The sequence below is a fragment of the Lampris incognitus genome, chromosome 4, assembly GCF_029633865.1.
Source record: "Lampris incognitus isolate fLamInc1 chromosome 4, fLamInc1.hap2, whole genome shotgun sequence".
Classification (NCBI taxonomy): domain Eukaryota; kingdom Metazoa; phylum Chordata; class Actinopteri; order Lampriformes; family Lampridae; genus Lampris; species Lampris incognitus.
In genome coordinates this window covers 8,100,299-8,172,150 of record NC_079214.1, presented here as the reverse complement: position 1 = coordinate 8,172,150, position 71,852 = coordinate 8,100,299, and the positions used below count along the sequence as shown (strand labels likewise).

The 71,852-nt window shown below is 46.0% G+C and overlaps 3 protein-coding genes and 1 long non-coding RNA gene across 4 annotated transcripts in view; 2 read left to right on the top strand and 2 right to left on the bottom strand.

Annotated features, from left to right (window-relative positions):
- LOC130111707 (beta-1,3-galactosyltransferase 1-like) overlaps window positions 1-17,638 on the bottom strand; it is an 86,478-nt gene extending 68,840 nt beyond the window's left edge. The window contains exons 1-2 of the mRNA XM_056278975.1: window positions 16,532-17,638; window positions 8,640-8,714 (exon numbers count right to left, since the gene is read on the bottom strand). Coding sequence (XP_056134950.1) covers window positions 16,652-17,632 — 981 coding nt within the window. The 5' untranslated portion in view covers window positions 17,633-17,638 and the 3' untranslated portion in view covers window positions 8,640-8,714; window positions 16,532-16,651. The remainder of the gene's footprint in view (window positions 1-8,639; window positions 8,715-16,531) is intronic.
- Window positions 17,639-20,900: 3,262 nt separating this feature from the next.
- Window positions 20,901-22,429, bottom strand: LOC130112139 (uncharacterized). Its single transcript, XR_008810194.1, has 3 exons — window positions 22,339-22,429; window positions 21,924-22,069; window positions 20,901-21,146 (listed from the first exon to the last, which is right to left on the bottom strand). It is a non-coding gene; the product is annotated as an uncharacterized LOC130112139 (long non-coding RNA).
- Window positions 22,430-40,502: 18,073 nt separating this feature from the next.
- On the top strand, window positions 40,503-50,052 carry nqo1 (NAD(P)H dehydrogenase, quinone 1). The gene is made up of 6 exons (XM_056278804.1): window positions 40,503-40,942; window positions 44,496-44,663; window positions 46,425-46,555; window positions 47,190-47,303; window positions 49,519-49,620; window positions 49,720-50,052. The coding sequence occupies exons 1-6, from the start codon at window positions 40,939-40,941 to the stop codon at window positions 50,050-50,052; spliced, it is 852 nt and encodes a 283-aa protein (XP_056134779.1). The 5' UTR covers window positions 40,503-40,938.
- Window positions 50,053-58,812: 8,760 nt separating this feature from the next.
- On the top strand, window positions 58,813-64,955 carry LOC130111331 (gamma-aminobutyric acid receptor-associated protein-like 2). The gene is made up of 4 exons (XM_056278478.1): window positions 58,813-59,064; window positions 60,729-60,784; window positions 61,413-61,585; window positions 64,384-64,955. The coding sequence occupies exons 1-4, from the start codon at window positions 59,031-59,033 to the stop codon at window positions 64,472-64,474; spliced, it is 354 nt and encodes a 117-aa protein (XP_056134453.1). The 5' UTR covers window positions 58,813-59,030; the 3' UTR covers window positions 64,475-64,955.
- Window positions 64,956-71,852: the final 6,897 nt, after the last annotated feature.

The following is a 71,852-nucleotide window of genomic DNA, read 5'->3' as shown; positions in this document are numbered from 1 at the left end:
GTGTGAATACTTATGTACATGCAATATTTCAGTTTTTTATTTTTAACAAAATTGCAAAAATTTCTACAAAACCTTTTTCGCTTTGTCATTATGGAGTATTGTGTGTAGATTCATAAGAAAAAAAAGGAATTTAATCCATTTTGGAATAAGGCTGTAACATAACAAAATGTGGGGAAAGTGAAGGGGTGTGAATACTTTCCGGTTGCACTGTAGTTGTCCTTCAGGTGTCATATTGGTAATAAATTTGGGGTATTTTTTGAAGAAAAAAAAGCCAAAGAACGTTGAATCAGTTCATTTGGACAAAATGTTTTTTGACAGAAAAACATTTCATCACTCATCTAAATGGCTTCTTCAGTCTCAACTGACTGCAGGTATCCCCACCCTTATAAACAATATTACAGTGGCATAACGACCCAAAACGATCGGTTTCATATGTAAATTGATGTGAACATTAACTAGAGTATCAATGGCCATGTGTACTATTCACAGAGGATTGGGGAATGGTTGCAATCACATTATTGTAAGATGGTGACAGATGTACTCTTAGCCCACCCATCCCCACCCCCCTTGGTTAAGGGATTGGCCGTCCCCTCTTCGCATAGATGGCCTCTTTGACTCCCCGTTCAAACCAGCGTTCCTCCCTATCAAGGATGTGCACATCCTTATCCTTGAAAGAGTGGCCACTGGCCTGTAGATGGTGTAGACTGTGGAGTCCTGGCTTGACGTGTTAGCTCTCCTGTGTTGTGCCATCCTCTTGGCCAGTGTCTGTTGGCCTGTGTACTGTGACTTGTTGGTTTTACATTGGTTTCCCCAATGTACAAGTCACGGTAATCTTCCTGAGACTTAACAGCATACACTATATTGCTCTGTCCTGGGGACCCAATCCTTGGGGTGGACCAACTTCTGGCACAGCGTGTTTGTGGTTTGAAAGCAACTGAGACTCAGTGTTTGGAAAACACACGTTTTAACTGTTCGGACACTCCCACCACATACGGAATCACCACTGGTTTACGCTTAGGCAGCTGTTGTCCTTCTCTCTTCGATTGCCTAGTGCACTGTTTGGGCGTCTTCCTGGCTTTGACAAATGCCTAATTAGTATAACCACACTTAACTGGGGCCTGTTTAACGTGGGATTTCTCCCCTTCCCTGGCCGCTGTGTCAGTGGAGACATTGTCAGCTCGGTGGTACAGCGTCCTGATGACTCCTAGTTTGTGTTCCAGTGATGATGAGAGTCAAACCTTAAGTACTGATCAGTATGTGTTGGTTTATGGTAAACATCAACAATCAAAATCACCACCAATTACAATTTCACAGTCTAAGAAGTCTAACTTGTCATTTTTCACATGCTCCCTGGGGGACCTGATGTGGTTGTCCACAGAGTTAATGTGGTCAGTGAAATGTGCTACACCCTGAGATTTCATTTTAACCCAGGTGTCGTCCACAAATCTGAATCAATGGCTAGGTGGTGTTCCTGGACTGGACATCAGAGCCCTCTTTTCCACTTCCTCCATATACAAGTTGGCCACTACAGGTGAGACTGGGGAACCCATAGTGCACCCATGCCTCTGCCTATAGTACTGCCCCCTGTATGTGAAGTGCGTGGACTGAAGACACAGCTTCAGGAGAAAAACAGTGTTTATTTCCCAGCTATGCATATATACAGTGCTGCAGCTTGTTGCAAACACACACCCACTCACAGGTAATGGTTAACTACCTCTAGCTACAGTCATAAAACTTCCACAGATGGACGGCATCCCTGCATTTATTAGGACAATATGAACAGGCCCAGTAACGTGCTCTCCATAGATGATTAACATGATGGATAAAGGCAAGGCCATAGGAGTGAGTTTGACATTAGAGGGATGTACAAACCGAAGTCAGAAAAATGTGGGATGGTATGGAAAATGTAAATTAAAAATAAAATAAAATAAAAAAGTACTGATTTATAAAATTACTTTGACTTGTATTTCTTTGCAGTCAGTATGAACACAATACATTTCATGCTTTGTCCAGCCAACTTCATTTTATCTGTAAATATATATATATATATATATATAGCATTCCTGCCATTCAGGCCTGCAAAACATTAAAAAAAAAGTTGGAATGGGGGCAGTTTAGGGCTAGTCATGAGTTAAAATAATTAAATAATGATGTGATTTGAAACAGGGGATGATAACAGGCAGTAGCGGACCGTGCATTTCAGACCTAGGCTTTCGGTGAGACATCACCTCTTCATAATTACCTAAAGACAGCCGTCATATCGCCATGCTACAATGTTTTAGTCGCAAAAGTGGTTATCATCACCACCATCAAGTTATTTGATACTTTTCACTTTCACAACAGCGACATCGTGTGGCGACATGGTGTAACGTACAGCTTTACTGGAAGTAATCCCACTGGGCATATAAATATGCTATCAAGAAACTCAACAAAACACATCCCAGCCGGGCCACTGGGCATAAAAACAATCAAACATTAAGTAAATCAACTAACTGTACAAAAAACATAGTTGACTCACCAGTGTTGTCTATTTGAAGACAAAATCCATTCTCCTTTCTTTCTAGATGAAACGGTCGATCACACGGTCATAGAGCACTCCTTCGGCTTTTAAATCCATCAGAATGTCGTTTGGCAATGGAGGCCAATGCTGTGAGTCGTGTCTGTCCCGTTGTATTCCTGGAATACGTTTTTATTCTTTTAAGTGCTGAAAATGTCCTTTTGACAGATGCCGTGGAAACCGGGACTGTCACAGCTAAACAAGTGAAATGCCGCACATACAACTTGAAAATGGTGTGACTAATAAATCTGCCACCACATCATTCACGAGTTCTCCTTGAGACATTATTCTCATTCACGGCTAGCTAGCTTAGCAAACTAAATCAAAAACACAAACGCTAGCTAACATCAGCCACCGACTACTGTGATGCACTGCGGAATGCAACCACAACGGTTTCAACCACACACCTAGGCGCTGCTGCTGATTGGCTGAACAATCGGTCACATAGGCAGTATGCAGCAAAGGCCCTATGATGCTGGGCAAGTATAAAAGAATACGCCCATCCGCTACACATCAAAATCTGATTGGTTGAGTAATCTATCACTCCGGTATTAACACCCAACTTATTTAGACAGCGGAGACCTTCACTCGAGATGCCGAAGGCACTGGCAGGAGGCATCTTCTCACACAGTTACAACAGAGGGAAAAAGCTGATTGGATGATTTAAAAAAAAAAATTTGCCGAGAGACTGTAAGCAGAGCCTCCCGAATTCGTATGTGTAGTCAAAATCCAAATGTAAGGCAATATTAACAGATTGATTAGAAGATTGTATTATATTTATGAAAGTGTTTTCCTTTTTCTGTGGAGTCTTAGGCCTTCACCGAAGGCCTTGAAAGCCCTGACAGTCCGCCGCAGAAACAGGTAATTGTTATCATGATTTGGTGGAAAAGGCCTAGTCCTTTAGTAGCAAAGACAGGCAGAGGATCGCCAGTTTGCCAACAAATGTGTGAGAAAATTACTGAAATGTTTAAAACCAATGTTCCTCAAAGGAAGATAGGAAGGCATTTGGATATTTAACCCTCTATGGTGCATAAAATTATAAAATGATTGAAGGAATCTGGAGGAATTTCAGTGCATAAAGGGCAAGGGTGCAAGTCTAAGCTGGATAACCGTGCTCTCCGATCCCTCAGACGGCACTGCGTCAAGACCCATCATTCATCTATAAGCCATAAAACCACATGGGCTCAGGATTACTTTGGCAAACCTTTGTCAAGCACGACAATACGTAGTTACATCCACAAATGCCAGTTAACTTTGCTGTGCAAAAAGGAAGCCTTATGCTGACCGTGTCCAGAAGCACCATCGACTTCTCTGGGCTCGGAGGCGTCTGGGATGGACCATCACACAGTGAAAATGTGTATTGTGGTCAGACGAGTTAGTATTTCAGGTCTTTTTTTTTGGAGAAATGGATGCTGTGTGCTCCAGACCAAAGAAGAAAAGGACCATCCAGACCATTACCAGCAACAAGTGCAATAGCCAGGTGCATCGTAGTATGGGGTTGTGTCAGTGCTCTTGGCAAAGGTAACTTGCAATTCAGTGATGGCACCATTAATGCCGAAAAGTACATAGAGTTTGGAGCAACATATGCCGCCTTCAAGATGACATCTTTCCCTGGGACGCCCGTGCATATTTCTACAACAAGATGCAAAACCACATTCTGCACAGGTTACAAAGGCATGGCTGCAGAAGAAGAGGGTGCTGGACTGGCCTGCCTGTAGTCCCCCAATAGAGGATGTGCGGCACACTTTGAAATGTAAAATACAACAACGAAGACCCCGTACTGTTGGACACCTTAAGACGTGTTTACAGGAAGAATGGGATTAAATTACACCTGAAACGCTTCATTGTTTGATGTCCTCAGTCCCTAAATGTTTTTGGTTTTTTTTTTTGGCTTTTCCCCCTTTTTCTCCCCAATTGTATCCGGCCAATTACCCCACTCTTCCAAGCCATCCCGGTCACTGTTCCAACCCCTCTGCCGATCTGGGGAGGGCTGCAGACTACCACATGCCTCCTCCGATACATGTGGAGTCGCCAGCCACTTCTTTTCACCTGACAGTGAGGAGTTTCACCAGGGGGAAGGTAGCACGAGGGAGGGTCACGCTATTCCCCCCAGCCCCCCCCCTGACCGAACAGGCGCCCCAACTGACCGGAGGAGGACCTAATGCAGTGACCAGGACACATACCCACATCCGGCTTCCCACCCGCAGTAACAGCCAATTGTGTCTGTAAGGATGCCCGACCAAGCCGGAGGTAACACACGGATTTGAACTGACGATCCCCGTGTTGGTAGGCGATGGAATAAACCGCCAAGCTACCCGGACACCCCTAAATGGTTTTTAAATGTTGAGAAAAGGAATGGTAACATTACCAAATGGAAAAGGCTTTACTGTCCCAACGTTTTTTGAAATATGGTGCAAGAATCAAAATTGATTTGTGTTTACTTAAAAAAAAAAAAAATTTCACGAGGCAAAACATCAAATAATGTGCTGTTTTATTTTTTTCAATGTAATACAGGTCAAAGATCATTTACAAATCAATGTTTTTAACTTCAATTTAACATACTGTCCCAAAATTTTTCCTGATTAGGGGTTGTACTTGCGACTCAGCCCACAACAGTTACTAGTGGACATGTTCATTGGTTTCACCAGAACCGGTTGTAGGTGTTTTGTTTTTTTGCTTTTTTTTAAATATATACTTTATTGATCCCTCTGGGGAAATTATGCTCTGCGTTTAACTCATTCTAGCTGTGTAGCTAAGGGCAGCGGGCAGCCGTCGAGCAGCACCCGGGGACCAACTCCAGTTGGTCTTGCCATGCCTCAGTCAGGGGCACAGACAGGAGTATTAACCCTAACATGCATGTCTTTTTGATGGTGGGAGAAACCGGAGCACCCGGAGAAAACCCACCACAGACACGGGGAGAACATGCAAACGCCACAAAGCGAACAACCTGGGATGACCCCAATGGTTGGACAATCTCAGGGTTCGAACCCAGGACCTTCTTGCTGTGAGGCGACAGCGCTAACCACCGCGCCGCCCAATACCGTATTAATAGATATTAATGCAAATATGAAGATCTTTAATACCGCTCAGGTATTAAAGACACAGACACGTGCCAACTTCATCCACTCTCAACACCCAGAGAAGCTTGCGTAGTTGTTCCATTATTGTTCTGTGCATGTGAGATACCTCCTATCGATTAACAGGGTAACAGCAGACAAACACAAGCGGGCACGAGAATAATCCAATTAATAAAACCCTTTTAAACCCTCTGACACTGAGACGCATGAATCAAAAACATCACATGGGTTTTGTCTTTAAGCACATGACTAAATACATACACAATCACGCCATAATGTTGAGACGGTAAATGTTTGTAATGTAGAACAAGCTTTATTCCCCCCGCTTAGCGCACTCAGTGACCTGCAAAACAAAAATACCACTTCCTCAACCACTCCCGAGGCTTACAGGCTTACTTTTCAAGTGGAATATTGGCAAAATTCCACAACATCGCATAAACAGACTGTGAGGCTACGTCGCAAACCTTGACCGGGAGCATTTCTATGGTCCCTCAGCCCCATGTTCCCTCACCCTCACCTTAACATACCAGTTCATGAGGGAACATAGGGCCGACCTCACCTCAGCCATATGTCAGTCTAACGAAGATAACCATTTCAAACGTTTAATTAGGCTGACTCATTTCATGTTAGACCCATTATATTTAGATGGTTTAATTCTGAGCTTAATGAGGATGACTTCTTCAACAATAATGTTAGTCACACCTAACCCACCACTAATGCATCAACGAATGATGAAGCTGAAGGCCCTGATCATCAAGCTAGCCCATTTTAAAGTCCCCCTCCAGTCATGTCCCCCCCCCTTTTTTTCTCCCCAATTGTACTTGGCCAATTACCCCTCTCTTCTGAGCCATCCCGGTCACTGCTCCACCCCCTCTGCCGATCCGGGGAGGGCTGCAGACTACCACATGCCTCCTCCAATACATGTGGAGTCACCAGCTGCTTCTTTTCAACTGATAGTGAGGAGTTTCACCAGGGGGACGTAGCGTGTGGGAGGATCACACTATTTCCCCCTCCCCCCCGAACAGGTGCCCCAACCGAACAGAGGAGGCGCTAGTACAGCGACCAGGATGCATACCCACATCTTCCCACCCGGCTTCCCACCCGCAGACATGGCCAATTATGTCTGTAGGGACACCTGACCAAGCCGGAGGTAACACGGGAATTCGAACCGGTGATCCCCGTGTTGTTACACAATGCAAGAGACCGCTACGCTACCCGGACGCCCCCCTCCTGTCAGGTTTTAAGACATGTAAAATGCTATATTTGATATAATAAATTGTCTGATGTGTTTTTTCTGCAAAATAAGTTCAATTATCTTGTTAAAATCCTGAAAATCACATCTGCTCCTTCGCTCTCATTACAAAATCCAGAATCTATGAATATGCAAATTATCCCCACCCTCAATTAAAATCTCCCACAACCCCCCCACCCCTCGACAGCATTTCCCCACCTCTCCACCGCTCGCCTGCAGTGCATATACTCACTGTTCACTGTTGACTCTGCTCATCAAACACACTAACTTCTGCTTGTTTTCCGTTCTGCTTGCTACTGTATGCTACACAATGGCAAGTAATATAGGAGTAATACAAAGATACACGTTTGAACTGGAAACCCATTCCGAAGAAGGATAAGAGCAAATAGGATAGGGTTGCTATGGTTTGTTAGTGCCAGCAGGGCACCTGTGAGCCTTTATCCTCCCGGCTGAGCCACCCATTTGTTGTCTAGCGGAGGCAAATGTACCAGACAACCGAGATGGACGAGACAGACAAGAGAAACGGCAGGCGTGCTCAGATGGCGAGCGAGATGGAGGGAGATCAAGAGAGATGCCCCGGCATCTGGGTAGTGTAGTGGTCTATTCCATTGCCCATCAACACGGGTATCGCCTGTTCAAATCCCCGTGTTACCTCCGGCTTGGTTGGGGCGTCCCTACACATACAATTGGCTGTGCCTATGGGATGGAAGCAAGATGTGGGTATGTGTCCTGGTCACTGCACTAGCGCCTCCTCTGGTGGGTCGGGGAGCCTGTTCGGGGGAGAATAGAGTTATTCTCCCACACGCTACAGCCCCCTGGCAAAACTCCTCACTGTCAGGTGAAAAGAAGCGGATGGCGACTCCACATGTATCGGAGGAGGCATGTGGTCGTCTGCAGCCCTCCCCAGATCACAGAGGGGGGGAAGCAGCGACCGCGACGGCTCGGAAGAGTGGGTTAATTGGCCAAGTGTAATTGGGGAGAAAAAGACGCCCTTTGTGTCATGGACAGCGCACCTTGCCGGGCGAGGCCGCCGCCGGGTGGCTGTCATCGTGAGGAAGTGGAGCTGGGAAAGGGAGGAAGTGGTGCAAGGTGCGCCAGGGAAAGACGGGGAAAGCTCTCCATGCTGGCCAGATTTGTGGCCGGCTCTGTCTACTCTTCGTGTCCGTATGCATGAGTCATGATAAATATATCTGTGACTGATAATATTTGCCTCCGTGCCTCTGTCCAAACCCCCTCGTGGCAACAGACTTGTCAAAGTCAGGTACAAGTGGACGTATCAGAATGGTATTTTATATGTATCGCTCTCTACAATGTTTGAAATACAACAGTAATACGTATAGAACATGAGCCTTCGGCTTGACTACATTATTAATCAGCTAATAATGTGTTGCTTATGTGAGATAAACCTTGGTCCCGCTCGTCAGCTCTGACGTGCCATCAGGAGGAAGAAGTGCTTTGAACGCCATAGAAAGTCTCTGGCGAAAGAGAAAGAAAAATAAACTTAACCGGTTGGCTCGTCCTCGCTGTGCTCCCAGGATAAATGGATGGCACAGCGTTGGGGTTCCAATATAAGTTTGGTGGCAAAACCCTTCCGTTTTTGTGATACATTTTTCAAAACAGCACTCTTGAAATTGAATACTGCAATCCCGCCTGTTCTCAAGGTTAGAAACATGATTTTCATGTTTCTAACCTTGGGGGGGGGGTCTTTTAAAACCAAAACATAAATAAGCCTTCACCTGATATATGAGCTTACCTCACACCATGCAGCTCCACCGGTCTCTCCTCCTGTCTGTGGCCGTGGCCCGCTGCTTGCAGTCCCAGCACTCCCCTGATGAAATGATACATCACATTTAGAGCAAAGCAGGCTAGCTAGGCTGTTGTTCACTTTCACTTTAAGTCGCAGTCATATAAATTGGGGAGTAGACCGGCCATTCCCATTCAAATCAACATAGCAGGGCGGATCAGAACGTCGGCCATTTTGATTTGAATCGGTGCCATCGCGGAGAACCGTGACGACCCTCGTGGCGGGCTAACGCTGCGTTCCAGACGAGTCGGAAGTCGAGATTTTCCGACCTCCCGCTAGAAAAAGTACGACGAAACGCCGCTCAAGGTTCGTAAACTCGGGGCAAATCCATCCGCCCCGACTTCGCCGAGAGGCAGTTGTCTGACGTCACACAACAATGGCCGCGCCCATGGAGGCGAACGGTGGTAAACCGTCAACTAAAAGGCAATGTAAAGGATATTTGCCCGCATTTAATTAAAGTAATACATACTAGTGCTGCAACTAACGACTATTTCGATAGCCAACAGGTCGTCGATTAATCGATTAGACAGATAATGATTCGCACAAAACAATAGCTCACGTCATTGACCACCATGTTTAGTGTTGACTCGGTGAGGGCGGCACCTTTACTCTTCTTCGGCATCGGGCTGCATAAATTTGATTAAAAACGATTTGTCAGGCAAAAGGGTAACACTGCTCTTTTAAACGCTTAGAATCCTGCACGCAGGTATAGACGGGAGTTGTACTGGCTTTATGTTAACGTTAAAAGCCAAGACGACTCCGTTTATACATAGCTAGCTAGCTAACAAGCTAACCGTCTTACCGAGGTGCGTCCGCATCGTCCAGATGTCCGACGCGCCTCCTCTTCACATGTTGGTGCGTTACCGAGGTGCCTCCCACGATAAGCAAGCTCCACCTTACACATCTGGCAGGTCATCCTTTTCTTTGCCAAGTCGAGGCTGAAATGCTCCCAGACTTCAGGTGTTTTAAGACGCGATGGCGTTGCACCGCCGCCGCCATTTTGTTTACCAGTCCTGTCGCTTCCGCTTCCGGTCGCTTTTGCGCATGTGCAACTCAAGAGAGTCTAGACGCAGTGTTTCTCAACCGGGGGTCCGCGGACCCCTAGTGGTCCGTGGTGTAATTGCAAGGGGTCCGTGAAATAGAATATCTTTAAAAAAAAAGATCCTGTGACATTTATAGAAATAGGATTATTTTACTCAAATGTGACTGAGACCTTTATCTACCTAAACTATAAAGGGTAACAGGACTTTTTTCTCTAATTACATCTGTTTCACAAGTGTAATTTATTGTATTTTAATAAGAGATCTCGCTCCCGTTTGCATTGTTAAAAGTTACTGCATAAAAATTCTGTTGTTACATATATCTGAAAGTTACTGAATACATATTCTGTTTTGTTACATATATCTGAAAGTTACTGAATACATATTCTGTTTTGTTACATATACCTGAAAGTTACTGCATAAGAATTCTGTTTTGTTAACTATATCTAAGTTACAACTGAAAGCTCTTATTTTTGCCCCAAAGAGTGAATAAATGCTATAATGCAATTTAAAATGCAGTTTCTACTGTTTCTATCAAATTGCAACTCCCCTCCCCCAAGATCAGGTGGAGGGGTCCTCAGGGTAGATCAAAAATACGCAGGGGGTCCAGGACCCCAAAAAGGTTGAGAACCACTGGACTAAAGGGTCTGACCCGTTAGCCAAGGGCTAACGTGTACGTTACACTACTCCTCTCCCTCCTCCTCCTCCTCCTCTGTTAGTGTGATAATTTGGAAGGGCTAGTTTGTCTTAGGTAGAGAGTAAACAGGATGGTGTGTCGGTCAGAACACAGGAATGAAGAGGAGACGTGAACTTGGTTGTCTGGACTGTGTTGAAATCCAGCATAAATTATAGCGAGTTCTGCAACAACAAAAAGGGAATTGCCATTAGGCACTAGCATTGCAACATTACAGGATATGAGTTAGACTACCAATAAAGGTATGTCCATACATTAAGTGGTTCTGAGTTATTCAACATAACAATAGCTTTACAATGTCAGAAACGGTGGCCTCAAGTTACATACATTTAGATATACTATGACATTACTATTATATTACTAGTTACTATCATATACGATACAATGGCGACATCTGCTGGAGAGACGAAGAATAACAAAATGGAGTCCACGTTGGACGATCAACACAAACGACCAAACTAACACAAGACGGCATACGCTGCACGTTAGTCTATAACAGCTTATAAGGCATCACCTTTGCTAGTTTAGCACTTAAATCAAGGAATTATGACGGACATTCTAACATGGAATATATCTTCTCACATTTTAGAACCTACCGGTGCGCAGTGAGCTAGCAACTGCTACATAGCCTAGCTAAACACAACGAGGCAACTCAGTCTGAAACACTTACTTTTCGCCAGTGACTCAAAGAACAAGCTGGATCGCGACAGAGGACAAATGAGGACAACTTCACTATACACCCAGACACGAGTATTGCAGGGGGAAACTACATGTAGTGTGCACTTATAACACGAACACAGTCTCAACGTGCGCTAGGCAAGGTATCTAGCTTCCAACTACAGCTGAACCTAGGCTGCGTCACTCACAAGCGGAGAACCTGGCCAGAGTCTTAAAGGGGCAGGCAGTCTTAAAGGGGCAGGCACCTATAAATGTCAGAGCCTTTAGAGTCTTAAAGGGGCAGGCAGTCTTAAAGGGGCAGGCACCTATAAATGTCAGAGCCTTTAGAGTCTTAAAGGGGCAGGCACCTATAAATGTCAGAGCCTTTAGAGTCTTAAAGGGGATGGCAGTCTTAAAGGGGCAGGCACCTATAAATGTCAGAGCCTTTCTTACCTCTTCCTCCTCTCCCTCTAGAAACGCTTTCAATGGCCTCACGGTCCTTCACGAGCTCACCATCCCACTTCTGACACCAATGTAGCAAATTCGGGGGGCAGCTCAGGAACCGCCGCACCCGGGACGCGAACCCGGGTATCCCGCACCACGGGCGACTACGTTAACCAGTCGACGAAAGGGTCCGACCCGTTAGCCAAGGGCTAGCGAGCCGTGATAGTTACATTGCCCCCTTCCTTCGGGATAGGGCGTCCCCGGCCGGACCGTCACAGCCGGGGCGCGAACTCGTGTATTCCGCACCGCGGGCGACCACGTCACATTCCCGCCTTACGCATGAGCAGGACATGACGTCACACCCAGGAAACCTGCTGCACTGGGATTTGTAGTTTTTTCCTTTTTTTTTCAATCTCCCAGGCGTCACACTAACTGTGGCATCTCATGCTTACAGTCAGGTCTGCACAAAAGATAGAACGGAAGGGGAGAGAAAGACCCCAATACATATCCGTAACACTGCTATTTGCACATGCATTGCCCAAAAAATTGTGTTTTTAATTTATCTATAAGTGACCTCAATACATATGATCCCAACGTTCTGTCACCTCAGAACCCGGTTTATTTGCACGAACTCACTCTTAGTTCTGTTATCAGTCATTTTATTATACATCATAATACTGGAAGTGAATTGATGAAATGGTACATAATATAAATATATGTATTAGTATATTTTATATATATTAAATTACTTTTTTTAACCACAAAATGTTGTTTCTGTAAACTACTAATAAGACACGTTAGTCCCTAGCTGACGGGTCTGACCCTTTAGCCGAGCGGTTAGTGACGTCGCCTTGTGGTGCAGTACACCCCGTATCGAATCCCGCACCGGGCAAGAAAATAACCGGTTACAATAACAATGAATCGTCTAACACGTTACAATATATACATAACACATTAAAGCAGAATTGTTGTGGAACTCAAAATGTTAACTGTACCGGTATTAGTCTATGCGCATCAGATATTTAGTAACATTAACTGTAAAAAAAAATAAGAAACCAAAGTATTTCAGTGTATGATTCCTTAACTCTCATCTCCGACGACTCCAAAGCAGAAACCACACCCACGCAGACACGCCGGGTTCAGGCGACAAATGTCCCGTTTATTATCGTCCGGCAATGAATTAAAATAACAGTTGGTCAAGTTCGCGTTACAATCAGGCAGTTCATCAGCGTGATCGTAGATGCTAGATGCACGAACATGCTCGCTAACGAACCCGCATCACTTCAACCCGTTTCCTCGTTCTGAAGCACGACAGTCTGCTAGCTAACATGCTAGCATGCGAAGAACAAAACACAAAATGTATTACACGGCAAAAAAAATACGCAATAAACATACCTGGCAATTATTCCAAAATAACAGTTGGTCAAGTTCGAGTTGCAATATGTATAATTCTCCCGCTCCTGTACGTGAAAATAAAATACAGTCAGAAGTTAGTTTGGGATGTCCGCGACAGCCATTCGCACCTCGCTAGCTAGCGTTAGCATTAGCTTAGAATGTGAGAACGTGTTCCGACTACTAATAAGACACGTTAGCCCCTAGCTAACGGGTCTGACCCTTTAGTCGAGCGGTTAGTGATGTACACCCCGTATCGAATCCCGCACCGGGCAAGAAAATAACCGGTTACACTAAGCTAATGCTAGCTAGCGAGGTGCAAATGACTGTCGCGGACATCCCAAACTAACTTCTGACTGTATTTTATTTTCACGTACGGGAGCGGGAGAATTATACATATTGCAACTCGAACTTGACCAACTGTTATTTTTGAATAGTTGCCAGGTATGTTTATTGCATGTTTTTATCGAATATGTTGATGCTAGTTTACAGTCGTCACCAACCCCGGAAGCGCGCCCTCGCGCTTTGTTATTCCCGCGCTCCGAAGAGACTTCTGAGGATCTGCACACTTCCGTATCCCACCGCTGCCACCAATGTAACCGGTTACTTTGTTGCCCGGTGCGGGATTCGATACGGGGTGTACTGCACCACAAGGCGACATCGCTAACCGCTCGGCTAAAGGGTCAGACCCGTTAGCTAGGGGCTAACGTGTCTTATTAGTAGTTTACATTAGCGTGTCAGAACGTGTTCGACTATATAGCATCAACATATTCGATAAAAACATGCAAAATCAACATTCACAACTGTCTGATCTCCACGCAGTGTGGACACGTACATTCATAAGGCACTTTACACTTGGATAAAACTTGTCAGCAGATTATGACCTATTATAACACAAAACAGAAGCCGGGCTCATATTCTGACGTACCGCCAGAGCCGGAGCCCACAGAGCCAACTCGAACCAGCCAGTAATAGCCAGGTTATACCACAAGGGGGCACCATTGTAACGCAACCCAAAGAAATAAGAAACATCACGTTGAGCGTTATTCCCTTGGGAATATAAATGGAATACTTTGACGAACCTCCGACAAATAGATGCAGGTATTTCCGCTCCTGCCACACCCGAGGATGCGCTCCACTGAATGGACTTGTTTTGCAATTTCTACAACCTGGCTTAGGGGCTTGTACAACGCAGCCCATCTTTATTATGCAATCTCTTTCCAGTCGATGGAGGATTCATAGTGGGTCGGGTGCAGAAACCTCCCGATTTTCTATTTTTTTTTTAATTTCCCATTTTTCTACCCAACATTCCACAAATGGAAAATTAGAAAAGCGACTCCAAAATCTTTAACTTTACGTTGACCTGATGAGGGAAAACACAAATTTTAGAAAACTGAATTCAATTTTCCAATTTTATATTTTTTCAATATATGGAAAATTGAACTGATAAGCGTTACACGGACTGACACGTGGTCATCTGAGTGCACAGGTCACATCATAAAATTCCCTTCACATGCATCCATTCTTGTTGTGGACACTGTAGTGTGTGTAGTGCATATAGGCGCACTTAGTAGTGTGCCTGTAGTGCATATAGTGCATACAGGTGCACTGTAGGCATATAGGGTATTAATCTTTATATTTTCTGTATCTTTTTTTCTGTTTATGCCTTGATGTAGAGCACCTTGAACTGTCCTTGAGTATGACATATACTGTGTGAATGGCCTGACCTAATATTTGTTCTTTGGTTCTTTGCTTAAGCAAGGTGGATATGGTGTCTGCAGCCCCGTGGACGCAGGTAAAGAATGGCTTATTGAAGAAGTGTGTGTGTGTGCGTGTGTGTGTGTGTGTGTGTTTACTCCACAGGTCCGAATAAAGTGTACGGGGTCCTTTTGTGTAGCTCACACATTCAGCTGTGAGGGGCAGAATAACGCCACCGCCCCTCTGCCAGAACGCCTCGGAAGGGCGTAGGGATCAGGCAGGAATAAACAAGAGCCTGCGATACCGCTGATAAGCCGGATAGCACGTGTAAAGCTATTGGAGTGGATTGTTTTAGGATTCTGACTTCCTGCCAAGGCCTAATGAATCTGACGGTAATGAATGTTCATAGGCCGACTTTGTGGGCCCTTTCTGGAACCGCGTCACCACTTCCTGCTCGCTCAGCCACACGAGTTGAATTCACATTGTCCTGTAGGTTCAGACACTCAGTCAGTGGCCCTGTCAAAACAAATTGGGGTCATCTTGGGGTTTTTATCCGGGGACCTTTGGCTCAGTAAAAGAAGTCTCGGGAGGCGGCAGCATTCGCACGTTCAGTAGATGGCCTCAGTAAAACTGTTAATAGTCAAAAAGTATGTTAGCATGGTGTTTTTTTTACCCCCCCCCCTTTTCTCCTCAGTTGTACCCGACCAATTACCCCACTCTTCCGAGCCGTCCCGGTCGCTGCTCCACCCCATCTGGTGATCCGGGGAGGGCTGCGGACTACCACATGCCTCCTACGATACATGTGGAGTCGCCGGCCGCTTCTTTTCACCTGACAGTGAGGAGTTTCACCAGGGGGATGTAGCGCGTGGGAGGATCACGCTATTCCCCCCCAGTTCCCCCCTCCCGCTGAACAGGCGACCCGTCCGACCAGAGGAGGCGCTCGTGCAGCGACCAGGACACATACCCGCATCCGGCTTCCCACCTGCAGACAAGGCCAATTGTGTCTGTAGGGACGCCCGACCAAGCCGGAAGTAACACGGGGGTTCGAAATGTTGGTAGGCAACAGAATAGGCCGCAACACCACCCGGACGCCTAGTATGTTAGTATGTCCACCCATCCATCCATTATCCGAACCGCTTATCCTGCTCTCAGGGTCGCGGGGATGCTGGAGCCTATCCCAGCAGTCACTGGGCGGCAGGTGGGGAGACACCTTGGACAGGCAGTCAGGCCATCACACAGGGCCCACACACACATACACATTCACACCTGGGACAATTTAGTACAGCTGAGTCACCTGACCTACATGTCTTTGGACTGTGGGAGGAAACCGGAGCCCCCGGAGGAAACCCACGCAGACACGGGGAGAATATGAAAACTCCACACAGAGGACGACCCGGGACGACCCCCAAGGTTGGACTACCCCGGGGCTGGAACCCAGGGCCTTCTTGCTGTGAGGCCACCGTGCCGCCTCTGTTAGTATGTTAACTGACAAATTGATTGCTTTGAATGTATTTTGAGATTTAGTTTCTGAAAGGATTTCTTTTGCTTCCGTCTTTCACGGAGACTGGGCTCTGTAACTGTTTTTAAATTGTTGTTTTGGTAACGTTAAAGTGTCGCTGAATCAGCGTAATTATGTCTGTATGACATGTACTTGTGTAACTGTGACTGTGAAGCAGGAAAATGCTGACGCTAACTCAGCCCGGATACACAAAATCAAGATCACGTAAAAATAACGGCATGGAGGACCTGGAAGCATGCCCACGTCTTATACAACGTTTGAAACATGCACCGTATATCTCACCACGACAGCGAGGATGAGCTTTTAAAGGTACAGTCCGTAATTTCACGCACTGCTGCCGCTATGTGGATTCATGAGATGTGTGTGTGTGTGTGTGTGTATCAATTGTGGATTGTACCTATAATTAGCTGTTTGGAAGTCCCTGAATGTAAGAGATTCTCTCTTCTGAGGTCAGAAACTGTCTTCCGCCTTTATTTTGTGGTCACATCTTCACGTTCCCCTGTTTATAAATTCTCCTCTATCCACAGAAGGGTCCCGGTCTTTTAAAGTCTTTCCAAATACTCACTCGATCTGTCTCGCTGGCCGTTGTGGTGGCTATTATTTTAGAGTAAGCACAGCGACTGTAAGCCAGAGGAAAGACATGAAACCAGTTCCAGTCTTTGGGGTTGGTGGGCAAAATATGAAGGTACCTCATACACAGGCCCAGATACACATCTTCAATGTAGAGAGCTTTAACGTGTCTGGATGCCTCCACCAGCTTTGTAGTGAGGTCTAAAGATAGGATGTAGCCCAGGCCCAGAGCATAGGGTGGGTATTGGGACTCGGGGAACAGGTCCGCCGGTAGGAACCATTTAGATGTTGGTTGTCTCAGCACAGACGCTCCTTGTGCGACCAGCCCTGTCATGTAGTTTTCCTTTGGAGCGTTTAGCAGCATTTTAACCAGGTTCTGCAGATTAAGGAACATGTCTGAATCGATCTTCATGGCGTAGGAGGCCGTTGAGCAGTGGGCGTCCAGCCACTCCAACATCACCATGGTCTTGATGGTGAGGTTCTTGTAGCAGTCCAGGAAGTCGGCCTGCAGCAGGTCCCGTTTCTCCTCGCTCTCCTGCCGCACCTGCTGTTGGATTTGGTCCGCCCCGTCCACCGTGGGCTGTCCCAGCAAGAAGAACAAACTCACCGCTTTGCCCAGCACCACACGCTCGCTGCCCCAGGTGGAGCGGATAACATCTCGATCCGCCCTATTTTGGGGTGCCACCGGAACCATCAGCACCAGGAACGGGTTCTGTTGCTGGCATTTCCGCGGCTGGTTGATGACAAAGTGGTATTCAGATGGGTATTCAACCAAGTAGTGCTTGAATGTCTGGTGGGCAGGTACCTGGGGGTACCCGCCTGGCTCACTGGTTACTGGGTCACTGCCCAGCTGTTCATGCGTTTGCGGCAGCTGATTCCAGGTTAGAGGAAAATCTCTGAACCCCACCTGGACTATGACAGCTGACATCAGGATCAGGGGCAGAAAGAACCAGAGTGATCGACACCAAAACCTCCTCCACGTCTGCCTTTTGTTTGTGCCCTCTTGTTGGTTTTCAGCCCCGCTGGAAAATATGTTCGGAAAAACAGACAGAAGACGGTGCGGACCACCATTAGTGGCTGTACAGATGTGGTCTAACAGGTTTTCTGTGTGACGAAGGGGGTACAACGATTTTGCGTAATGCATTTATGGTGGGTCATTTAGAAGAAAACTAGATAAAAACTTTTCTCATGTGAGATATGGCTGGTCTCTGAGGTTTCAGGGGTATTAGCTAACACTAAAAGCCTACGTGGATAATGAGCATTAGTCACAACCAACAGTAATTTACAATGTCAGACAACAGCTGGTTTCCATGATACACAGCTGAAATACTTGTGGTTAAATATTGTTCATCGGTAGAACAAACCGTTGCAGAGGATGTGAGGGTGGGCACGTTGGTGTCCAAGGCCAACAGATAAGATCTATCTCTGTCCTCACCTGCAGCCATCCAATTTGTGCTTGCAGCAGGTGTGCTGGGTGCAGGTACAGCAGATCTCCATTCCTGCTGCAGGGCAGACAGAGAGAGAGAGAGAAAAAAACCCAGCTGGTATCTCCGGATGAATGTCTAAGCAACAGGAACCTCACTGTGACTTGTTTTCTGGACTAAATATTCAATATCTGAACACTGCTTCGTAAAAAGAGCTCTATGAACAACACACTGAAGTTAAAGCAAATTGTTATTGGAGAGTCAAAAGTAGTAGTAGTAGTAGTAGAAGAAGTAGCAGTAGTAGTTATTAGAGAGTCCAAGTAGGATCACGTACCAGGTATATGACTTGGTACAGTGCTCTGTTACTCACAACTCAGGCGTACATAGCAAAATAAGTGAAGAATCAGTTAAGGGGAAACAGTTGTGATTTTCAGCATTATATCTGTCTGCTTATAGTATGTTGTTGGGTCATTAGCAGCCATAACACATAATAAAAGCACATAATAAAAACAGCCACTTCCGGTGTGGGAAAATGGCTGCACGAATTCACGCTTGCAGCAGCCTCACCCAGTGCACCCGGTGTAGGAAGACAAGATGGCGGCATGAATTTACGTTTGCGGCAGCCTCACCCAGTGCACCCGGTGTAGGAAGACAGGATGGCGGCATGAATTTACGTTTGCGGCAGCCTCATCCAGTATGGTGCATGTAGTGTCTTTGTCCACGTGGGCGTCTAGGTTTGTATTTTCATTTGATGGTTGGGGGAGCTGGTGCTGGATCGGCTGGGGGAGCCTGGTCTGCCGAGTCCGGTGGGCCCGGGGACCACGGCCCTGCTTGGAGCTGTGCCCGAGGAGGAAACACCGAGGGCGGTCTGACAGGACGCGGAAGCGGGGCAGGCTCGGCTAACTGCCAGCGTTTGCTCTCTTGGACAGCGAGTTGTTGTTTTTTATGTTGGACATATGTGTTTTTGTAGTAATTTTGTTGTTTGGCTATGTGTGTTCTTGTAATTTGGATGCGGTTTTGTCTTTGTGTTGCACTGCTGTGGGCTGGGGCAACAATATTTCATTTCATTTGGTGCACCTGCGTGCATGAAGTGAAATGAAAAGTAAATGTTCCCGATTCCTGGTCCCTAATACTGAGTGCTCGTCTGTTTGTCTCTAATTTACCTCCTGGTATTCCAGTGGGTTGCATGTTATAAGAAAAAGTTAAATAACAGTTCTACACTATACAGCTGTATGTAGCGTTGTTTTTCCTTTTAAGTTTTTTTTTTTGCATTTCTGCTTTATTTGATAGGTGAGAGAGAGCGCAAAGGCATGGATGATATGCAGCAAAGGGCCCGGGCTGGATTCAAACCCAGGCTGTCGCGGTACGGACTCAGCCTTGATGCGTGGTACACGAGCTACTAGGTGAGCTACTAGGTGAGCTACTAGGTGAGCTACTAGGTGAGCTACTAGGTGAGCTACTAGGTGAGCTACTAGGTGAGCTACTAGGTGAGCTACTAGGTGAGCTACTAGGTGAGCTACTAGGTGAGCTACTAGGTGAGCTACTAGGTGAGCTACTAGGTGAGCTACTAGGTGAGCTACTAGGTGAGCTACTAGGTGAGCTACTAGGTGAGCTACTAGGTGAGCTACTAGGTGAGCTACTAGGGCACCCCTATGTAGCATTGTTATTTACATTTGCTTATATAATGCAGTGTATCTAAAAACCAGGAAGTAAAATTTCCCCTTCACAGACTGATGGACATTTCTTTGTACAATTCTGGCAGTGTTTCGGGGACACATAGCAGACTGCTCATTATGGCTGCTAATGGAGCGTTATCCCAATAACATACACACACACACACACACGTGCGCGCACACACACACACACACACACATATATATATATATATATATATATATATACACACTGATCAGCCAAAACATTAAAACCACTGACAGGTAAGTGGTGGGATATATTAGGCAGCGAGTGAACAATCAGTTCTGGAAGTTGGAGTGTTGGAAGCAGGAAAAATGGGCAAGCGTAAGGATCTGAGCGACTTTGACAGGGGCCAAATTGTGACGACTGGACGACTGGGTCAGAGCATCTCCACAATGGCAGGTCTTGTGGGGTGTTCCCGGTATGCAGTGGTCAGTACCTACCAAAAGTGGTCCAAGGAAGGACAATCGGTGAACCGGCGACAGGGTCACGGGCGCCCAAGATTCATTGATGTGTGTGGGGAGCAAAGGCAAGCCTGTCTGGTCCGATCCCACAGAAGAGCTACTGTAGCTCAAATTGCTGAAAAAGTTCACGCTGGCATTGACAAACAGGACATCACAGCTTGCTGTGTATGGTGCTGCGTCGCTGCAGACTGGTCAGTGTCCATGCTGACCCCTGTCCACCACCGAAAGCTCCTACAATGGGCATGTGAGCGTCAGAACTGGACCATGGAGCAAAGGAAGAAGGTAGCCTGGTGCGATGAATCACATTTTCTTTTACATCATGTGGATGGCCGAGTCCATGTGCATTGTTTACCTGGGGAAGAGATGGCACCAGGACGCACTATGGGAAGAAGGCAAGCCGGCGGAGGCAGTGTGATGCTCTGGGCAATGTTCTGCTGGGAAACCTTGGGTGCTGGCATTCATGTGGATGTTACTTGGACATGTACCACCTACCTAAACATCGTTGCAGACCAGGTACACCCCTTCATGGCAACGGTATTCCCTGATGGCAGTGACCTCTCTCAGCAGGATAATGTGCCCTGCCACACTGCAAAAGTTATTCAGGAATGTTTTAAGGAACATGACAAACAGTTCAAGGTGCTGCCTTGGCCTCCAAATTCCCCAGATCTCAATCCGATCGAGCATCTGCGGGATGTGTTGTAAAAACAAGTCCGATCCACGGAGGCCCCACCTCGCAACTTACAGGACTTAAAGGATCTGCTGCTAACGTCTTGGTACCAGATCCCAGGGGACACCTTCAGACGTCTTGTGGAGTCCATGCCTCGACGGGTCAGAGCTGTTTTGGCAACATGAGGGGGACCTACACAATATCAGGTAGGTGGTTTTAATGTTTTGGCTGATCAGCGTATATAACATTGAAATCATGATTGTTTATCTTTGACAGTGAACTACGTACAAGGTTAGGACGTGAAGAATGAAACATGAGGAAGACGTAAGAGTATGACTGCATATCCGAGTATGAGCAGCACTAGAGATATAACGGAATACGGGGTTGTGATATGAATATAGGTCATGATAAAACCAGTTACTGTGAGGCATGAAGCATGCGGTAGTACTGCACAGATCCTGCTGCAGAGACGAACAGCTGCATCTGCATCAGGGTGCATGCTGTCCCACAGAACCTGGTTGTTGAATGGCGGCTTTTTTTTAATTCTTTGTGCCCCCATCTGAACTTGCCTTGACACGTGTTTGGATTGTGTTGCAGGGGAGCATGTCAACAGTATGTGCACAGCCTTTGGAGACAGGTAATCTCAGGGATGTGCCCGCCTTGCCGTCGGACGCTGACGGGATGAGATGGAACGTGTCCCCGCCAGGTACGCCGGGGAGGAAAACCCTCAGTGGAAACGAGACCTCTACATTAAGCGTCTCACGGCGAGGATAAAACCACGGGCGGCAACGTGAGGCATTCTACCGAGAGCCCGTTTCCCATCCGTGACCCTGGTTTTCTGGCCTTTCGTCACTTTGGCAGACTTTAACATGACTCACGTGTGACGGCTTTTTCTCGTTGAACGGGGGGAGAATATCATGTGAGAGAGGACGTGAAAAGCAGCAAAGAGCAAGCAGAGAGCTGTCATACCTTTCTGCTGAAACACTGACGGAGGACTCTGCAGACAAAACCTTGACTTCTTCTACTCCCAGTCTTCTTGCTGGAGCCATCCCCCTCCTCTGATCCTATGGGGCACATTGACGCCTCCTGCAAACATGCTCTACGGCCAGCGGCTCCTAAAACACAAAACCGTCACCTCGAATAAAGGAAATAACTTGCATCGACTTTCCTGCGTACTCACCGAGCACTGGAATCAGAACTAAACTCGAAGCGGCTGGTCTGTCAGCCTTCATCTGTCAGGTAACGCCAAATGGCACGAGTCACAGACGGAGCACAATGTCGTTTCGAAGCAAGGCCCAACTACTACATGACTTAAAATGAGACCTACTTTGCATTTAGCACCTCAACAGATGTTGCTCGAGAGCTTTTCCCCTTTGCGACTCACCTGTGGACGGATCACCATTCCTTCGTGTGCTGCAGGGAACGATCTATCGGCACCTGAAACTGCACCGACATCTTGTGGTTCCACCTCTGCCGGTTAATTCCCAACCGCGGTCCGCTCCCGTCTTATCACAGCTGGCCCGAACCGCTGGCTCACGAGGCGGCTGTGAGAGACAAACACGCACGGCAGGCTCGCTTTAGGACGACGATGTACAAGCAGACAAAAGCCTCCCTTCACGTACAACAAGGCATCTCTCTGCCGGCCCCCTTTACACACACACACACACACACTGATAATGACAAAGACCCGTCACACACACACACACACACACACACCCACACTGATAATGACAAAGACCTGTCATTTCTAAGCCCCAGTCACTTAGTGTGCTGATAAACGTGACAGTGCTGAGGGATACTGGGACTACGAGGCGGTACTACACAAACGACTTCTGCATTTACAGTGTGCACAGAGACCCTCCGTTGTCCACTGCGGATGTGGTTCTTCCATGGATCCTTATCAAGGCCGAGGCCAAGGCCAAGGCCGAGGCCAAGGCCCCGCAAATGAACGCTGCTTACGTCACGTCATTTGCATGTTTAATTGACCGCTGAGCATTTTCAATTAGCGGTGTTGTGTATCGGTATCTGTGTAAGTCCCTCGGCACTGACCTCCATCCTTGTGGAAAGTGAGGAGCTGAGTCCTTTACTTGAGTTTAATCAGCACCACTCACCAACCCCTACTGCTATTCGTTACCGCTGTTATGATATTTACCATTTATTTATCTCATTTCAATCCCCCCCCCCACCCCGCCCCTTTCCTCCCCAATTGTATCCACCCAATTACCCCACTCTTCCGAGCCGTTTCACCAGGGGGATGTAGCGCGTGGTAGCATTACGCTATTCCCCCCCAGTCCCGAACAGGCGCCCTGACCAATCAGAGGAGGCGCTAGTGCAGTGACCAGGACACATACCCACATCCGGCCTCCCACCCACCCGCCCGACCAAGCCAGAGGGGACACGGGGATTCGAACCGGCGATCCCCGTGTCGGTAGGCAATGGAATAGACCGCCACGCCACCTGGACGCCCCTGATATTTACCATTTATATTACGATATCTAATGGTCACATTATATCTTCTTGTCATATTATATTTATTTTTCATATTATGAGCTTTACTGTTATGATATTTACTAGTCATGATGACATTTATTGGTCATATTTGTTCCTGGAAGGCAGATGTATTACGCGTAGAACCTTTAAATGATTGACTCTGTCATCTGTTTCTTACAACCACGTGTTTTCAGCATCTTCCGGCTCATTCTTGTGGTGTTTTTCTGGTTAACCTGTAACCACCTGTGATCCTCACCGGTAGGGAACAACGTCTTCACAGATCTCCATCTGAAGCCCCATGTTGACTGAACAAACTCTCAAGACAGCGAACTTCCTCTTCGCCAAGAACTGGCGAGTCCTTGTTCTAACGGTGCTTATCTAAAAAACGGATGTTTATCTGGACTAGTCGAACCCTGGTAAGAAACCCCGTGCAGTCCTGCAGCAGGACCTTACTGGTCCCCACCAGCTGGCACAGAGCAGACCATTTGGGATGTAGCTGAAGGTAATTCCTCAAGTCTCCACTTTACTAGAATCTACCTTGACTGCCTGATGCTGATAAAGTCCCATGAGATGCAGCAGTGATAGTAAATTACCCACAATACCACAGCCTCATCTATTCCACTGATGGGTTTATTTTGGTTTTGGGGATCAATAAAAAAAAGACACCACCAACCAGTCTGATTCTTCAGACATGTCACAACCATTTGACCTACACACACACACACACAGTGCCGATGAGGCCAGGGTGGCGAGAAGTGGTTCCTTAGCTCTGATTGGAGCATTGAGGAAAACGGGGCGGAGCTTAGGACAACCTTTATACACCGCCTCGAAGTTTATGCCCACTGACGTCAGCCCTGACAAACTCCTCGACACAGTCCAATGGGGGTGATTGCTGAAGCCTTCAGAAACCACCTTGTATCTCCTTTTGTTGTGTCTAACGAGCAGATATGACCGAGCAAAGTGGTGGAAGACCTTTACCAACAGATAGCACAACGTCAGTAAGTACAACTGAGGTTCCAGCCAGTTCCATTGCTTGTTTGTGACACAACAGCCCTGCTGACTCTCATTCACTTGGACTGGAGCTCAACACCCACCTCACCAACACCTACACAGGAGACACACAGCTCAACTCAGGATGGACTGTCGCTGTAAGTAAAGCTGACCGGCTACCTCCTGCTGATACCTGTAACCACGTCATGAGACAGAGGAAGATGCTCACAAAGACAAGAGTCACCCTGACCAAAACACCATGACACAAGCAGACAGACGGGTGACAACGGGGGAGGGGGGGGGGGACAAAAAGTGAAGTGAACAAAACTGGGACACATTCACACAGGGTGGCGGAATGACAGCCCTTTATGGCCCCAAATGTCACCTACGCCAGTGTTTCTCAACCGGGGGTCCGCGGACCCCTAGTGGTCCGTGGTGTAATTGCAAGGGGTCCATGAAAATAAAATATCTTTAAAAAAAAGATCCTATGACATTTATAGAAATAGGATTATTTTACTCAAATGTGACTGAGACCTTTATCTACCTAAACTATAAAGGGTAACAGGACTTTCTTCTCTAATTACATCTGTTTCACAAGTGTAATTTATTGTATTTTAATAAGAGATCTCGCTCCCGTTTGCATTGTTAAAGGTTACTGCATAAGAATTCTGTTGTTACATATATCTGAAAGTTACTGAATACATATTCTGTTGTTACATATATCTGAAAGTTACTGAATACATATTCTGTTTTGTTACATATATCTGAAAGTTACTGAATACATATTCTGTTTTGTTACATATATCTGAAAGTTACTGAATACATATTCTGTGTTGTTACATATATCTGAAAGTTACTGAATACATATTCTGTGTTGTTACATATATCTGAAAGTTACTGAATACATATTCTGTGTTGTTACATATATTTGAAAGTTACTGAATACATATTCTGTGTTGTTACATATATCTGAAAGTTACTGCATAAGAATTCTGTTTTGTTACATATATCTGAAAGTTACTGCATAAGAATTCTGTGTTGTTACATATATCTGAAAGTTACTGCATAAGAATTCTGTGTTGTTAACTATATCTATAAGTTACAACTGAAAGCTCTTATTTTTGCCCCAAAGAGTGAATAAATGCTATAATGCAATTTAAAATGCAGTTTCTACTGTTTCTATCAAATTGCAACCCCCCCTCCCCCAAGATCAGGTGGAGGGGTCCTCAGGGTAGATCAAAAATACGCAGGGGGTCCAGGACCCCAAAAAGGTTGAGAACCACTGACCTACGCCAAGTCTGAGACCCCAGAGGTCAGGTTCAGATGCGGTGGCGCCCCCTGGTGTCATGTACGCCGCCATGAAAAAGTTTTGACACAAATTTTGGTTTGACACGTTTGATGTCAGATTGGTGCAGAAGCATATTCAAGCTTTCTCGAGTTCGCCAAACTGTCAAACGTCATCAAACAAACGCGTTTTCCCACATGGTTCCCCCCTACAGACCAGAGGCGGCACGCCCTCATGGTGTGGAGGGATGTCGTCCGGATGGAGGCACAACTGCACAAAAGCTCGAGGCATAGGCGTTTCTAGCCCATTTTTGGGGGTGCTGCGGCACCCCTAAATTGAACCCCAGCACCCCTAAAATTGAAGAGATTTTTTGTTTTTTACTGTATGTCCATGTTTAATAAGCTGAAGAAATGTCAAAACCATATCCAGTATATGGTTTAAACGTAATATTTCAACAACAAAAATACAGCACCCGCCCATGCTTCGAAAACGGTTTGATCCACCCCCCCAAATTTATCTTGCCTGGCCGGCCAGCACTCTGGGTGCTCAGCACCCCTAAAGCTCTGATCCTAGAATCCCCCCTGGCTTGAGGTCACCTTAAAACAGACCAGAACAAGAAGATGACCAAGCATTAGAGGGACGAAGTTCTGGTTTGGTGCACGGCACCACTTTCCTCTCTATAGTTCATCTCAACGTATAGATATTGCTTTCATACGACCCCCAAATCACACTTTATGACACTGAGATTATTGTTTACAGGTGTGAAATGTGATTCCTACCTGACTCCTACTGGCATCAGTTGTTCAGCGATTTGAACAAAACTCCACAGCAAAACAGACACGCGGCGAAGCACAGAGACGAGCCCATTCAAATAGAAATGCGGCGAATACGCTTAAGGGGCCATATGATTCTACTCAAATGCTGCCCTCTAGTGGCCGTGTGCATGAATTACAACGGCGGTAATAGGTTGTAAAAAAAACAACAACAAAACCCTGCAGGTTGATTCTTAACTGAGAAAAGACTTTGAGGAGATGAGACAATCGGAGTCTGTTGGGTCCTTTGAATCCAAACTTAAAACTCATATTTTTTTTTGCCTTGACCTACAATGAGTTATCGTCACGTTAAGTACTTCGCAACCTGTACTGCATGGCGGGTCGGGTTCTGTCCCAACGAATTTACCAAGCACTGTTCTGCCGACGAGATTATAGAATACAGACTAGAAGAACCCCGCTACAATGTAGCGGTGTGGTTCTCCACCCGTCTAAATCTCCCTCCTCTTCATCCTGCCAGCTAACCGCCTTCCCCCTGCCCCTAACCCCCCCCCCACTCCAACTCCCCCCCCCAAATGCTCAGAATCCCCTGAAATGCCGAGAAAAGTGGTTTTTAGCCATTTTTAGAAAATGCATATTTTGCATAGTTATGCATAATTATAATTATTTTAATTTTCTGCTATTTTTCTGGTCCTCTCTGGAACAATACCTACCACCTCTAAAAAAAAATGAGGATCATAAGTGCATCTTTGCAAAAATGCATATATATTTTGCATAATGCCAAAACATTTGTCCCAGAAATTTTTTTTTATATAGGTGAAAAAATCAAAGATGCTCAGAATCATCTGAAATGCCGAGAAAAGTGGTTTTTATCCATGTTTAGAAAAATGCATATTTTGCATATTTGTGCATAATTAATTATGCATAATTTTAATGTTCCGCTAATTTTTTATAGGTGCCCCTGATCCTCCCCAATAACCTCCAAAAAGAATCAAGGCCCCAAGTGCTTTAGTTTGGCCGTTTATAGACTCTCACACAGACACACATTGTGAAAATACAGGAGTAGATCATTGAATGGTGTGATGTGAGTGTCCCCCTGCGTGCATGTCGTCTGTCCTCCCCCCCACCCCAGGTCTCCATGGTGATGGTGGTTGCGTGGCTCAGGTCCTAGGCTGTTCCTGTGGCATCTGGACACTGCTTGGCATCCTCTTCATCACATTCTTTACACTATGTCTTATAATTCTATTGTGATTTTGTCATCCTCTTTCAATGTTGTATTCTGTAAATTGCGCACGCACAACATCCACTGTACATCTGTCCGTCTTGGGGGAGAGCGATCCCCCATCTGTGTCTCTCCCTGAGGTTTCTTCCTGTTGTTTTTTCTCCCTGTTAAATGTTCTGTTAGGGAGTTGTCCCATAGCCAATGCGAGGGTATAAGGACAGGATGTTGTGTTGCTGTGAGCCTCCTGAGGGATATTTGTAATTTGTGACAATGGGCTTCAAATTGACTTGACTTGACTTGAGCTTAAACTGGTGTCAACGTTCAGAAATGACTTTTCAGAAGTCACTGCTCCGGGTTTTAGGATCTTGTTTACTTTATTTTTTATGGATTTTTTTCCTTTTCAAACCCATTTTAACAACCATAGAACAAAAAACCCCAATCCCCGACCCTACCTATAAACAGAAACGGGAGAGTGCAGTGGCGGCTGGTGCTAATTTTTCTTTGGGGGGGGGCGCAATTTACCTTGGCGCGGCACACCTGCAGCTTATGTCCACACAGTCACAGAGTTATTAAGAAGGACAATGTAGCCTACCTTGTGCCCCCCCCCCAAAAAAAATTGTTAGCGCCAGCCGCCACTGGGAGAGAGGGGGGAAAAGTCAGCGCATAGAGTGAAATACAGCGACACTGCATTAACAGTGTTATATCCTTTAAATAGGCCTCCTGGCTAGCCAGAAATGATCACATCCCCTATGGTGGCGTCAGTGATGTGCCTATGCACTCTGTAAGGCTAACACATTTTCAAGAAGGTGTTGTATCCTTTTCTAAGACTATACGCGATCTTTTCAAGAGGAATACAACGGTTCATTTCCGAAGACCATCTATCCATGAGGAGAGGGGAATCAGATTTCCGCGTCACCGTTATGCATTTCCTGGCCACACATAAAGTGATTTCCATAAATTTAATTTGGGAGTTGGTTGATGATCTACTGACACTTGTGAAATTCCCCAGTAAGCAAAGGTCAGGATCTAATAGGAAGGCAGCTCCTATAATCTTGGTCAATGTGTTACAGAAGTCATACCAAAGCCAGGTACAGTGCAGGAAGGAGCTGACCTCTATATCACATCTGAGGCACATTTCTGACCATTCAGGTTTGGATTTATGTAGTTTCTGCGGGGTGATGTACGGTCGATGGAGGAAATTATAGCGAGCCAGGCTGTACCGGGCATTAATGGTAGCTGACAAACTGCCTTGACATAAATCTGACTGGAGTTGTTCATCAATTGCTATGTTCAGATCTGATTCCCATCTGGCTCCAGATTTGTGCGGACCTGGCTTTGGGCCCTCATTCAGCTGCATGGAGTACATTTTAGAAATAAATTTGTGTACATTTCCCCCATGGAGCAGTTTCTCCGCATCGGCAGGGCCCAGGTTGGGTCTCAGAAAAGCTCTTGACTGACGATAGCAGAAGAATGTCTTGTTGGACAAGTCGTATTTCTTCGTCAATTGTTCAAACGACATGAGAAGTCCTCTTCTGTAGCAGCCTTCCAAATGCTGGATCCCTTTATGATGCCAAGTCTCCAGAATCTTGTTGTTTAGAGTCATGGGTGTGAGTTCGTTTTGTCTCAGAGGTGTTTTTTGTGACAGTCCCATTTTCAGTCCAACACCTCCATGAGTCTCAAACCACATTTTAGTCAAAGGCTTTAAAATAGGATTGTCTGTCCTGTTGGATATAATTTTGGAATTCCACTTATAAATAAAATCACTGGATACCTTTTCTTTCACGGAGTACAATCCAATCTGTATCCAGGAGGGGACGCTATTGCCCTCAAAAAAGGATGAAATAAATTGCATTTGAGCTGCCAAATAATAACTTTTAAAACTAGGTAATCGAAGGCCCCCTAAATCTATAATCCCATGTTAATATTTCTATAGATACCCTGGGCACTTTACAATTCCATATACATTGTCTAACATGTTTGTTGAGGGTTTTAAAGAAAGTTTTGGGTAGTGTAATGGGCAAGGACCGGGTAAAGATACTGTAACCTCGGTAACATATTCATGTTCACACAGTTAACGCTGCCAATTACAGTACCGGGCAAACTCACCCACCTATGTACAAACCCCAATTCCAATGAAGTTGGGACGTTGTGTAAAACGTGAATAAAAACAGAATACAATGATTTGCAAATCCTTTCCTACCTATATTCAATTGAATACACTGCAAAGACAAGATATTTAATGTTCAAACCGATCAACTTTATTGTATTTTGCAAATATTCACTCATTTTGAATTTGATGCCTGCAACACGTTCCAAAGAAGCTGGGACAGGGGCAACAAAAGACTGGGAAAGTTGAGGAATGCTCAAAAAACACCTGTTTGGAACATTCCACAGGTGAACAGGTTAATTGGAAACAGGTGAGTGTCATGATTGGGTATAAAAGGAGCATCCCCGAAAGGCTCAGTCGTTCACAAGCAAGGATGGGGCGAGGTTCACCACTTTGTGAACAACTGCCTGAGCAAATAGTCCGACAGTTTAAGAACAACATTTGTCAACGTACAACTGCAAGGAATTTAGGGATTTCATCATCTACAGTCCATAATATCATCAAAAGATTCAGAGAATACGAAGAAATCTCTGCACAAAAGCAGCAAGGCCCAAAACCAACATTCAATGTCCATGACCTTTGACCCCTCAGGCGGCACTGCATTAAAAACCGACATCATTGTGTAAAGGATATGACCACGTGGGCTCAGGAGCACTTGGGAAAACCATCGTCAGTTAACACAGTTCGTCGCTACATCTACAAGTGCAAGTTAAAAACTTTACCATGCAAAGCCAAAGCCAGATATCGACACCACCCAGAAACACCGTCGGCTTCTCTGGGCCCGAGCTCATCTGAGATGGACTGACGCAAAGTGGAAACGTGTGCTGTGGTCTGACGAGTCCACATTTCAAATTGTTTTTGGAAATCATGGACATCGTGTCCTTCAAGCTAAAGAGGAAAAGGACCGTCCAGATTGTTATCAGCGCAGAGTCCAAAAGCCAGCATCTGTGGTGGTATGGGGAGTGTTAGTGCCCGTGGCATCATGGGTAACTTGCACATCTGTGAAGGCACCATTAATGCTGAAAGGTACATACAGGTTTTGGAGCAACATATGCTGCCATCCAAGCGACGTCTTTTTCAGGGACGTCCCTGCTTATTTCAGCAAGACGATGCCAAGCCACATTCTGCATGTGTTACAACAGCGGGGCTTCGTAGTAAAAGAGTGCGGGTACTGGACTGGCCTGCCTGCAGTCCAGACCTGTCCCCCATTGAAAATGTGTGGTGCATTATGAAGCGCAACATACGACAACGGAGACCCCGGACTGTTGAGCAACTGAAGTCGTACATCAAGCAAGAATGGGAAAGAATTCCACCTACAAAGCTTCAACAATTAGTGTCCTCAGTTCCCAAACGCTTATTGAGTGTTGTTAAAAGGAAAGGTGATGGAACACAGTGGTGAACATGCCCCTGTCACGGCTTTTTTGGAACATGTTGCAGTCATCAAATTCAACATGAGTGAATATTTGCAAAAACAATAAAGTTTATCAGTTTGAACATTAAATATCTTGTCTTTGTAGTGTATTCAATTGAATATAGGTGGAAAAGGATTTGCAAATCATTGTATTCTGTTTTTATTTACGTTTTACACAACGTCCCAACTTCATTGGAATTGGGGTTTGTAGATCATCTTCAATTCTGCTGAGGAATGGGGGGTAATTAAGTTTGTACAAATGTCTAAAAAGGTCATTGTCTACAGTTATTCCAAGATATTTTATACCATTCGGAAGCCACTTGATTGATAGATCAATAGATAGATAGATTACATTTATTTTGAAGGTTAAAAAATGTATAATAAAAGAAAACAAAAGAGAAAAAAACAAAACAAGCAAGCAATATCATCATCAAACATCTGTTTCAAATCTCGGCAGTTGGAAAAGGAGTAGGCAGAAGTTAAAAAACTTTTCTAGTCCTACCACCCTTTTCTATCTTAATATTTCAACAGTGAACTGTGTGATTTAATTGAAAACTCAATCATCTCCCACCAATGACCATGATGTCTATCTAGTAAACCAGACAAAGATCATTCATTCAACACAACAAGAACAAAGCAAGTGCAGAGCAACACAAGAACAACTCACACACAAGATGTCACAGCTCCATCCCATATGTCTGTCAACGTTCTCATTCATCCATCCCATGTTCTCATTCATCCATCCCATATCTGTTCAACATATTACTTTTAGAGTCTTTTAAATGTGATTATTGATTCACATGTTTTCATTTCATCACTGCAGTTGTTCCATATCTTGACTCCTTTGGTTGTGACGCAATGGTATTTTGCATTTGTCCTTACTGGGTGTTGTTTAAACGTACATATTCCTCTCAGGTCATAATTACTTCCCCTCAGCTGGAACACCCCCCTGGATACTGCTGGGTACTTTATGATTTAACACTTTGTACATGATTTGAGCAGTTTTAAAGTCCACCAGATCTTCGAATTTTAGTGTTTTTAGTTTGATAAAGAGTTGGTCAGACATGAAAACGGGTCACGGGTGAATAAGGTGAGAAGGATATGACCCTCTAGGGGGGTCCGGGGACATGCTCCTCCGGAAGAACATTTTGAACATTTCATATTTAAATGCATCAACCTGGCGCACTTTGAGAGAAAAATCAAGCATAATTACAAGACAGTATGTATATGTTCACATTATGCTATATAAGAAACGAGACTGACAACTTCTCTCATGAAATGTGCAAGAGCGCAGCTTTAACATAGGGTAATAGTGGCAAAACAAGATAGGAATACTAACAACATGTGTATGGGTGTAGTTTATATCTTTTTGGCAGAGAATGCACCGTGCAAATCCTTGTTTATTGATCTTCCGGAAGACATCTGACAGATGGAACGAGAGCTCTTGTTCTTTCACTCTTGTTTTCCCTTCTAGTTTAAGCCACGACCAATTCCAGCTGCATTTGATGCCTGCATCCACTTGTTTTACAAGAGGAGCATCTTTCTCTCCTACCACACTCATTCTGGAAAAACAATGTTAACGTTAGTAGGGTTAACTTCTAGCTTAATTGATAAGTGGTTGTTCACACTTGGATCTGACGTAGCATGTTATACAGATATCTGTCCACTTGAAATCAGATGTGTAAACGAGTGTTTCACAAGTTCAGATAAGTAACTTAGACTATACGCCTAACGTTGCCCTAACCCACAGAGTAAAATTGAAAATGTTTTACACACAACGTTAGGCCTACATACATAGTTGGATTTCAGATTAAAATGTATCCGGTATTTAGTTACAATGTAGTAGGTTAATAAGTAACATTACGTCCCTTCCACTGAATAACATTACTCACAGTGTTGTAGTCAAGACCGCCTCAATCGAGACCAAGACAAGACCAAGACTCCTCCTAGCCGAGAGCGAGTCAAGATCAAGACCAACGGTGGTCGAGACCAAGTTCAAGACCAAGACCGGAACAAGTCGAGTCTTTTCCGAGACCGAGAATAGAATAGTTTGTATACCCTTTACAATAGCTATATTATTGTATTATAATGGCATTTATACATTTTCTACTCAGAATGAAGCCTTTGTACAAAACACTTACACAGTCAGGAGAGAAAATTATTTTATTGATCCTCATGCAGTCTTTTAAAAAATACCAGACAGTATAACATAGGATGGCTGATAACATAACTTTCTGAATAAACCAACTTTAAAAAAGGAAAGCTTCCCTCTGGTTAAAGGCAAGCAAAGATTTCACATTAATTTGGCCAGTGCAGCAACGCATTCAACAATACAGTACAACTAAACATCGGGTTATTTGTTAAAATGTCATGGAATTAGATACAGTTTATGCTTTCACTTAAACAATGAAAATACAGTAATCAGAAGAGAAGCGAATACGTTTGCAAAAAAATAATATTTAATGTTTACAACAGGTTTTATGTCTACAGACAGTCTGTTGGTCTACTCAGTATAAAACCATTTTATATACCAGCCAACATGGGCATGGGCACCTTAGACTACTTAGACAGTAGTGCATGGTTACACTTAAGAAACATTAGATATGACAACATTTTTGTCCCCAATCGTGAACGGTGAGGCCTCATGATAAGGCCCCCTCTGCTGAATACACGCTCAATAGCAGCTGAAGATGCAGGAACAGACAAGACTTTAAGTGCCAGGGAATGTACTGTAGGTTGGGGAACTTCTCTTTGTTCCTAGCCCAAAAACTGAGTGTGTCTTCATCATGGAAGTCTTTAATGGTCTCAAAGTACTTCTGTACTTGTGATGCTATGCTTGAGTCTCGGTCACCACTGTGACTTTTTCTATGCCATTGGTACCTTGCCAATAGTCTTGGACACTTGAGTGGAGGTAACTCCTCTTGAGATTGTTGTGCACTATGGGGATCCTTCGGAGGGGATCCTGTTCCTATGGCCCTTGCCTCTGTAATCAAGGTGTCTGAAAAAAATAAACAAAGAAAAAGATCATTAAGTCTTTTATGAGAACAAAGACTTAAATTATACCATTTTGTCATTTATTATATTTACTACTGTTCCTAAACTACCATTGTATGTACACAGAGCCATCAGGCAGTGAAAGCAGTGTGTGTGTGTGTGTACTGACCTTTGAGTGACCTCTTGAGTTCATCTCTGACCTGAGGGGACATGACATTTTCAGTAGACTGAACATCCATATCCACCCAGCTGAGTCCAAAACGTGGGTCAAGCATGGCAGCTATGAAGTACACATCCTCACCAAACGGTTCATGGTGCTGCTTGCTTTCATCCATTTTTGTTCTAACAAATATGCCAGAAAACCTCCTGTGTAAGGATTCTTTAAGTGCTCTGACTAAAGGCCGGCAGAGACACCTCGTCTCTTCCATCCTCATGAGGTGGGGGTTAATGTCCAAAACTGTGGGGACAACTAGGCTGCTTGTCACCAGTTGCTCACCTTGTGTGAGGTCGGTAGCCTCTGCAAAAGGCTCGAGAATGGTGCAGAGTTCTTTGAGCTGAGCCCACTCGCGTGGAGAGAAAACAACATTAGGAAAGTCAGAGCACATGTCTGTGAGAATGCTGTGATCCAATGCTGTGACAGCTTTCAATTGCTTAAAAGTGGAGTTCCAGCGGGTGTCATTTGCTGCTGGGATAGAGCGTCCATAGCCAAAAGTGACTTCAAACTTATCTTTAAATGAAGTGCTGCAATGTAACAAAGATGACAGCTTTGAAGCTTTGGCAATCGCACCAGAAAGACACTTAGTTTCCTTTAAGCCATCTCCTACTACCAGTTGCAGAGAATGAGCAAAGCATGACAAACGCTGTCTGGAGGTACTCCTTGTTATATCTGCACTGCCATCCTCATCCTCCAGATCCTCCCATAAATCATCATCATCAAGGTCTCCCACCTCGTCTCCACTATCATGTGCATCATCTGATTGTTGCGGCATTTTAACTTTAAAAGCACATTTCGTGTTGGAAGCGTTGTCTGTTATTATGTAGTCAATCTTTTCACTGATTGCAAATTCTTCCGTGATCTCATAAAATGCAGAGGCAATGTTCTCGCCACAATGCCGTCCAGTAAAACGCCTACAGTCCAAGAGATAAGACTGAAGCTCAAATACATCTTTGGTGCCGCTATACACATGTGCAGTTAACCCTAAAAAAGAACGCTAGGTTCGATCAGACCAAATGTCTGCTGTCACTGAGATGTAAGCCTGACACTGCAGGTCATGTTTAATATGTGCTTTAACCTTATCCACTAGATGAGGGATATGTTTGTCTGTCATGGTTCTCCTTGACATTGGGGGATATCGATCATCCATAATTTTCAAAAAGTGTCTGAAGTTGTCGTTTTCCAAAAGTGACAGAGGCAAACAGCATCCAACAATCAAGTCACATATTACTGCATTGTTGATGGCCTGTTGTCTAGTCGAGGTTTGACTGTACACCTGCTGCACCCGAGGCTGTAAAAAGGATGACACACTTGGCTGAGAGGTCTGCTCAAATGAAGTACATTTTCCAGCTTTATATTCACTGAACCTGTTAGGTGGAGATGGAAAAAAGAAAGAAAAGAAAGATTAAATGAAATTTTAAAAATAGCAAATAGCTATTAGCTAGCTACATACAGAAGTATTAGAATATTTTTATCATCAGTGTCAGTGACTATTTTAATATTTAAAATAAATGACTATTTTAAACGTTATTATGCAATAAATGCAGGTTATCTACCGTATAACATCGAAGTCTGTGTCTGGTAACGATTTGGCTGGCTAGCTGCAAGCTAAGCTAATTTTAAAGGAAGAAAAGGCCAGCTACCTTAGCTCCACAGGAAACCATACATCGATAACGTTAGCTGTATCATACTGTAGCTATTAATACTAGCTCTTATAAGAATTAATGCTGGAAATTGCTTTAATTCACAGCTAGCTACCTAATGTTAGCTAATTTAGAAAACTGTACAAAATAAATAGCTGGGGTGCATTCCAGTTTCACACTGAATTTAAACATTCCAAGTGCGTGAGCTAGCTATATAACTAGCTATGCTAGCTCTAGTCTAGCATAGTCACCGTAGTTGACTCGCCCAAAAGAGCGAACGTTACATGAGAAAAGACCCAAAATGGAACAGTTGGCTTGCTTAGCTAACAATATAAAAGCTATTGCACGAATGACTAACCTGTCTTTATGGCTTTATGGCTCCATATGCCTATAGAAGCTTGATGTTGTCCCAACGGTCTCCGTGATCGATTTGTGGCAAAACTTGCAGACGGCTTGATGCTTCTTTTTCATATTGGACACAAACTCTTTGTGATTAGTGTACCCGAAGCGAATTATTGACGACAACGCAGACATGATTAATTAACTTAATTATTATTAGCTAGTGTGCGCGTATTCAGCAGCGAGAATCACAACGAACTGAGCCGTGGCTCGCAATAGAAAGGAACAGTAACATTAACGTACACAGTTGCCAATGGTAACGAGGAAGGAAGGAATGGCATCTTTACAACAGTTAGCTAGTTCCAACCAAGTACTTTGATTTGACGAGAGGCAGCCAATGAGTGCTGATATTCAGTACAACATCACTGGGACTTCACTTTAGTATCACTCCGCTTTCTGCTTTGTGTTGATTACGATCGTAATCTATTTTAACGAATGAGGAAATGGGACTGGGTTACATTTCACGCTAATGGTTAATACAAATATGTTTACATTGTGCTAAAATACACGTAGCCTGTCAGCGTAAATACACGGATTAGTCATAGTTTAGTAAAAAGCTATACTGTTCTGAAAAGTAGGCTACGATGCTTCACATGATCTGTTACAGTCAACTTTAAACATACTGTAGCCTATCTAAGAAAAAGGCCAAAGTAGCAACTCTACTTTTGGAGGTAGGTGATTAATTAGCCTCCCATTCCAATATTAAATAGCCATTTAGAAAACAGTAACGTTCGTTGAATGTAAAATGTGTTCTCGAGTTTGGTCAATTACGCATCCAGCTACAATCTGTGTTCAGTGCGTGGATGACTGTGTGTGTCTGCAGTGCAGCCTACCGGCTGATTCTCACCAACCTATTATTTTTTTAAATTGCCTCCACTTAATTTTCACTCGATACAAATTTGAGAAATTCAAGACCAATATCCGAGACCAAGACAAGACCGAGACAAATTATGTCCGAGACCAAGACCATGGGATCCTGGGACCGGTCTCGAGAACTACAACACTGATTACTCAACATAATTCTGTGAATGTAAAGTTACACGATGTATTTCGCTACGCTCGCCTGCGCTTTAGCGTGATCCTGGACCAGCCAGGCACTAGAGAGGCCCCAGGCTTGCGCCACTCATACATCGACGGTTACAGTCCAGTTCTTTGATATAAGCCTGTCCTGTGACACATACACATAGGACAGTGAAATTATGATATTGTTAAAGTTAGCTAATTTGTTGACTCAGATTCTACAATGTGAGTTAGCTAACTTGGAACACAAAAAGCTAGCTAACATTAGCTAGCTAGCGTTAACGTTACCTCAGCCTCGCACCGCACCGGTTCCTCAGTCCACACGTCCTGAAATGGGTTTTAGAGATGTTGAGAATTAGCCAACAGTCAACGTTCATCGTGTTTCTTTTTGTGGGATAACGTTAGCTATACAACCTAGTCTGCCGCGCATACGGTGTAAGCTAACGTTAGCTAACGTTACCCTGCTAACTAGCTAGCTAACAATTTTCCACGAGACGTAAATCTCTCCACCTGTCTGTGTGGAATATAGCTAACGTATGCGTCGATGACACGTGGGTTCTTTATCAAATCTCTAGCTAGTGATAGATTAGCTACCTGAAATCATGTAGGACTAGGCTACGTAAACAGAGCTCCTGAGTAACGTTATACATCAGAAAATACTGAAACGATTGAAACGCTCACCAAATTCAGTCAGGCAGGCATCAGTCAGCTAACGTTAGCCCAAAGAGTCGTCTTCCCTCAGCCCCATGGAATGCTCAGCCCCGCGCGCTGCCCCATCAATCGCTTTGGTCAGCGCAAGCACTCGCCGCACGAGCACTTCACAAACCAATCGGGTAGCGGCACCTTCCCAGAGAAGACTGGTGACGCGAGGCCCCTCGCGCTCGCAGGGGGAATATTTTTGTCAATGAAAAAGGCGAATTCGAATTCGATAGGCCAGCTCACCGTGGCTCCGCGCTCTCGCGTATAACTCCATGTCCGGTCCATACCCCCCCCCCCCAGGGGCGGATTTACAGGGTGGCAAGGGGTGGCAGCTGCCACCTCTGGGACACAGTCTTGCCACCCCTTTGCCACCCCAGGAAAAAATCTCTAGATCCACCACTGCCCCCCCCCCCAATATTTTTTCAACGGATCTACACGATTCACGTAGGTCACCTATTTTGGATTCAAAACGGCGAATTTCGTCGAAAGGTGGGTGATTTTCCTGCCTGCGCAACGTGTCGGACGGCACCAAGTGTGACCGGTGGTGTCTCGGGTGCGGGCTGTGTTTAATGAGTTGGCCCAGACCAGGATATCTTTGGAGGCAATCTCCGTTTCTCTGACAAAGTTTTAAAAAAATGAACCAAAATCCTCCGGTCAATAGTGACATATACGCTTCAGCCCCTCTCATGTACAACACAAAAGACCGACAATGTTGCAGTCAATACATTAAAATATACCATAAAACATACCTGACAACGTTTACAAAAGAACCAAAATGCTCCGGTCAACAGTGACATGTACTTTTCAGCCCCTGCACAAATGAAATGACACAGGAACATTGTTAGCATGCTACACGGTAAGTTTAAGCTAGCAAGCAACCTCCAGAAAAAGCATCGCTTACCACTCACGTACGCGAGAAATGGCGTGACATAAAGGCGGGAGGCATCATTTATAGGGCGGGGGCCACGGAAGTGACCGTGAGGGAACATGAATTGAACAAACGTTCCGCATGTTGACTCTGGGGGGACATAGCATGTCAAGGTAACAACAGCTTACACATATATTGTGTAATTATAATACCACATATTACAACGGTATAAACGAGTCTGTTACACACGCACCTTACTAACAAAACAATGACGTCATGCTGTGGCGCCCGAGGGAGGCGGTCGCTCTAACTGTCGGCGGTTCTGCGCTGGGGGGAGCGCAATGGCTGATGGGACTATTAATGTTAGATTTAAAATTGTGTTTTAATGATATTGTAACGTACACGCATAAGTACACACGTAACGTATTGGGTCTTTTAGCCGACTGGTTAACGTTGTCGCCTGCGGTGCAGGAGATACGGGTTCGCGTCCCGGGGACTGTTCATCCGTGATCGTTACAATAGTGTAACGTGCATGGATAAGAAGACACGCTGGCCGCTGGCTGGCGGGTCTGACCCTTTAGTCGAGCGGTTAGCGATGTCTCCCGCGGTGCGGGCGATACGGGTTCGCGTCCCGGCCGCGGCAGTTCCTGTGGTTGCGTTGTCCCCCGAATTCGCTACATTGGTGTCAGAAGTGGGATGGAGCGACCGTAAGGCCATCGGGAGCGCATGCGCCCTGAGGCGTGAAGGAGCTGATATGCTTAAGCGCGGGGACGCGCTTCCTGAAGGAGGGGGGGTGGTGTAACGCGCATGGATAAGTAGACACGCTGGCCGCTGGCTACTAATAAGACCCGTTAACTAGGCCGTTAGCCCCTAGCTAACGGGTCTGACCCTTTAGCCGAGCGGTTAGTGATGTCGCCTTGTAGTGCAGTACACCTAGTATCGAATCCCGCACCGGGCAAGAAAATAACCGGTTATATTACTATTTGTCTCTGTGACACAAAGGATTCAAAACACTTGTTTGGTACAACGTGATGTATAACTTTATGCCATACAGTGTTTGATGTAGATTAACATCACGTTATAATGACAAAGAACAAACTAGAGATATAGAAAAAAATCTTTATTACTCAGTAATCTACACTCATCAGGGTTCAGTTACATTCTATTGAGTAACGAACTGCCTGTCATATACAGGGTAAAGCAGGGTTACCCTGTGTAGTGCAGGGTTACCCTGTGTAGTGCAGGGTCGCAGCGGAGTCGTCGTCTCCACCCACTGACACGCTCACGTGTCAGTGGGTGGTTCGGTGTGTCTGTGCGACGTCTTGAGTTGATGCAGTTGGAGGACAGTAGGGGGAGCTAGAGGACAGGATAGGATGTAAGCGACTGTGAGAGGGGAGAGGGAGCGTGATGTGGGTTGTTGAAGTAAAGAAGCGTGCGCTAACAGACGTGTGTCTTCGAGCGGCCCCTTAGCAACACAACAGTCTGCAGGTGTCACATGGTTCCAGGCGACAGGTGCGCCCAGGTGACATTCCGACCGCCCGTCGCCGGGATTGTTCCGCACGTCACATTCCAGACCGGAGCCTCACCGCCGCCGAGCTTCAGGCGTGTTATTTAGTCATCCCTCCAACGAGGCGAGTTTAATTCGGATTAAAGCACTTGTGAGGCACTTGACGTTGAGGATAATCCCTTGAAAGTGATCCAAACATTCTTTTCTGGTCCAGGTGTAACGAATCTATAGAAAGGCTGAGGGCGGTCCGGCTCTGATTCTGATCCGTCTGGGTTTGTCACGCAGGCGAGGAACCGAGGACCAGAACTAAAAAAAAGGAGAAGAGAGAAAGGAAGAGACGATCCAGACGGAAGACCTGATCCAGCATGGGTGAGAATAACACCGGTTTCCAGTCTGGACTGGGAACTAATTTTTAACAACTTTTTAGTCTTTTCCATGGAGTCTCGTCTTTCATCCAGTCTGATAAATAATCATTATCATTTATTTTGAATTATTTCGTTTCCTGCATGTGATATGAAGATAGACCAAATGAAGGATGTGCTGTATCTAATTACATGTAATCTAATTGTATTCAGCATCAGATTTGTTTATTTTTTCATTTTTTGCAAATAAGTTTTCAGCTACCAGAAATTAACATGATATCACAACCGATTTTGACGGATCCGAAACGATGCATGGACGGTACATCCAAATTGCATCCAAATTTGAAAAAATATTTATAATTTAGCAAACAGTTTATTGCAAACAAAGAATCGGAACGTTTAAAAATAATGTGTAACCGGAGGAGGGGGGGGATACTTCTTGTCCTCCTCAGCTCTCGTTTACAGAGGACGTCTTTCTCACGAAGCATGCCCTCTTTCCTTTCCTTCACCAACACCGAGATCATGTTTTCTCTGACAGACATCTCGAGGGTCACAGAGGCGGAGGGGCAGAAGCTGCCGTCCAACCTGTCATACGCCCCGTTTACACTTGGTTTTAAAATGCGGGTTTTTTAAGTTTTGTTGCGATCGGATCACAAGCGGACGGCGCTAACTGCAAGTGTAAACGACCACCAAACCGTTTTGGGGACCGGTTACTCAAACCACTTGCCGTGGTGGTCTGGGGACGCATGTGACCACATGTCTTTTGTAGTGTAACCGCTAATGCGCCCTGATGCGTCCCCGACAGGAAAACACGTCATCGGTGCAGGATGTGGTGGTTGTGTTGGTAACAGCGCGCCAACTTTCGGAAAAAAAAGGAGAGAGAGAGGAGAGGAGAGGGTGTAGGTGGTTGGAGTACAAGTGAAAGGAGACGCCTAACCTCCATTTGGGCAGAAGAACCAGTCCTGTCAGTCTCAACAGCTGGAATAGTCCGGACATGTACATTAGTGCTTGAAACATCTTCAAACGTTAGCTGTTGTTTTCACAGCTAGTCGGCAAGTCTGGCGCTTGACTGAGGCCCGTTGACCTTGTAGCGGAAGTTAGCGGAAGTGACGTAGACAGTACGGCGATGTGTTTTGAAACCAAGTGTGAACAGGGTGACACTGACTCGCTTCAGCGGGGCTCACATGCAGAGCGGCCAGGAGATCCTCCGCTTCTTCCCCCGTAGCGTAGATCAGCGCATTCCCTTGGTTCTCGTCCGCTCGCGCTTCTAACCCTGACCCGATCCGAAACCTCTCCAATCGTTTGGTCCATTTCACCCAATCTCCAGCTTTGAATGTGAATTTCTCCGGCGGGGGGGGGACTTGAAACCGACTCATATTTTCGCGCCTTTTACGTTAGCTACCCTTGCTAAACTCCAACAGCTAACAGAAAACACGGTGAGACTGCACTGGTAAGTATATATATATATACTTATATATACTTATATATATACTTATATATATATATATATATGTAAACTACTAATAAGACACGTTAGTCCCTAGCTAACGAGTCTGACCCTTTAGCCAAGCGGTTAGTGATGTCGCCTTGTGGTGCAGTACACCCCGGATCGAATCCCGCACCGGGCAAGAAAATAACCGGTTGCAGCGGTGGGATCCGGAAGTGTGCAGATCCTCAGAAGTCTCTTCGGAGCGCGGGAAGAACAAAGCGCGAGGGCGCGCTTCCGGGGAGGGTGACGACTGTAAACTACTAATAAGACACCTTAGCCCCTAGCTAACGGGTCTGACCCTTTAGCCGAGCGGTTAGTGATGTCGGCTTGTGGCGCAGTTCACCCCGTATCGAATCCCGCACCGGGCAAGAAAATAACCGGTTACATATATATATATATACATAGAGTATTTCTATACTTCTGACACCATGTTCGGTTGTTTATGGGTACAACGATAAAGCTTAATGCCTAAGAGAGACGACTCGACACAAACGGTTATAGCCCGTGTTCTTTATTTGCCCCCCCCCCCATCAACCGTGAACAAAACAGAGGTTCCTCCTACCTTTGTACACTACAACTTTCATCCCACCGGCACGGCCGTGGAATCCGGTGTTGAGTTGTGCTTGTTGGTTTGTGGGTTCTCGTGGTTGTATTGTGGTTGTGTTGGCGGCAGGCGGGGCGTCCTCCTCAGACTGATGGACATGGAGCTGTTTCCAGCTCCTCAGAGGTCGTCGTGTGGTGGTTGACATCAGTGGCGGCTGGCCAGCACAGGGCGCTGGGGCGCCGCCCCCCTAATAATATCAAGAGAGGAAAATCTATTAAACATGTTAAATATAATGTAGTTGTATAATGCAAATAATGATGAAATAAACGTGTGTTGTCCGTCTGTGAGCGCCTGTCAGCAGCATTAAGTATTGGTTCAAATGGTGTTTGGTTGGTTCCTGTCTGAATACATATACTTCCTGTCTGAATACACATACTTCCTGTCTGAATACATATACTTCCTGTCTGAATACATATACGTCCTGAGTGAGGGGCGCCGGCCCAACGGTACCTTATGTAAGCCCTCGAACTTGTGGCGAGCAGGTGACCTGAGGCTGCTGTCTGATTGGTCTCTTCAGATTTTCCAGGGGGCGCAGTTCTGTGCGCCCCCAGACACTCCCACTTTTATTGGCAGTGAATTGGTGTTGTTTTAATAGTTTCTGATCTAATGTGATTGGACAGTTCTCGTGGCTGTCAATCATGTTCACACCCACCACCACGCCTCGTCTCGACTGTCAATCATCCACCGTCTACGAACCCTGATAAAAATCTATAAGCTACATTGTTCTTCTTAATAACTCTGTGACTGTGTGGACCTTAAAGCTAAATTACGCCCCCCCCCCAATTTTTTTTTAGTACCAGCCGCCACTGGTTGACACCTTCTGCAGCATCACGTCTCTCCGTGCGTCACGGAGGGCGCGGTTGTTTTGTCCTCGTGCAGGAGTTCATGCGTTCATCTGGTTTATCCGTACGGGCCCGAGGACGCGTCTCCTGAGGGAGACGGTCCTGGTCTTAGAGGATCTGATGTCAGGACTCACACACCTTCCCTCTGGTGATGACTTCAAAACACCTCTCATTCTGTTTTCTTCCCTTTGTGTGTGTGTGTGTGTGTGTGTGTGTGTGTGTGTGTGTGTGTGTGTGTGTGTGTGTGTGTGTGTGTGTGCCTGTCCATGTGATTGCATATCTGTGTGTGTATGTTTGTCTGTGTGTGTGTGTGTGTGTGTGTGTGTGTGTGTGTATGTGTCTGTGTACGTGTGTGTGTGTGTGTGTGTGTGTGTGTGTGTGCCTGTCCATGTGATTGCATATCTGTGTCTGAACGCATTTCTGTGTGTGTATGTGTGTGTGTGTGTGTGTGTGTGTGTGTGTGTGTGTGTGTGTGTGTGTGTGTGTGTGCGCCTGTCCATGTGATTGCATATATGTACGAGTGTGCACGCAATTGGATCTGTGTGTGCCTGTGTGTGTGTGTGTGTGTGTGTGTGTGTGTGTGTGTGTGTGTGTGTGTGTGTGTGTGTGTGTGTGTGTGATACAGCCCAGAAGACAGTTCTGATTGTGTACGCTCATCAGAGTCCAGGCTCTTTCAACGCAGCCGCTCGTGACGCTGCGGTGGAGGTTCTGGAGGATCAGGGTCATAAAGTCCTGGTGTCCGACCTGTACGCCATGAACTTCAGCGCCAACAGCACACGAGACGACATCGTCGGTAAGCTCTCTCGCGCCACACCCCTCCTTATCCTCTGCCACACACACACACACACACACACACACACACACACACACACACACACACACACACACACACACACACACAAATGCGTGCACACACCGATATGCAATCACATGGGCAGGCACACACACACACACACACACACACACACACACACACTGTCACTTGCCAATACACATCACACCACCTACACACATTACGAACACCAACATGTAAAGACAGCGGTGAGAAGTCAGTTCCAACAGGGTTTGTTGACACGTCAGGACTCTTCTTACCTGATCCAGAAGGAATCACCACAACACCGGCGCACCTCAACTTTAACACTCCAGCCACCAGGGCGGTCACTTTGACCGTTTTGGGTTTTCAAAGTTAATAACTTTGTGGAAAACTGCATATATTTACGTTAAAATGAGGTTTAGATCAATTGCACAAAAAAATGTACGATAAGATCTACCTAGAACGACCATGAGCAGTCAAAATGGCCGCGCGTAATTTGTGCGCCATCGTGCGCCTATTTATGACGCGTGTTGCGCGTCACTTCCTTCGCGACGTTCGTTGCTCTGTCCTAGAAACACACTAGCGTCCTCCAGTGGAGAGAAATAGTCTGAAATTGATTTTTGATTATGTCCAACATGTCTGGTTACAGACGCACCATGACTGACTACCACCGAGGCGTTGCGGTATTTACAGGTGTTGGACAGCGGCCATTTTAAATTGTTTGAAAAAATAGTATTAAAGTTGTTAAAATTTTAATTTTGGTGTCAGTTAGCTTCCTAACAGACATACTAACATATGTAATGCATTAATATCTCAACTGAGTATTTATCTTGACACAATATAGAGATTAAAAACCGCTGCGGTCAGAATGACCGCCCACGGTCGTTCTAGTAGTTTTTAAGTTCCGGTCGTTGTTTGGGACTCTTTCAATGGTTGTTTTCAGTTCTTTTTACATTTCACGTTTTACAGGCCTTGTTACGTTTGTTAGATTAGCAATATGTGCTTTCCGTTTTGTTTTTCAGGTCATATTTTCACTTTTTCAATTTTTCTATTCAAGCTCGACCATGTCTCTCTGAAGTTTAAACTGTTTAAGAATAGTAGTATAGTTGTTAAAATGTTAATTTTGGTGTCAGTCGTCTCCTAACATACATACTAACATATGCAACGCATTAATATCTCAACTAGGTATTCATCTTGACAGAATATAGAGTTTAAAATCCGGCGGTCATTTTGACCGCTCATGGTCGTTTCAGGTAGGAGTACAATCCCGGTCGTTCTATGAGGCGAAGTGAAACTCTGGCACTAGAAGAGATTGTGTATCTATTGTAGTAAATCATGTTTCCGTTGTAGTGTGTAGAATGCATGTCGACCTGTGACGGTATTCAATTCAGCTTTATTTTTGTGTAGCCCAATATCAGAAATGATCTAAAAGTATTTAGAAGTATTAGTATTTAGAAGATGCTTGTGAATTCTGTCAACGGATTGAATTCAAAGTACTTTGTCTGTACCTGCTCCCTATCAGCCAATCACGAGAGTTGGTCCCTATTTGCTGTCAATCAAGTTAGCGCGCTCACGAGGCTCCTAGACGGAAGTGAGGGGCGGACCCTTTAGTCGACTGCTTAACGTTGTCGCCCGTGGTGCGGGAGATCCGGGTTCGCGTCCCGGCCGCGGCGGTTCGCGGGCTGCCCCCCGCTGATGTGCGTTGCCTGAGGTGTGACGCCTAGGCTGTGTTGTTTTCAGGTGAGCTGAAGAATCCGGAGCTCTTCCAGTACGGAGAGGAGACCATGCACGCCTGGATGGAAGGCCGCCTCAGCCAAGACATCATCGACGAGCAGCGCAAAATCAATGAGGCCGAGCTCATCATCTTCCAGGTCAGAGGTCACCGGCACCGCTTCAGGGTGGTTGACGCTACATCCAACGGGGTGTAGGCACGGAAGTAGACGTGACTGGTTGTCGGTCAGGGTTTAAACGCTTTTCGAATTTCCATTGTGTTGTGTAGTCGGTTCATTCATTGTTCACGCATTGCAATACCACCACGCCACCAGAGGGCGCAGTAGCCTAATGATTGTTGCTGAGTGTAGTACGGCGCTGAGGGTGATGAAGAAGTGAGTTAAAAAGAACGGAGTTGAAAACGTACGGTGCCTCGTTATTATTCTACAGCTATACTAAGGTGATAAAGTCGAGTATAGGACAAATTGTTAGCCAGCGTTAACGTTAGCTATCGTTACAGTACGACCTGGCCACGTTAAGGTCAGCCGTAAGCTAAGCTAGCTAAATGTTGCAGCGCGCTTCGAGGTTCCGCGCTGTCTATTGGCCGACGCAACAGCCAATCACGGCTACTTCCGTGCCCACACCCCCCCGCTGGATCTGGCAGCAACCCTTCAGGATCGCGCCTATCTCGGATCCCGTTCACACTTAGCGTTTCCCACCACTTGGATCCAGATTATGTCAGGCAGGCGGAGGGCACCCCTCGTCTTTTATGCCGCTTTTGTCTCTCCTCTGCAGTTTCCCTTGTACTGGTTCAGTTTCCCCGCCATCATGAAGGGCTGGCTGGACCGAGTGCTGACGCAGGGCTTCGCCTTCTCCCTGCAGAAGATGTACAACCACGGCATATTCAAGGTACGAGCGCCGCGCCGCTGCAAGACCTGCTGATCAGGGTCGGGCAGTTTGTCAGCAACACAAAACTCATGCAAGCTATTAACCCACTGTGCAAGTACAGACACACACACACACACACACCTGATCCGGGACAAGACCAGCCAATAAAAAACACTTTAGAAGGAGAACCGCGCTGTGACGTCCCAGAGCCAGACCTCGTCCATGACGGCTGAATTTATGAAGAGGTTTTGGATCCGCCACAGGTGGAGCAGTTTACCGTGTGGTCGGCCACACGCTGGATGAAAACCATGGTCGTAAACTGTGTTGTGCACTCTCTATATTGTGCCGTACCAAAGGTCAAAGTTCAGGTCTGAGAGATGTTGTCTGAGCGAGAGACGGACGGCTAGAGAGAGAGAGAGAGAGAGAGAGAGAGACGGAGGGAGAGATAAAAGTGATAAGAGAGAAATTCAAATCAAAGTGAAAGATCAACACACACACACTCGTACACACACGTGCACTCATGCGTGTGCACACACACACACACACACACACACAGCACAAACAGGATTGGAAAAGGTTTCACTTGAATTGAATGTGTAATTTAATTTACCCTTACTCATCTATTTTAATTATACTGTTATTACCGTTATTGTTGTCTTGTTATTGTTGTTGTTGTTGCGTTTTACCATTGTATTGTTCTTCATCAGTGTTTTTTTTTAACTTTTTGTTCATAAACTCAACATTTACGTTCGATATGCTTTAGTGATACAAATGTATTTTTGTCATTGCTGACAAAAAAGATTAGATAGAGAGACGGAGACAGACAGAGAGAGAAGGAATGAGAGAGAGATTAGAGAGCAAGAATGAGAGAGAGAAAGAAAGAGAGATATGAGAAAGAAAGAATGGGGGAGAGATTAGAGAGTGTGAGACAGAGCAAGAACGAGAGAGAGAGAGATTAGAGAGCAAGAATGAGAGAGAGAGAATGGGAGAGAGAGAGTGAGAGAGAGATTAGGGAGAGCAAGAATGAGAGAGAAATAAAGAGATGTGAGAGAGAGAGAATGGGAGAGGGGGAGACAGAGAGAGAGATTAGAGAGTGTGAGACAGAGCAAGCGTGAGAGAGAAAGAATGGGGGAGAGAGAGACAGAGAGATTAGAGAGTGTGAGACAGAGCAAGAACGAGAGAGAGAGAGATTAGAGAGCAAGAATGAGAGAGAGAGAGAATGGGGGAGAGAGAGACAGGGAGATTAGGGAGAGCAAGAATGAGAGAGAAATAAAGAGATATGAGAGAGAAAGAATGGGAGAGGGGGAGACAGAGAGAGAGATTAGAGAGTGTGAGACAGAGCAAGCGTGAGAGAGAAAGAATGGGGGAGAGAGAGACAGAGAGATTAGAGAGTGTGAGACAGAGCAAGAACGAGAGAGAGAGAGATTAGAGAGCAAGAATGAGAGAGAGAGAATGGGAGAGAGAGAGACAGGGAGATTAGGGAGAGCAAGAAAGAGAGAAATAAAGAGATATGAGAGAGAGAGAATGGGAGAGGGGGAGACAGAGAGAGAGATTAGAGAGTGTGAGACAGAGCAAGCATGAGAGAGAAAGAATGGGGGAGAGAGAGACAGAGAGATTAGAGAGTGTGAGACAGAGCAAGCATGAGAGAGAAAGAATGGGGGAGAGAGAGACAGAGAGAGAGACATTAGAGAGTGTGAGACAGAACAAGAACGAGAGAGAGAGAGATTAGAGAGAGCAAGAATGAGAGAGAGAGAGAATGGGAGAGAGAGAGAGATTAGAGAGAGCAAGAATGAGAGAGAGAGAATGGGAGAGAGAGAATGGAAGAGAGAGAGAGATTAGAGAGAGCAAGAATGAGAGAGAGAGAAAGAGAGATGAGAGAGAAAGAATGGGGGAGAGAGAGACAGAGAGAGGGGGATCAGAGAGTGTGAGACAGAACAAGAACGAGAGAGAGAGAGGGGGATTAGAGAGAGCGAGAGACAGAAAGAATGGGAGAGAGAGGGGGGGATTAGAGAGACCGAGAGAGGGAAAGAATGGGAGAGAGAGAGAGAGAGAGAGAGAGAGAGAGAGAGAGAGAGAGAGAGAGAGAGAGAGAGAGAGAGAGAGAGAGAGAGAGAGAGAGAGAGAGAGAGAGAGAGAGAGAGAGAGAGAGAGAGAGAGAGACCTTTGTCTGTCTGGCTGATTGTGTGCGTTCCAGACCATTGTGTTACTCTGGCTCCCTGTCTTGGTGTCCCTTCAGGAGAAGAAAGCCATGCTGTCCTTCAGCACGGGAGCGACTCAGACCATGTTCAGGCCCGATGGCATCAACGGAGACATGAACGTGGCGCTGTGGCCTCTGCAGGTAAGCCCTCCAAAACACCAGCGTAAACCCCCCTAAAGCGTCTCCTGAGGTCGTGTGTTGGCTCGGTGCATCTTTGTCTTTGTTCTCCCCCCCCCCCAGAACGGCATCCTCCACTTCTGCGGGTTCCAGGTCCTGGCGCCGCAGATATTCTGGTGCCCGGCGCACAGTCCCGCCGCCGTCCGTGCCGCCATGCTGGTGGGCTGGCGGGCCCGGCTGCGGGGGCTGCTGGCTGAGAAGCCTTTGACCTTTGCCCCCTGTGAACTCTTCGACCTCAGCTTTCAGGGGGGCTTCTTGCTGCGCCCCGAGGTGAGAGAGGAGTGCAGCTCGCAGCGCCACGGCATCACCACCGGCCACCACCTGGGCAAACCTTTACCCCCCAACAACCAGACCGACGCGGAGCCAGAGAACGACCAGTCAGCCTCCGAGGACTAAGACCTTCTTCGAGGAAATGTCGCCAGCATATTGCCTTATTTTTTTGAAATCACTTTAAGCGACCAAATATTAAATCGTATATGCTTTTTGATTCCCTAAGCAGTAATAAAACAGTTTCATATAACTGGCGTGCATTGTGAATTTCTCAGACGCAGACAAACAAAACAAGAACCGCCTTAAGAACGACCGGGATTCCACTCCTACTTAAAACGACCATGGGCGGTCAAGATGACGGCCGGTTTTTAAACTCTATATTCTGTCAAGATAAACACCCAGTTGGGATATTAACGCATTACACGTGTTAGCATGTCTGTTAGGAAACCAACTGGCACCAAAATTAACATTTTAACAACTTTAATACTATTTTTCAAACAATTTAAAATGGCCGCCGTCCAACGCCTGTAAATACTGCAACGCCCCGGTGGTCGTCATGGTGCGTCTGCAACGGCGTCGTTGGGTTGCTAAGGGACCGCTCGAAGACGCACGTCTGTTAGCATACGCTTCCTTACTTGAACAACCCACGTCACACTCCTTCTCCCCTCTTACAGTCACTTACATCCTATCTTGTCCTCTAGCTCCCCCTACGGTCCTCCAACTGCATCGACTCAAGACATCGCAGGCGTCTGTAACCAGACAGGTTGGAAATAATCAAAAATCACGTTTAGACTATTACTCTGCACTAGAGGACGCTAGTGTATTTCTAGGACACAGCAATGAACTTCACCAAGGAAATGACGCGACCAGCACACGTCATAAATAGTGACACGACGCGCACGATGAAGCGCAGATTACGAGCCGTCTTTTTGACGGCTCATGGTCGGTATCATAACTTTTTTGTGCAATTGATCTAAAACTCGTTTTAATGCAAATATATGTAGTTTTAGGAGCGCTGACGGAGCAGAAGGTAGCAACTTTTTTTTTTGGAAGTTATTAATCTTTGAAAATCCAAAACCGTCAAAATGACGGCATTGGTCGTTCTATCTAAGATTAAAAGGGGGGCGTCCGGACTCCGGGTAGCATAGTGGTCTATTCCGTTGCCTGCCCACACGGGGATCGCCAGTTCTAAATGGGTCCGACCGCTTAGTTAAGGACTAACAAGTCTACTTATCCATGCACGTTACACTACTATATCAAGTAGTGGTCCTAGTACATTTGCCAAAGAGCAATCAAATCAAAGTAGTGTTATATGATTTATCATTACTAGTGGTAGTAGTAATCATATCATAGCCAGGAGTGCATGTCATGTCAAGTACATTTTGAGTAAGTGGGTCTTATATCATCAAAAGGAGACTCACAATACAACGTAGCTATATTTACATTGACACATATCAGTATATATTGTCACGTGCATGGATAAGTAGACACGTTGGCCCTGGCTAACGAGTCGGACCCTTTCTGCGCGGGACATCTTCCGAACGTCGATGTTCTTCCCCCAGGGAAAGTTCTGCTTCAAAACGCCCAATGAAGTTCTCAATCTCACGGAGCTCCGTGTCGAATTTTCTTCTTGACGTTGCCATCTTCGGTTTGTGGGTATTGGTTGCGATCCCACTTGTGACACCAGTGTGGCGAATTCGGGGGGCAACCACAGGAACTGCCGCGGCCGGGACGCGAACCCGTATCTCCCGCACCGCCGGAGACATCACTAACCGCTCGACTAATTCGCCACAATAGTATCAACTTAAGAGCATAAACAGACACAGACAAGGATCCTAAAGGTGTTTAAGTGAGTAAAGACATGATGATAATAGCCAACACCAGTAGCAATATTAGACGACTCATACTAGCTGCAAAGTGTCATGGGACCGTTTTTACAAGTCTTGATTGGAGACCACCAGGCCTTTCTTGAAGGAAGGAAGTGAGTCAGTTGCTCTGATGGAGGTCGGGTGTTTGTTCCGCCATATTGGACGTTGGCTGTTGTAAGGTGCTTAAATGACGGACCGTTCAAGATGGCGGCATGAGCAGACCGTAGAACCTTCTCCAAAAAGTTTTTCAGTATAGCGACTTCCGTTTTGATGAGTATCTCACCATTCAACTGAAACAATAGGACCGTAGCAACAGGACTTGTTTTTCACTCTAATAGTCAACCTTTCGTCGGCGTTTGTCATCAGTACAGCGACTTTTCAAAGCAGCTAGCTAACTTCCGTCGTCGCGCAGTGAAAACCCATGCCATGGCTAACAACGTGAACAAACGTGAGTCTCCTAGCGCTGGGGCTAGCTCATCAGCTCCAGAATCCCCACTGAAAACCCCAACCGGCAAAAAGGGAAACATACTGGGTGATGAGGGGGATATTGCCCGAAACATCATTGCTAACCTGACAGGCGATAAACGAAAGAGCAGATGGCCTGCAGGCCGGAAGTGTCAGCTTGAAGGAATCGGTTGAGTTTGTCTTGGCTGAGGTAAAGGACCTGAAAGGGAAGATGGAGCATAGGGTTATCAGAGTCGACAAAACCGAACGAAAACCGGCTGAGATGGAAAACAAGGTGCTTGATCTGTCACGGTACAAAAGACGCTGGGATTTGCGCCTGTTGGGTGTTCCCGAAGAGGAGGGGGAGGGCATTCGAAAGGTCATTTCCATTTGCTAGATGACGACCCCAGACCTCGAGGATAAACTCCCTGGCGTGGTCGACAGTGTCCACCCCAGGACCAGCAGCGGCCAAGGGTGTCATTCTAGAGTTTTGGATGAGGCACTACCGAGATGGCGCCTGGAAAGCTGCGAAACACTCAACTTTCCTCCGAGAGAAGAAACTGCGCTTCAAGGAAGATCTCTCACCGGAGGACAGGGCAAGACAGTCTGCTGTGGCCGCTGGTGGAGAAGGCTAGGGAAGAAAGCAAGCTAGCCTACTTGGTCGGGGCAAGAGCCTTCATGGAGAGGAAGGAGATTCATCCCCCAGCAAACTGATGATCGCTAGCTGGCGCGCAGGTTTGATCAGTCACACATTCTGACATTGGGTTTCACATGTGAATTCACTCGATTCCGTTTTGAATCGTTCAATAGTCTGACTTTGTAACTCTCAGAAAAGAGGAAGATGTATTATTGAACTTTACTCTTTGTCCTAACTCAAGTTAGTTGCTGTGCATATGTTGTTGTGGTTGTGGCACTATACAGTAAGTGTGGCCTATATCAGTGGCTCTCAACCTTTTTGGGGTCCTGGACCCCCTGCGTATTTTTGATCTACCCTGAGGACCCCTCCACCTGATCTTGGGGGAGGGGGGTTGCAATTTGATAGAAACAGTAGAAACTGCATTTTAAATTGCATTATAGCATTTATTCACTCTTTGGGGCAAAAATAAGAGCTTTCAGTTGTAACTTAGATATAGTTAACAAAACAGAATTCTTATGCAGTAACTTTCAGATATATGTAACAAAACAGAATATGTATTCAGTAACTTTCAGATATATGTAACAACAGAACTTTTATGCAGTAACTTTTAACAATGCAAACGGGAGCGAGATCTCTTATTAAAATACAATAAATTACACTTGTGAAACAGATGTAATTAGAGAAAAAAGTCCTGTTACCCTTTATAGTTTAGGTAGATAAAGGTCTCAGTCACATTTGAGTAAAACAATCCTATTTCTATAAATGTCATAGGATCTTTTTTTTAAAGATATTTTATTTTCACTGACCCCTTGCAATTACACCACGGACCACTAGGGGTCCGCGGACCCCCGGTTGAGAAACACTGGCTTATATAATATACAGTCGTTTACTAAAGTGGCTCTGTTCTGGTTTACATAAGGAGAGCATTCTGCTCTAGAGAGAACAGTTCTCAGGGTATAAAGCTACTTAGCTACACTCTAGCTCACTGTAAGTCGTTCTTTCCCCCCCTCGTCATTTCATCCTTAACAGTCGTTTCGTTTAATGCTCGGGGCTTACGGGACAAGGTAAAACGAAAGGCTGTTTTTCTTTATGCGGAGTTTTAATGCTGACTTTTGTATTATTCAGGAGACTCATCCAAAGGCAAATGACTTAAAATTTTGGAAGTGGCGATGGGGTGAATAGGTTTGGTTCTCCCATGGCTCCAATCATTCTGCAGGTGTGTCTTAACATTAAAAGACAGGTTGAGTGGTAAGATCCTTCTCTCCATTTCTGATCCTCTTGGTCACTTTATTTATTTATTTATTTTGGTTATCTCACTAACTGAGGAACTTTTTTTTGCTTGGCAACATTTATGGGTATAATAATAAAAAAGAAAACGTTGAATTAATGGAAACATTGAACAATAGAATAGAATATATACAGGGTAAATATACAAATATGAAAATGATCGTGGGTGGAGACTTTAATTTGCCTATAAATGATACGATTGACAGATGGCCTGCAAAGGCTAGTACAAACCCAAATGCCATCTTGATAGACTTCAGACACAGTTTAGGTCTTACAGATATTTGCAGACTAAAGAACCCAAATATGATCGATTTTATGTGGGGAAACAAAACCGGTTCTCTTAAATCTCGAAGAGATCTATGGCTAATATCAGATTGTATGGTGGAGTCAGCACTCAGAGCTGTAGTCTTACCAGCCCCCTTATATGATCATCCAGTTATTCTATTGGAAGTGGCCGTGTCTGCCTGTCACCAAACAAGAATGAACTACTGTGGTTACTGGAAGCTAAACAACTCTTTATTAGCACACACATGTTTAGAAAAGGGCATCTTAGAGAAAACAAATAAGTACTGGCAACCAGGTCTTACTCAAAATGCTTTTAGTAAAAACTGGGAACTCCGGAAATTGATGATGAAATTAGGAGCTGAATCAGTCAAGTCCAGAAGAAAAGAAGAAACCCAATTAATTGCAGATATCGTCACACTAAACTTGGCGCCTAATAATATGTTGGAGGAGAATAAAGTAAAATTAGCAGAATTACAACTCAAAATTGGACACCATTTACATTCATAAAGCGAAAGGAGCCTTTGTACGTTCCAGGAAAAAATGGCTCGAAGAGGGAGAACAACATTCATCTTACTTTTTTAAACTGGAAAAGCACCATCAGAAGCATAATTGCTTAATGAAATTTAAAATTGATGATTCGGTCGTAGAAGACCCCCCTAATGATTTCTAGCCACTGTGAACATTTCTACAAAAAACTATATGAATCCAAATCCTCAATCTCTGAAATATACAATTACATCTAAAAATTAGAAGGTGTTAAAGCATTAAATGATGAAAATATAAGCATTTGTGACTTACCTGTTACTATAATTGATATTAAAGATTCTGTCAACGAGCTCAAGTCTAATAAGTCTCCAGGGACTGATGGTCTAACAGCTGAATTCTATAAACAACTCTCTAATGAATAATCTCCTTTCCTACATAGGGTCTTCATGGAAGCTTTCGATACAGGATATCTCCCTCCTTCCATGAATCAAGGTCTTACAATCTTGATTCCAAAACCACATAAAGATAAATTGCTTATTGATAATTGGCGTCCAATTTGCCTCCTCCAAAATGATTACAAGATAGTAGCCACATGTTTAGCTAGAAGAATGAAGGATGCTCTTACAGATGAATCCCAGTCAGGTTTTATGGTAGGCAGACACATAACCAACAACATGAGACTTGTTCTAGACATTTTAGATTATTCACACTTGGTGGACGATGAGGGATTTATTTTTTTCTTAAGACTTCTATAAGGCCTTCGACACGATGGAGCATGATTTCATTGTTGAACCTTTAAATATATTTGGCTTTGGTAGTACATTTTCAAATGCAGTTAGAACCCTCTATAAAATAGCAATTGTTCCATTAAATTATCACATGGCCCTTCTAAAAGATTTAGCTTTAATAGAGGTCTTCGTCAGGGCTGTCCGGTTTCACCATATCTCTTTTTGCTTGCAATGTGAATTCTCTCGATTCACATTAAAAACAGCGGTGTCATGGGTATATCCATTGCTGATAAATCTATCCTCATTAGCCAATTAGCTGATGACACAGCATCATTCTTAAAAAATAAGGTCCAAATTAAAAAAATCTATTGATGCAATTAATGTCCTCTCCAAAGTTTCTGGTCTCTTTTTAAACATAACAAAATGTGAACTACATTAAGACATGTGATGATGAAAGAATACAAAACATACCGGTGAAAAACACAGTCAGATATCTAGGTGTAATCATAGAGAGACCAGAACCTCAGAGCACTAAAAAATCTTAATCCTTTGATCAAAACAACAGAGCAGAGATTCAATCTCTGGCTTCAGAGGGATTTATCCATTTCTGGGAGATCTTTGCTAACAAAGGTGGAGGGTTTATCTAGACTTATTTATAATGCCCAAGCAATGGATGTGCCCAAGGATTACTGTAGTAACATAGACAAACTTTTATTTAATTTTATTTGGAAGAAGAAACCTCACCTAATAAAAAAGAGTGTGTTGATGAACAAACCATGCTGTGGTGGTCTCAATGCTTTAGATTTCTCTACTTGAAATGGGACCTTTAAGATAAACTGGATCAAAGCCTATCTCAAGAATCCATCCTCAACCTGGAATTTTATACCCTCCCATGTTTTAATTCTGTTGGTGGTCCACCCTTTTTATTAAGATGCAACTATGATATTTCCAATATTCCACTGAAACTTTCAACTTTTCATAAGCACATGCTCTTAAGCTGGTCATTAATGTATAAGCATAACTTTTCTCCTCATGAATATGTTATATGGAACAATACTGATATACGTTTTAAGAGTAAGACTCTATTCAATAAGAGGTGATTTGACAGAGGAATACTTTTAGTTAGTCAACTATTCAACCCAGCAGGCCACCTACTCACATATGAAAGATTCCTTAACATGTATAATGTTCCTGTCAGTCCAAAGGATTATGCGGCTGTGTTTGATGCAATCCCTTCTGCAGCCAACATGTTATTATCATCTGCGCCCAGAGGAGATGTTGGTGTGATTCCTTCCTTAGACCCTGCTACCATTTATATTGCTGCTGAATGTCCTTTACTGAGTGTCAAAGCTACTAACCAGCACATAAGGAATGTTATTCTCAGGGAAGCAGTTACTACTCCCTCTGCTGGTTTCTTTTGGAATAACACGTGACAACATTCAGTGGAAATGGTCATGGCTTCTCTCAAAAAAATACTTGTTAACTAACAAAGTTAAGGAAGTGTCATTCAAAATAATGCACCGTTGCTACCCTGTTAAGACCTACTTTTCTAGACATAGGATTGATACTGGTTTTAGCTGTAGCTTTTGTAGAAATGAGGATGAATCCTTAACTCATCTTTTCTGGGAATGTACATATAGCGGCGTCTTCTAGACCAGTGGTTCTCAACCTTTTTGGGGTCCTGGACCCCCTGCGTATTTTTGATCTACCCTGAGGACCCCTCCACCTGATCTTGGGGGAGGGGGGTTGCAATTTGATAGAAACAGTAGAAACTGCATTTTAAATTGCATTATAGCATTTATTCCCTCTTTGGGGCAAAAATAAGAGCTTTCAGTTGTAACTTAGATATAGTTAACAAAACAGAATTCTTATGCAGTAACTTTCAGATATATGTAACAAAACAGAATATGTATTCAGTAACTTTCAGATATATGTAACAAAACAGAATATGTATTCAGTAACTTTCAGATATATGTAACAACAGAATTTTTATGCAGTAATTTTTAACAATGCAAACGGGAGCGAGGTCTCTTATTAAAATACAATAAACTACACTTGTGAAACAGATGTAATTAGAGAAAAAAGTCCTGTTACCCTTTATAGTTTAGGTAGATAAAGGTCTCAGTCACATTTGAGTAAAATAATCCTATTTCTATAAATGTCATAGGATCTTTTTTTTAAAGATATTTTATTTTCACGGACCCCTTGCAATTACACCACGGACCACTAGGGGTCCGCGGACCCCCGGTTGAGAAACACTGTTCTAGACTGACGTTAATAAGTTTATCTTCAAAGACATTTGTGACCAATATTCAGATACTCTCAAATGTAGTAAACACAGTAAAGCCACCAAAACTGGAAACATTTGTGAAGCTATTTTGTCTTCCTGAAAATCCTGTGCTGAGCCCCCCAGTTTAAACACAACCTTTGCTTTTTGTTTTTTCCTCTTTTGGAGCATGCTTTGTTTTCTTTGTATCCTGCTGTTCATTGTATTATTGTACATCTGTTCATTGTACATTGTATTATTTGAATTGTACTCATTTTGATTAATAAAAAGTGTGTGTGTGGGGGGGGACGTGCTTATTCTCTTCTCTTTCTCCAAACTCTGCTGCCGTCCCTTCACCAACCGGCTCTGTGCGTAACTGTAGTCCACTGACTTCCGGTTTCTACCGCAGCGGTCATACCAGTTTCCTGTTTGCTGCCGTGCGCTATTGACAATGGCATGTTTTTCGCGATGCCTGCAAGATTTGCCATGGATAAATGTCAACCACACGCACACACCTGTCCACACACCTTCACCTGCTGCACCTGCCAGCACACGGGGGGGGGGGGGGAGGAGTTTCAAGCTGTTCATATCAAGTTGCGTCCACAATTCCGTCCGTCCACCTGCTCAGCCTCATATGGGGAAATATGCCATTGTCAACGGCGCGCGCCAACAAACAGGAAACTGGTATGACCGCGGCGGTAGAAACCGGAAGTCGGCGGACCACAGTTGCGCACAGAGTCGATTTCTTCTGCGAACGTTGGCGTCTGGTTTACAGAGACACACCCCCTCCCTCCACACACACACACACGCACACCGTTTCAATCGTTAAATCCATCCGAGCCCCGCCTCCTCCCCCCCCTTCCTCCCGCACCGAATGGAACGGTCCCGGAGTGACGTCATCGGCTGGGCAGCGTTTAGGCCGCTTGTTTTGTCGAGGCTGTTGACGAGCAAAATTTGTTTATCTTCAGTTGACGCGCGCCTGTCTGTGGGAAGAACGAGGCGTTCACAGGACGTATAGAATATTTAGGTCGTTGTTCTAGTTCATCATCCGGCCCCCTCCCCCCCCCTCGGTATCGGAGCGACGAAGCCCGGAGACGGCAAACATGAAATGGATGTTCAAAGAGGACCATTCCTTGGGTAAGTGGATTTATGTTTGACGGTAAAATAAACGTCGTCCCGGACCGGGGCCGTTTCAGACCCGTCCGGGGGGGGGGGGCCGTGTTACCCTTCAGCCCTTGTTCCCCCCCCCCCCCACCCCCGTGAGAGGCGTTGGTTTCACAACGCACCGAAAAATATATAATGAACTGTCATGTTTCCAAACGGCCATTTTGCTCCCCCGCCCCCTCCCCCTCCTTCCCCTCCTCCTCCCCCCCCCTCTAGAAATAGCAAGATTCGCCCCTACAAATTAGGGAACCGGAGTTCGAAACGGGGTCGTCCGGTTCTTAACGGTTTCATCTGAGTCGAGCTGATTCCGGCCCGGCCCGGCGCTGGATTTTGACACAGCGCAGTCCAGCCTCTAAGCCTCCATTAGGGCTTAGCTGTCACGGATCCGCAGGTCTCCTCGGGACACATGGTCGACATTTAGACGCGTCTTGTTTCCCCTTTTCTCCGGCCGGGACACGGAGCCCAGACCCAAATTAAGACGTAAAAAGTTGTTTTTGTTTGTTGTCATAATTTGGATTCTTTTTACAGTGTTTATGAACCGTGTCCCCACCCCCCCTCGCCCCCCCCCCCGGCTTACTTCTATCAGGGTGCTCTGTCATCATTACTACCGAGGTTTGGCGATAATGGAATAGCAGTGAACTGGGGAGGTCTGCTAAGTGGTCTGTCCCCCCCTGCACAGAGTCCCTCAGTGTCCCCCCTGCACAAGAGTCCCTCAGTGTCCCCCCTGCACAGAGTCCCTCAGTGTCCCCCCTGCACAGAGTCCCTCAGCATCCCCCCTGCACAGAGTCCCTCAGTGTCCCCCCTGCCTCAGTGTCCCCCCTGCACAGAGTCCCTCAGTGTCCCCCCAGCACAGAGTCCCTCAGTGTCCCCCCTGCCTCAGCGTCCCCCCTGCACAGAGTCCCTCAGCGTCCCCCCTGCACAGAGTCCCTCAGTGTCCCCCCTGCCTCAGCGTCCCCCCTGCACAGAGTCCCTCAGTGTCCCCCCTGCACAAGAGTCCCTCAGTGTCCCCCCTGCACAGAGTCCCTCAGTGTCCCCCCTGCACAGAGTCCCTCAGCATCCCCCCTGCACAGAGTCCCTCAGTGTGCCCCCTGCCTCAGTGTCCCCCCTGCACAGAGTCCCTCAGTGTCCCCCCAGCACAGAGTCCCTCAGTGTCCCCCCTGCCTCAGCGTCCCCCCTGCACAGAGTCCCTCAGCGTCCCCCCTGCACAGAGTCCCTCAGCGTCCCCCCTGCACAGAGTCCCTCAGTGTCCCCCCTGCCTCAGCGTCCCTCAGTGTCCCCCCTGCCTCAGTGTCCCCCCTACACAGAGTCCCTCAGTGTCCCCCCTGCCTCAGTGTCCCCCCTGCACAGAGTCCTTCAGTGTCCCCCCTGCCTCAACGTCCCCCCTGCACAGAGTCCCTCAGTGTCCCCCCTGCCTCAGCGTCCCCCCTGCACAGAGTCCCTCAGTGTCCCCCCTGCCTCAGCGTCCCCCCTGCACAGAGTCCCTCAGCGCCCCCCCGGCTAATAAATCCATGGTTACTGGTCGCCGTCATACAGAAGAGGTGGAAATGTTTTTAAATAATAATGTTTAGTCACTGCGATGGCGCTCCTAACATCCATTTACATAACCTTGACGTTTTACTTTCGTTTTCCCCCATTAGAACATCGATGCATAGAGTCTGCCAAAATCCGCAGCAAGTACCCTGACCGAGTCCCAGTGAGTAAAGATAACATGATTTTCCTCTTATAATGTGTTTTTATTTTCTTCTTCATTCACCGCATAGTAGTGTTGTGTGTTGGCAAGAATTTGCCGATGTTATGCAAGTGTTATGATTCAATATATTGTGACGTGATCCTCCAAACAGTGTGATTATGTTGCTGTATTTTTCAAAAAGAAAAACATGTCATGAAGAAAACCACTCAGTGTGCAGACAATGACAGTACTCAGAGCCGTAGCCAGTGTGGTATTGCTAACTCTACTGCTGCTGCTGCTGCTGTTGTTGTTGTTGTGGTTCTGTGCAGCCCTGTTGCGATGCTGCTCCTGCCACCTAGTGGTCAGAGATGTGAACTTCGCAATGAAACCGTGCCACCGCCATGTCTCCATGTGTGAAAGCTTAAGAACCAATGCAGCGTTTTTGAAAAGAAGTAAAATATAGTGAAAGATAGTACTGGGATACTCAATTGTATTCTATTTTCTTAATGCCCTGCCAGATAGAGGATATATGTTATTTACTTTGTGTTTTAGAAGCTGTATGTTTATTGTTGATCCGTCAAACCTGTCAGTGTGTACTGCTGCCACAATTGACTGCCTTGGTAGTGAGTATTTGGTTGTGCTATCCATCCAGGTGATTGTGGAGAAGGTGTCTGGATCACAGATAGTGGACATAGACAAGAGGAAGTACCTGGTTCCCTCGGACATCACCGTGGCTCAGTTCATGTGGATCATCAGGAAGCGGATCCAGCTGCCCTCGGAGAAGGCCATCTTCCTGTTTGTGGACAAGACCGTCCCTCAGTCCAGGTCAGTCCTGATGTGTGGGCAGGGCTTCAGTAGTAGTAGTAGTAGTAGTAGTAGTAGTAGTGGTGGTGGTGGAAGCAGTACTAGTAAGTGTGGTAGTACTGGTGGTGGTAGCAGTAGTAGTAGTAGTAGTAGTAGTGGTGGTGGTGGTGGTGGTGGAAGCAGTACTAGTAAGTGTGGTAGTACTGGTGGTGGTAGCAGTAGTAGTAGTAGTAGTAGTAGTGGTGGTGGTGGAAGCAGTACTAGTAAGTGTGGTAGTACTGGTGGTGGTAGCAGTAGTCTTAGTAGTAGTAGTAGTAGTAGAAGTTTTAGCAGCAGTAGTATTAGGACAGGGCAATAATCAAATATAATCATTCGTCATCTTTCGTTGGTATTGTATTTGGGGGAAATTCAGAGTCATATCGTGAGTCACAGTTTTGTAGTCTAAATTGATGATGAGGAGAATCTGTAACCTAAAATTTCTTATGAAATACGGTTGTGAGATATTTGAGGAAGTATTCTTTTGGTCTGATACTTATACTTCACTTTACCAAACAGTTCAATAGAATTTAGGCAAAACTTGGTTCCCTCATAATTTTCCGAATATTTTATTTATCCCCGAGGGGAAGTTGGAGTCTAATTAGCTCACCTCTTGGACCAGGGATGGAAAGGAATTAGTTAAATCAGGTGGCGTGGTGCATGGTTGCAACAAATACCTGCAGATATTGCGGCCCTTGAGGCTTGGAGTTGGGCACCCCTGCACTGGAAGCTTCACAACAACCCCACTTCTTACACAAGAATGTCAGACATGAACGGATCAACACGGCAGCAGGATGTGGGACAGGTCAAGCCACACAGATAAAAGGTCCACATGCGATTCAAAAACCATCATCACTGTTTGGAACACGCGTCTCATCCAAGAAAGGCAAATATCACAGATAAAGTCTTGGTGCTGCTAACCCCAAAGTGCCCTTCGGGGTTTTGTTGTGTTTGGTAGATTGACTTCATGTTGCAGGCAAACGTTTTCATCAAGACATTCTCTTGGCTGACCACTCGTCACTGCATCTTCTACAAAGTCCCTGGTCATCCTAACATATTTCCAGATGCTGTGAGAGTAAACCACTCTGGTAAAAAAAAAGGCAGCAGGTGATAGTCCTTCATAGGTAGGAGACACAGATGTACTTTCCGGGTGTGACACCACCTAGAGGAACAAGCAGCTCACAGCCGCTGTATCTCTTTCTCGCGGTGACTCGCTCAGAACAAACTATTTCCTGTCACATGACAGGAACAAGTTCAAGCATCCGCCTATGTGGCAGACTAAACTGTGGTGTGTCACAGGGCTGGGCAATAACTCCATACTATCTTTCATTGCCTTTCAGTGGTATCATGTTGGGGGTGAAATTGAATATTGTCAAATTGTGATGCAGGATTTTACTGTCAAATGATAAAGAATCTATTAACTTACATTTCTCACAAAGGGCGTCCGGGTGGCATGGCGGTCTTTTCTGTTGCCTACCAACGCCGGGATCGCCGGTTTGAATCCCCGTGTTACCTCCGGCTTGGTCGGGCGTCCCTACAGACACAATTGGCCGTGTCTGCGGGTAGGAAGTCGGATGTGGGTATGTGTCCTGGTCGCTGCACTAGCGCCTCCTCTGGTCGGTCGGGGCGCCTGTTCGGGGAGGAGGGGAACCGGGGGGAATAGCGTGATACGCCCCCCCCCCGTGCTACGTCCCCCTGGTGAAACTCCTCACTGTCAGGTGAAAAGAAGCGGCTGGTGACTCCACATGTATCGGAGGAGGCATGTGGTAGTCTGCAGCCCTCCCCGGATCGGCGGAGAGGGTGGAGCAGTGACCGGGATGGCTTGGAAGAGTGGGGTAGTTGGCCAAGTACAACTGGGGAGAAAAAGGGGACAAAATACCCCCCCTCCCAAAAAAAAATCTCACAAAATTAAGTCAGAAATATTTGAAGGGAGTGTTGTTTGAGCCCTCGGTTTGGTTTGATATTATACACGGTGGTTCTCGATCTTTTCGAGTCACGAAGCCGAGAATAATCAGGTTGGTGTTTGTGACCCCCCCCCCCCACACACACACTCAATAAAATCTATTCTAAGGCAAATTTTATCACCGGTACAGGCGGTGTAATGTAAAAACCATCCCCCAGTCTAAAATATGTTATTTTAGACTGCCGCCGTGGGCTGTGTGTCGCAAACTGTGGTCACTCACTCACCGACGCGAGTTGCGGTCATTCACGTGTGAGCGCGTCTTTGATATATCAGCTATATACATGAACCTTTTCTATTTCTGGACCACACCTCCTATTAGTCTGCTGTCGTCCTCGCCGTCCTTCCATCGCCACAACTCGCGTCTTCGTAACACGATTTGAAGGCACGTGCATAAGACTGACATGACACCTTCATAACCGCAACATGACACCTGTTATGAACATGAAGGAGCCTTCATGAATGTTTATGGCTGTTATTAAGTGTCATTCGGTCAGTTCTGTCATTTTTAAGGCAAAGCTGGCGTTGTTTGAGATGTCTGTTTTTGGAGCTGCACGTGTTCGAAATTAACTCGAGGGGCTCGCTCGGTACAACGAAGACATCTCGAACAACGTGCCATGGGTCTTGACGGTTTGATGCTTGTTTTCGCCACAAACATCTGGCAACCCCCAGGTTGAGAATCAGGGCTTTACCAAACAGCTCAGTGTGATGAACATCGGCTGGCTTTTTAAGTATGATTTTTGCAGATATTGTGGTGTAAATCGACAGAGATTCCTGACGATTATCGTGACGATATTTTCCATGTCGCCCTGTCTGCTTTCAGCATCACCATGGGGCAGCTCTACGACAAGGAGAAGGACGAGGACGGCTTTTTATACGTAGCGTACAGCGGGGAGAACACCTTTGGTTGGTAGAAAGCCCTCATCCTGGTTGACTCTACCTACAGAATCACATGACTCCCCATTGGCCACGCCCACCTATGTCTTCATCACAACCCTCGCCCGCCCCTGGAGAAACTGTGGAGATGAAGCCACGTAAAGAGATATGGAGGTGGACTGAGTGCTCACACAAGTGGATGTGGATCATTGAGTGCACCGGTGTGTTTATTTGGGCCCATGCTGCATCGTGTAGTGATAGCTTACGTTATGTATAGGATCATTCTGTTTGTTTGATGTCGTCACGAATAGAGAAGATTGGCTTAAGGGAGAAACGTGGATTGGTTTTGTTTTTTTTTTTCTTCAGCAGTTAAATAATATTTTGGGTTTATACTCAGTTTTATTTTATTTTTTTTTGTGCTTTCAGTTGTACTTTCCTTTGAAGATTATATTTAAAAGATTTTAACTATTTGAAGGTAAGGTAGCTGGATAACCGAACCAATAAAAAGATGATAATCAACGCGGCGTATTTCCTGACTCCGAACAGCAACACGCTGCGTTTCGACAGTATCGCGATATTTTGCGTGGCAGTATTGCCAATACGCGCACGCCAAGTGTTGATCTTTTATTATATAAAATTGCAAATACGAGTTAAACTTTTTTGGTATAGCACTAGAATGATAAAATCATTTGCGTTATCAGTCCACTAGATGGCGCCGCTGAGTATTCTGGTGAGGTCGTGTATGTATAAAACGTCCTTTGGGGGCCAGACTTGGCAGTTGAAAATAGGTAATAAATCACAATACATGTATTGCCATACTCAGCACATCACAAAATATTCAAAATCGCAATATTATCGTATCGTGGCTTCAGTAGTATCGTATCGTGGGCCCTTGGTGAGTCCCAGCCCTGGGGTCTACATGCAAGTCTCAAATCCGTGGAGGTGGTCAAAGAGGTATTTAGTTCAATCTGCCTGTGTCAGTTTATTGAGTACGAGTCATTTTACAAAAACCTGTTTGGTATTTATTTCTTGGGTGAGATGGAAAACAGGGAAGTTGCATTAGAGTTTAATTTTATTTAAGTTTACACTTGCCAATGAGCTTTTTTTCATATGACTCTCTGTACCAACATGGCCCAACAGTTCATTTGATGCCAGAAATGCAGCAAAACATCCAAACACGACTCAAACATCTCACTCAACCAGCACAGCAGCTCCAGTTTCCTCCCAACAAGGACACTTGTTCATTTGTTAGTCACCTAAAACACACCGTCACAGAAAGCATTTCAGTAAATGTGTATTTTTATTTCAGCTTTTGAAGTCATAAATAGTGCTTCATCGTGTTACTGCCGATAGTGTAAGTGAGAGCTATACGTTCAAGATCAGAGGCATGGCTGAGAAGTTGAGAGGGAAAAGATTGAGATGGTTTGGACGTGTACAGACGGGGGGGGGGGTAGACTGAATAGGAAAGAAGGCACTGGACCTGGAAATACCTGGCAAAAGTAAACGAGGAAGACCAAGGAGAAGATGGAGAGACCAGACAGAGGAGGACGTGAGGAGGTTTGGACTGCAGGAGAGGGATGCGTCACACAGAAAGCTATGGAGGGCAAAAATCCGCTGCAGCGCCCCTGATAAACAAGGAACAAGCCGAAAGAAGAAGTAGTTATTGCTGATGGTGTGGATTTATTTTTCAGACTTGAAATAATAACACAGACTGGCACATCTTTATAGAATATTGTAGTGAATTCAGGGGGCAGCTCGGAACGCCGCCTCGGGGACGCGAACCCGTGGCTCCCACACCGCAAGCGACAACGTTAACCAGTCGACTAAAAGATGCCATCTGTTAGCCAAGGGCCAACGTGTCTACTTATCCATGCACGTTACACTACCCCCCCTCCCTCGGGAAAGCGCGTATCTCACTTCTGACACCAATGTAGCGAATTCGGGGGGCAGTCACGGGCACCGCCACGGCCGGGACGCGAACCCGTATCGCCTGCACCGCGGACGACAACGTTAACCAGTGAGTCGTTGTCGCTCGCTACATTGGTGTCAGAAGTGGGATGGTGAGACCGTGAGGCCATCGGAAGCGTACGCGCCCAGAGGCGTGAAGGAGCTGATATGCTTAAGCGCGGGGACGCGCTTCCCGAAGGAGGGGGGTAGTGTAATGTGCGTGGATAAGTAGAACCGTTGGCCCTTGGCTAACGGGTCGGACCCTTTAGTCGAGCGGTTAACGATGTCTCCCGCGGTGCGGGAAATATGGGTTCGCGTCCCGGCTGCGGCAGTTCCTGTGGTTGCCCCCCGAATTCGCTACAATATACTACAGTATAGGGCGTCCGGGTAGCGTAGCGGTCTATTCCGTTGCCTACCAACAAGGGGCTCGCCGGTTAGAATCCCCGCGTTTACCTCCGGCTTGGTCGGGCGTCCCTACAGACACAACTGGCCGTGTCTGCGGGTGGGGAGCCGGATGTGGGTATGTGACCTGGTTGCTGCACTAGCGCCTCCTCTGGTGGGTCGGGGCTCCTGTTCGGGGGGTAACTGGGGGGAATAGCGTGATCCACCCACGCGCTACGTCCCCCTGGTGAAACTCCTCACTCTCAGGTGAAAGGAGACGGCTGGCGACTCCACATGTATCGGAGGAGGCATGTGATAGTCTGCAGCCCTCCCCGGATCGGTAGAGGGGGTGGAGCAGCGACCGGGACGGCTCGGAAGAGTGGGGTAATTGGCCATGCACAAATGGGGAGAAAAAGGGGGGGAAATCCAAAAAAATAAAAGAAAAAATAAATAAAGAAACAGTTATAGTACTCCAACGGAGCAAAACTGGTGTAATTTACAGTAAAAAAAATAAAATGCAATACTCTAGAAAAGTGTAACTAAGTCAAGGTGCAGTAGTGCTATTTTATGCTCCTCTAGTTCTTACTCCACCCATCTTGTATACACGTACAAAAAGGTAATGGTGGCCCTTTTCTTAGTGACACCGTCACACCAGGAATGGCAATGTCGCTGTATTTTGTGCAAAGACAAAGGAGGTGTGATCTGACCTTACGGCTGCTCGTGGGAGTCAACCCTGACCGTCTAGTTCCTTTACGTCAATCAGGACTTTGTCTTGATGTTGGATTTGAACTTAAGTGTACCCATTATTTCGAAACTCAGTTCACAAACATTTGCAAACTGGACAGAAATACAGTTTTGCTGAGCTTGAAACGAAGTCGAGAATTTTCAAAACGGTGTCCATTAAAAGCACGTTGTGTCCAAGAAATTAAGAAGACAAAAAAATCATTCATGGTCCGGTCCACATAGGGTGCTTTTGTGCGAACTGTGCGAAAATGTTGTAAAAAAGTGAACTTGAATCAGGGTCGTTTTGGGTTGGGTGAAGGCCGCGTTAGATGCACGCAACGTGCTGTCAAGGCCAAGATGATCACCCTGCAGAAAGATGCAACTCGAGAATCACAAGAGAGAGAGAAAAAAAATCCCGTCACACAACACAAAAGAGGAAATGCTTTCTGACTCAACAAGAGGACGTGTAGTCCTTCTGCAGTCATCCAGGGGGTTCGGCCTCATGAGTAGTCCAGTACTGCTACACATTGAACAAGGGCTGAACTGTTACACCCAAGAACAGGAAGTAAACAAAAAACGAAAGTACGCCACAATCTGCACACTGCTATAAATCCATCCACCCATTTTCCAAACCGCTTATCCTGCTCTCAGGGTCACGGGGATGCTGGAGCCTATCCCAGCAGTCACTGGGCGGCAGGCGGGGAGACCCCCTGGACAGGCCGCTTGCAATAAAATGGGCATCAAATTGTGTTATTTCCCAGATGATAATAGGAAACATAGCAGATGTATGAACAGTATGGTCCCTTATCTGAATATGTCACGTATCAGGAAAGAACCCAAAACCAGACGGGACAACCAGGTAAGGGAAGAATCCAGTCTTTATTGAAGTGACCGATCTCGGGGGTAGAGCAGGAGGTGGCTCTGTGGCAGGTAGGCAGGCAGGCAGAAGTCCATGAATGGCAACGTTCCAGCGAAGACTGGTCCATAGTGGAGGCCTTTTAAGGGTGAGGGCGATTGCCAGGGTGAAGGGGGGGGTCAGCAGGTGTCAGCTGGTGTAGCAGGTGTCAGCTGGCGTGGCAGGTGTCAGCTGGCGTAGCAGGGGTCAGCTGGTGTAGCAGGTGTCAAGGGCGATCGCTTTGATGTCAAGGGCGAGAGGCTGTGACAGTACCCCCCCCTCCGAGGGGCGCCACCGGGCGACCTACCAGGCCCGTCAGGGTGCATCCTGTGGAAGTCCCGGATGAGGTTCGCGTCCAGGACAAGGCGACGAGGGACCCAACACCTCTCCTCCGGGCCATATCCCTCCCAGTCCACGAGATACTGCAGGCTGTGACCGCGGCGACGAGAGTCCAGGAGACGACGAACGGTGTAAGCCGGATGATCGTTGATCATACGAGGAGGTGGGGGCGGGGGGGCCGGAGGAACTAGAGGGCTGGTAGAGACAGGTTTGAGGCAGGACACATGGAAGGAAGGGTGAACCCGGAGAGTGCGGGGCAGCTTCAGACGGACCACAGAGGGGTTAATGATTTTGACAATGGGAAAGGGATCAATATACCTGGAGGACAGTTTTTTAGCGTCCGATCTCAAGGGTAGATCCTTGGTAGAGAGCCATACCTGGTCACCGGGGGAGTAGTCCGGAGCAGGGGTGCGATGACGATCCGCCAAGCGCTGGTAACGGCCGGAGGCCCTGAGCAGTGCAGCACGGGCTCGCCGCCAGGTCCGACGGCACCGACGGACATGGGCCTGGACAGACGGAACCGGAATGTCTACCTCTTGAGAAGGAAAAAGGGGGGGCTGATAGCCGTAAAGGCATTGAAAAGGGGACAACCCAGTAGCAGACGATGGCAAGGTGTTATGGGCATATTCTACCCAGGGAAGTTGTGAGGACCAAGAGGATGGGTTGGCAGACACCAGACAGCGGAGGACAGTCTCCAATGCCTGGTCGGCCCTCTCGGCCGGGCCGTTGGTCTGAGGATGGAACCCCGATGACAGGCTGACGGTGGCACCGATGGCAGAGCAGAAAGCCTTCCAGACAGCAGAAGTGAACTGGGGGCCACGGTCAGACACTATATCACGGGGAAGACCGTGGACCCGGAAAACCTCCCTGACCAGCAGGTCCGCAGTCTCTCGGGCCGAAGGCAGTTTAGACAAGGGCAAAAAGTGAGCAAATTTACTGAAGCGATCAACAACAGTCAGTACAATGGTGTTACCGTCGGAGGCGGGCAGACCAGAGACGAAATCCAAGGACAGATGCGACCAGGGACGGTGTGGAACAGGCAGGGGGCGCAGCAGACCGGCACTGGCCCGAGTGGAGGGCTTATTCTGGGCACAAACAGGACAGGCAGATACAAAAGACCCAGTATCCTCCGTCATGGAAGGCCACCAGAACCGCCTGCGGAGGAAGGCTAGGGTACGGGTTACTCCAGGATGGCAGGTAAGTTTGGAAGAGTGAGCCCACTGCAACACGCTAGATCTAACAGCGTCTGGAACAAACAAGCGCCTGGGGGGACCGTTACCTGGGTCAGGCTGAGTCCGTTGTGCTGCCATGACCTCCCTTTCAATGTTCCAGGTGACAGCCGCAGCCGCAACCACACAGGTAGAGGGAACGATGGTGTCAGGTTGGAGCTTGGGCTCAGACTCCTCCCCATGCACACGAGACAGAGCATCAGGCTTGGCATTCCTGGAGCCAGGTCTGTACGTCAAAGAAAAATTAAAACGACCAAAAAAGAGCGCCCACCTGGCTTGGCGCGCGGTGAGTCGCTTTGCTGACTGGATGTATTCCAGGTTCTTATGGTCAGTCCACACTATAAAAGGAAGCTCAGACCCCTCCAGAAAATGTCGCCATTCCTCCAGTGCCAATTTCACCGCCAGGAGCTCACGATTCCCCACATCATAGTTCCTTTCAGCTGGGGAGAGACGGCGAGACAGGAAGGCACAGGGGTGTGTCTTGCCATCCTCACTGGAGCGCTGAGAAAGGACCGCCCCCACCCCAATCTGAGAGGCGTCCACTTCTACAACGAACTGCTTGGTTGGGTCTGGCTGATGAGGATAGGAGCTGTGGTGAAGCGGTGCTTGAGGGCTTGGAAAGCTGCCTCTGCTACAGGGGTCCACAGGAACGGTCTGGAGGTGGAGGTCAGAGCGGTTAGTGGGGCAACCCTTTTTCTGCCATTTGAGCTAAACTGATGCCACGAAACATTTACATGACACATCTCCTCATATTTTCATGCACAATTGGTTTTCTTTTTTTGAAATGACCAAGATTAAAAGGCTTGGGTGACAGATGTGCCCAAACTGATGAACATGACACTTTATCTTTTTATCCCGCCATTAGATAGTCTTTGCACATTGAAATGTGTAGAAACATGTCGTGTTCAAGGCGTTACCTTGCAGATAATCCTCCGGAAAAAACTCATTAAAACAATCAGTGCCCAGACTTCGACACACAAATGTACTGTAACGAATTCGGGGGCAGTCCGGGTTGGCCACAGCCGGGACGCGAACCCATGGCTTCCACACCACAAGCGACAACGTTACCAGTCTAGTAAGTCGACTAAAGGGTCCGACTCGTTAATCAAGGACCAACATGTCTACTTATCCATGCACGTTACAGTACTCATGAAGTCCAACTTTTGGAAACTGTAGCAGTTCTCTTTTTTAGGTTGTTTAACCATTACTTCCTCGTATTTCTGAATAGTCCTTCTTAGAACATGTGGTTCTCGGTACGGGCCAGAGTTCCTCCTCCCGTGACAACAAGTGACCACGCCACAGCGGCCCGGTGTTACTCAGGAGGCCCGTTTTACCAGCGTTTGATTTCCTTAACAAGGCGCTCATTATCACCATGTTGGGTTCTCAAAGTTTAATAACTGTGGGAGAAAAAAAAGATACAGACCCGCCGCTCCCTGGACGCTCCTAAAACTGCATATATTTGCATTAAAGTGAGTTTTAGATCAATTGAACAAAAAAGTTATAAGATCTACCTTAAACGACCATTTGCGCGTGATCTTGCGTGTCACGTCACTATTTATGACGTGTGCTGGTCGCGTCATTTCCTTCGTGAAGTTCGTTGCTCTGTCCTAGAAACACACTAGCGTCCTCCAGTGGAGACAAATAGTCTAAACTTGATTTTTGATTATGTCCAACATGTCCGGTTACAGACGCCGTTACAGACGCACCATGGCTACCACCGAGGCGTTGCAGTATTTACAGGCGTTGGACAGCGGCCATTTTAAATTGTTTGAAAAATAGTATTATAGTTGTTAAAATGTTCATTTTGGTGTCAGCTAGTTTCTTAACAGACATACTAACATATGTAATGCATTAATATCCCAATTGGGTATTTATCTTGACACAACTAGATCGTCGCGGAAA

What these genes read in the sequence shown, in the direction of transcription:
- nqo1 (XM_056278804.1), top strand. An exon ending in CACACGAGACGACATCGTCG is followed by an intron (nt 44,664 to 46,424) that starts GTAAGCTCTCTC and finishes TGTTGTTTTCAG; the next exon opens with GTGAGCTGAAGAATCCGGAG. An exon ending in TGGCGCTGTGGCCTCTGCAG is followed by an intron (nt 49,621 to 49,719) that starts GTAAGCCCTCCA and finishes CCCCCCCCCCAG; the next exon opens with AACGGCATCCTCCACTTCTG.
- LOC130111331 (XM_056278478.1), top strand. Translation starts at nt 59,031, where the DNA reads ATGAAATGGATGTTCAAAGAGGACCATTCCTTGG. An exon ending in AGTACCCTGACCGAGTCCCA is followed by an intron (nt 60,785 to 61,412) that starts GTGAGTAAAGAT and finishes CTATCCATCCAG; the next exon opens with GTGATTGTGGAGAAGGTGTC. An exon ending in AAGACCGTCCCTCAGTCCAG is followed by an intron (nt 61,586 to 64,383) that starts GTCAGTCCTGAT and finishes GTCTGCTTTCAG; the next exon opens with CATCACCATGGGGCAGCTCT.